Below are 60948 nucleotides of genomic sequence, written 5' to 3'. Positions count from 1 at the left end.
CATCTTCGACTACCTTCTTGGCCTGAATTCTTGCTTCCCCACTATTCCATGTTTTTTTTTTTTGTTTTTGTTTTTTTTTTTGTGTGTGTGTGTGTGTGTTACTGCTTTGTTCCTTATTACTTTTCTTTTTATTATTATTATTATTAATACTTTAAGTTTTAGGGTACATGTGCACAATGTGCATGTTTGTTATATATGTATCCATGTGCCATATTGGTGTGCTGCACCCATTAACTCGTCATTTAGCATTAGGTATATCTCCTAATGCTGTCCCTCCTCCCTCCCCCCACCCCACAACAGTCCCCAGAGTGTGATGTTCCCCTTCCTGTGTCCATGTGTTCTCATTGTTCAATTCCCACCTATGAGTGAGAACATGCGGTGTTTGGTTTTTTGTCCTTGCGATAGTTTACTGAGAATGATGGTTTCCAGTTTCATCCATGTCCCTACAAAGGACATGAACTCATCATTTTTTATGGCTGCATAGTATTCCATGGTGTTTTAATGGGAAAAATTGTCAAAGTATAATTTTCAAAAAGTTAAAAATATGACTCATACAAATATAGAATGAAAATGTGTCGAATGCTTATTAACTCATTAATATTAACTCAATGTCTCTCAGACTGGGTACAGGCACTGAAAAAGTAATGTTAGAATTAGGTTGCTGGACAGCATGGAGGATCATGGTGGATGGGAGGCAGGACTAGATCGCAGCTACCACACAGACAGACAGAGCAGTAGGTGGAGACTTGCACTGTAACCTTTTGTTCCAGAACTACTGCAGGAATAAACCAGGAAAGCTGAGAAAACCCACAGACTCTCTGAAGAAAGCGGATGACTCCTGCAGGACACTGGAGACACCCCAAGTACTGTGAGTGCCCAAGCTGCGGAAGTGGGAAAAGAGAATTCTCCACCCCTGAACACATACCCTCACTGGGGAACCTGAAGGTCTGGATCACAGGCGAATATTCTGACCTTACCTGGAGCTGAGTCAGTTAAGAGAGCCGAGCAAAATACAGGGGTAAAGGAATCAGCAGGAAAAGCCCTGTGGGCTCTCCTGGTCCCCTGGGTAGCCATTTCTGCCTTGTCTCACGGGGGTCCTTGAGGAGGGCTGCCAGGGAAAAGACCACAGGGAGAAGGAAACCTGTAGCTGAACTTTGTAACAATTCCAAATGCATGTGAAGTCTCCTGGCCAGAACTCGGCGGAGGTCATGAATCTGGTGTGCAGACTTCACAGGCTGAAAGGAACAAAAACCCAGCTGGCTTTCACAGTGGGAGGCTGGTAGCCTGGGGCAAGCTCTCAGCCCTGCTCTCCCACTGCCTGGAAATTCACTTGGTGTTGTTGGGGGTTGCACAGTGGGAATGAGACCAGCCTTTTGGGTTGCTTGGGAGGTGGGTAAGGCCTGTGACTGCCAGCTTTCTTCCACTTCCTTGACAAACTGCATGACACAGCAGAGGCAGCCATAATCCTACTGGGAACATAACTCCATTGACCTGGGAACCACATCCCCATTCCCCACAGAAGCCACAGCAAGACCCACCCAAGGAGAGTCTGAGCTCAGACAGGCCTAACCCTGCCCCAACCTGATGGTCTCCTTCCCTACCCACCCTGGTAGCTGAAGACAAAGGGCATATACTCTCCTGAGTTCTAGGGCTCTGCCCACCACCTGATCCTCCCTATACTACCACAGCTGATGCTCTCTTCAAAGTGCCACCTCCTGGCAGGAGGCCAATCAGCACAAAAATAGTGCATTAAACAACCAAAACTAAGGACCCTCACAGAGTCCATTTCACCCCCCGCCACCTCCTCCAGAGCAGGTGCTGATATCCATGGCTGAGACACCTGCAGACTGTTCACATCACAGAACCCAGTGCAGACAATCCCCAGTACCAGCCTGGAGCTTGGTAGACCTGCTAGGTGGCTAGATCCAGAAGAGAAATAACAATCACAACAGCTCAGCTCTCAGGAAGCCACATCCCTAGGAAAAGGGGGAGAGTGCTTCATCAAGGGAACATCCCATGGGACAAAAGAATTTGAACAGCAGCCTTGAGCCCTAGACCTTCCCTCTGACACAGCCTACCCAACTGAGAAGGAACCAGAAAAACAATTCTGGTAATATGATAAAACAAGGTTCTTTAACACCCACAAAAAAAATCACACTAGCTCACCAGCAATGGATCCAAACCAAGAAGAAATCCCTGATTTACCTGAAAAAGAAATCAGAAGGTCAGTTATTAAGCTAAAATCAAGGAGGCACCAGAGAAAAGCAAAGTCCAATTTAAGGAAATAAAAAATGATACAAGAAACGAGGGGAGAAATCCTCAGTGAAATAGATAGCATAAATACAAAACAATCAAAACTTCAGGAAACAATGGATGCAAAAATTATAGAAATGCAAAATGTTCTGGAAAATCTCAGCAATAGAATTGACAAGCAGAAGAAAGAACTTCAGAGCTCAAAGACAAAGTTTTTTAATTAATCCATATGAAAAAGACAAAGAAAGAATAAGAAAATATGCCCCAGTATGCTGATTGTTTTTTACTTTATTTCCAAATTTGAGGTAATTTTTCTAAACAATTTCTCATGAAAACAATTTTTTTGAAAGTCTCACAGAGTCGTGATTAACATTTTGAATTTACAAGAGGAATGTGAGGTGGCATCGTAGGTCAATTTCTCATCCTCTTTTCTGGTTTTCCAGATGTTTCCCTTTGATTGCTAGTTTTTGCGGTTACAATATCATAGACAAGAGATGCAGAGGACCTGAATTTAGGCAATAGCATTACTTTTTTTTTTTTTTTTTATCAGGTTTACATTTAAGACAAGACCTTTCCTTATTCTTACACTATGGGGCTATTGTATCATGATGAATATAATCTTCTCTCATAATCATTAATCTCATCAGCAATGTACATAACTACCATCTAATTCTCAGACCCTATTCGAATTTTGCTAGTTGTCCCAGTAATATCCTGTCAGGTGCAGTTCCTCAATCTTTCCTTGACTTTTGTAGCTGTAACACTTTTGAAGATTATAGTTGAGATATTTTATATAATGAACTTTATATAATATTTTATATAATGAACTTCCCTCATGATTAGAATCAGATTATGCATCTTTGGCAGGAATATAACACAACTGACACTGTATTCCTCTAATTGCAGCCTATCAGGTGCACACAATTTCTATATGTTCCATTATGATGATGTTAATGTTGATCATTTGATTAACATAGGACTGGACAAGGTTTTCCACTGTAAATTTACTCCTTTTTCCCCATTTGTAATTAATAAGTATTTGGTGGGGAGAATCTATGAAAATATGTAAATGTATTAGTCCTTATCAATCTATTATTTAAATTGATCACTATGAGCTTGTGGTTTTATGTAAAGGGTTATAGTTTGTTAACCATCATTATTTCGATGCTGAGAGTGACAGATTTGACCAGCAGGAGTCCATTCGAGCTGTTTCTGTATGCCCTTGACATGTTTCCAACATTATTCTTTGAGCACTTCCTTACTTTCTGGCACAAGATGATCCAGTCTCAATTTGTGCTTTTTCTCAATCGGTCATTTCTACAAGGATCCTTGGTTCCTTTTAGTGGAGAATGATACTTAGAATCCAAGATCTGGGCATTATGCATGCTCATTATCACTGGAGTACCTTTGCTACTAAGTGTTCTAAGTGGACAAAGCCAGAGGAAGTACACCCACACAAATACATATATATGTATACATATACCATATATTCATATATGTACATACACATATAAAATATATACACATAAATTTACATCTGTATTTATTTCTATACTATATATAGTTGGCCCTCTGTATGCATGGGTTCTGCATCCTTGGATTCGACCAACTGCAGGTCTAAAATATTTGAGGGCTGGGTACGATGGCTCGTACTGCTAATCCCAGGACTTTGGGAGGCTGAAGTGGGAGGATCACTGGAGCCCAGGAGTCTGAGACCAGTCTGGGCAACACAGGAAGATACCATCTCTACAAAAAAAGAGAAAAATAAAACCACAATAAAAAGTAACATGCCACTGAAAGTACATTAAAAATGGTAACTTTTATGTTATGTATATTATACCATAATTTTTTAAAAGTAGTATCTCCTAGTAGAAAAAAAGTAACAATAAAAATAATATAAATTAAAAACCCAACATATAACCACTATTTACATAGCGTGCATATTGTATTAGGTACTATAAGTAATCTAGATATGATTTAAAAGTATAAAGAAGATGCTTTAACAGAATGTAAGAAAAAAGAAAAAGAGTATATGGAAGGAAATGTGTAGGTTATATGCAAATACTATAGCGTTTTATGTAAGGGACTTGAGGATCTGAAGATTTTGGCATCTGTGGGGGGTCCTAAAACCATTCCTCTGCTGGTATCAAAGATGACTATGTATTTTAAGCTATGAATTTGCACTGGTATTTCTAATTTTAATCCAACATTAGAGTTCATTTCTCTCTTTTCATATTTGTAACTTTCTTCTCTGACAATCTGAAACTGGACTCCAATTATTCTTAATACATTTACTGATTCCATCAATCCTTCTGAATGTAAGCAACCTCCCAGTCACTGCTGCCCAGTCCTCTGCATGGAGACCCTTCTTACCCACTCAGAACCCAATACTCTGCATCAGGCTGATGCTGCCATCCTCCCTCACACCACTGTCCTCTTCAGCTTACCTGTGCTCTGACACCTCTCTCTGGGCCTCTGACACCCCATCCCTACCAAGCATAGATACCTATCTGGCTCTACTTGACCTTTAAGATTGAATTGTTCCAGGAATGGAAAGGAAAGGAAGAGGGAAAGTGTCTATAATTTCCTTAACTTTTTTTTTTTTTTGAGATGGAGTCTCGCTCTGTCACCCAGTCTGGAGCACAGTGGCATGATCTTGGCTTACTGCAACCTCCACCTCCCAGATTCAAGAGATCCTCCTGCCTCAGTCTCCTGAGTAGCTGGGATTATAGGCATGCGCCACCATGCCCGGCTAATTTTTGTATTTTTAGTAGAGACGGGGTTTCACCGTGTTGGCCAGGCTGGTCTCGAACTCCTGACCTCAGGTGATCTGCCCGCCTCGGCCTCCCAAAGTGCTGGGATTACAGGCATGAGTCACCGTGCCTGGCCCCTTAACATGCTTTTTGAAGCCATCCTTTTACCATTACAAACAATATTGCAATGAATAACTGTCTATGACAAGGTTGGGAACTTGCTGCATCAAAGAGCACGTGCATGGCCGGGCGTGGTGGCTCACGCTTGTAATCCCAGCACTTTGGGAGGCCGAGGCAGGCGGATCACGAGGTCAGGAGATCGAGACCACGGTGAAACCCCGTCTCTACTAAAAATACAAAAAATTAGCCAGGCGTGGTGGCGGGCGCCTGTAGTCCCAGCTACTCAGAGAGGCTGAGGCAGGAGAATGGCGTGAACCCGGGAGGCGGAGCTTGCAGTGAGCCGAGATTGCGCCACTGCACTCCAGCCTGGGCGACAGAGCGAGACTCCGTCTCAAAAAAAAAAAAAAGAGCACGTGCATTTGCAATGTTGTTGGTTCTGCACATTGATTTCCATAGAAGTTAACAATTTACACATCCACCTGCAACACAGGATGGTGCTTGAAAGAATTTAAAAGAAAAGATAATTCTAATACGTAGAAAGACCTAAGAGTTACATGATGACTTTTGCAAAACTTAAGACAACTTATTTTCTCTTTTGGAAATACATTTATTGTTACACAAATCAAATTTCCTACTATTCAGTTTCTTAGTAACAAAAATGAAACAAAATTTAGCTATCCCAAGCAACTTTAGGAACATAAAACAATAACCAAACAGACGGGGTAAAAAGTAACTATAAGAACCCCCAGGCTGTGCACAGCAGCCTGTGCCTGTAGTCCAGTTGTTTGGCAGGCCGAGGCAGGAGGATCCCTTGAGCCTAGGAGTTCGAGGCCATCCTGGGCAGTCTAGCGAGACTATGTCTCAAAACCAAGCCAAACAAAATACACAACAACAACAACAACAAAGTTTTTGAAGAACCCTCAGAAACATAAATTAGAACACTAAGCTAAGTAGACTTTAGTGCAGCAGCTCTGCAATTCACGAGGCAAAAATTACAACCCTGAAAAGCAGGATGACGCAAAGCCCGGAAATAATTTTCTACCAATCTGGTTGGTTGGTCAGATACTTGTCAGAAAACTGTTTTCCAGGTTATGAGCTTAAATTCTTTTTACAGACTGGCAACGGTATCACGATGCTTTTTAGAGTGTCCCCTGCTATTGCCTCGGGCATGTCAGAAACTGGATAGGAGTTTGAAGTTGAGCAGTTTGTCCAGGATTTCCTGGGCTTTAGCAATGAACGCGCCGCGTCCCTGGTACCCCTTCAGTTCCAAGCAAACCTGCTTGTTGGCCACTGTAGGACCAGACTTGCGTCAAGTACAGTCGCCACTACACAGATGTGGCTACTTACATTTAAGTTAAATATTTATTTTTGAAATGGGGTCTCACTTTGTCGTGCAGGCCGGAGTACAGTGGCGCAATCTCGGCTCACTGCAGCCTCGACCTCCTGGCTCAAGCCATCCTCCCCGCTCAACCTAGGACTACGGGCTTGCGCCACCACGCCCAGCGGCTGATTTTTGTATTTTTAGTAGAGGCGGGGTTTCGCCATGTTGGCCAGGCTGGTCTCCAACTCCTGGCTTCAAGCGATCTGCTTGCCTCGGCCTCCCAAAGTGCTAGGATTACAGGCGTAAGCCACCGCGCCCGGCCCTAAATTAAATTTAAAATTCAGTTCCTCAGCCGGCTCAACACCACACGTGTGGCCAGTGGCTGCCTTAATAACGCAGATGTAGAATATTTCCCTCATCTCAGAGAGTTCTGACAACGCTGAGGCAGACAGTTGAGTTTTGTTTTTAAAAAACAAAAACAAAAAGCTTGGAAACCGCTGGTCTCCACCACCTATAATAACCAACGGGCATTATTACTGTCTCCAAATGGGACGAGGAAAAAACTACGCTAAGGAACACCATGCAGAAAATCTGCCGAGGCACCGGCCAGCTGGCTCTCTGCGAACGCAGCCAACGGCCATTTCCACAGCGGAGGCCGTCGTCGGTCCAGAGAGGTAAGAAACTTGTAGGACGCCCGGAACTCCCAGAGGGGTGGGCGTTCTAGGGTCAGGACCCCCGAGATGCAATTGTCCAAAGCGGTGGGTACGCATAGTCACCGGCTGGAGAGCCTCGGCTCGGGATCCCCCAGTGCACCACTCTGCCCCGCCCCGCGCCTAACGCCGGCTGGAGAGCGCGCGGCCGCAGGGTGGGCGCGCTCCCGCACGCGCGAAGGCCCGCGGCCCGGAGGCAGCCGGCAGCCAATGGGGCGGGGCGCCGCGCGCCGGGCGCGGGGCCGTGACGCGCCCTCCTCGTGACCCGGCTCTCGGCCTGCGCCCGCGGAAACCGGAAGCGGCGGCTGTCCGCGGTGCCGGCGGGGGTCGGAGAGGCGGCGGTGGGCGCCCTGGGGTGTGTGAGCCCCGTGATGGAGCCGGGCCCGACAGCCTCCCAGCGGAGGTGTTCGTTGCCGCCGTGGCTGCCGCTGGGGCTGCTGCTGTGGTCGGGGCTGGCCCTGGGCGCCCTCCCCTTCGGCAGCAGTCCGCACAGGGTCTTCCACGACCTCCTGTCGGAGCAGCAGTTGCTGGAGGTGGAAGACTTGTCCCTGTCCCTCCTGCAGGGTGGAGGGCTGGGGCCTCTGTCGCTGCCCCCGGACCTGCCGGATCTGGATCCCGAGTGCCGGGAGCTCCTGCTGGACTTCGCCAACAGCAGCGCAGAGCTGACAGGGTGTCTGGTGCGCAGCGCCCGGCCCGTGCGCGTCTGTCAGACCTGCTACCCCCTCTTCCAACAGGTCGTCAGCAAGATGGACAACATCAGCCGAGCCGCGGGGGTGGGTACAGGACCACGTCCCGGACTGTGGCGCGGGAGAGTTGGGAAAGGAGGAGGATGTAATGATGGTCAACGCTGGGGGCCTCATAGTTTCCCCAACAGTAAGAAAAAGGGGTTGGACTGGGTCTGTGGAGTTGGGGCATCAGAAAAAGGGGGTGCCGTTATGGGGCTTGGGATTTGGGTTTTTGCTTCCAAGAATGCTGTTGGACATCTTTGGTTCATATAGGTGTGATTGGTTTTCTTGGGGGTCCTGATTCCCCAACCCTCTTCCTCCTCCTCCACCCACTCCACCACAGCTTCTTCTCATCTTCACCTGGAGTTCCCAGGAAGGATCCTTTTCTGAAACAAGTGGGGTGGAGACACTGGTAGTGGTTAGGAATTTGAGCTTTGTAGCCAGAAATGTTCATGTCCACCAACTTCTATGTAACCTTGGATTATCTTCTCAGAACCTTAGTTTCCTCCTCTATAAAGTGGAAAGAACAGCTGCCTAATGCGGCTGTTGGAAGAATTAAAAGAGATATTGCCTGTGACTTCATCTTAGTGATGTGAACAGTCTGGAGCTAGCGGCCAGGACTCCAGTTCCACTCTGCTTATTAGCGGTATACTCTGGGCAAGTTACTTACATTCTCTGTGCCTGTTTACTAATCTGTAAAATGGGGATAAAAGGAGGTTTTAGAAAACAACATAGTAATACCTCTAAGTAAATGGGAGTTAAAATTTTAAGAAATTGTAAGACTGCTCTTCATTCTTGGTACCTTGAGTGTTTTCTAGTTGTGTAGTAGCTGCTGTGAGGGACTTAATTTTAAAAAGAATAACAGACACAATTCCTGCCCCTAAGTACTTTATAAAGTTTAGACTAGGAAAAGATTAGTGTCAGGGTTGGTGGGAGTCACGAGGTGTGGGCCGGATATGCTTGGTAAAGGAAAAACATGAGGAATAACATTGGGATTGGAGAATGAGAAAGTTCCTCTTGTATTACGGGGAGAGCAAGTAATCTCATGAAAATGTGGTTGGAATTATTCCGTAAATTTAAACTTGTCTAAACTTGTTTATAGTTGCACTAAATATAAATTTGTACCTAGTTGTATCCTGCTTTAAGTCAGCCTGTTATTACTTAAAATAAATCTGTCATGGCTGTGTGCGGTGGCTCATGCCTGTAATCCCAGCACTTTGGGAGGCTGAGGCAGGGGGATTACCTGAGGTCAGGAGTTCGAGACTAGTGTGGCCAACATGGTAAAACCCTCATCTCTACTAAAAATACAAAAATTATCAGGGCGTGGTTGCATGTGCCTGTAGTCCCAGCTGCTCTGGAAGCCGAGGCAGAAGAATCGCAATACATGTCTGTAGTTCCAGCTGCTTGGGAAGCTGAGGCAGAAGAATCGCTTGAGCCTGGAAGGCCAAGGTTGCAGTGAGCCAAGATTGCACCACTGCACTCCAGCCTGGGCAACAGAGTGAGACTCCATCTCAAAATAAATAAATAAATAAAAATAAAATAAAAATCTGTCATTTTACATAAATGGGGAATTTATTTGATTTAAATAAATTCTGTGGTCAATCTCTCTGTAAAGAGCATGTTTTTTTTTTCTTTTTTCTTTTTTTTTTTTGAGACAAGGTCTTGCTCTGTTGCCCAGGCTGGAGTTCAGTGGTGTCATCTCGGCTCACTGCAATCTCCGCCTCCTGGGTTCAAGTGATTCTCCTGCCTCAGCTTCCTGAGTAGCTGGAACTACAGATGTGCACCGCCACACCTGGCTAATTATTGTATTTTTAGTAGAGACAGGTTTCACCATGTTGGCCAGGCTGGTCTCGAACTCCTGGCCTCAAGTAATCCACCCACCTCAGCCTCCCAAAGATTTGGGATTACAGGTGTGAGCCACCACACCTGGCCAAGGACATATTTTCAAGGTAAATAAATTCAGGCTTACATGCAGTATTTTCCAGGCACACTTCCATTGCGTATAGCAAGGAACATATATCTTACTATCACTTTAAAATAAAATACCCAAGACATGTCCCTGTCAACTACAGCAGGATACGATATAGCATCATATTCAGTGTTGAGCGGTTAAGATGAGTTGTTTTAGGGTTCCATTTACTCTAAAAAACAAGTGCTATTGTGGGCAGAATGGCCAGGGATCATGATGCAAAGTTTGGGTCTTTGAAGGCAGCAAATGCTTTTCTCATGTGTGTAGGTACTGTGGAATTAAAAAGAGGCTAAAAGTAGCACCTCAAACTCTAGGGTGCAGTATTATGGGCATCACCCAATCTGCATATGAATTTCCATATGAATTCCCCACTACCCAGAGGAGGCTTCCCAGCGGGGGAGTTGTAGAAACCCCCTTCCTCTCCCTCAGATTCTACCAGCAACCTGGGTACCCAGCTCAACTCACCCTGATGTGAAAGGAAGTGGATAAACAGGTGAAAAGAGGCAGGGAAACTTTTTTTGTATTTTCTCTCTAACTCATCCTAGGCCTCGGTCTCGGATCCCCTTATTTCCCCAGTAGATCTGGATATGATTCATTAGCTCAAAAGTGTGACTTTTACAGTTCTGAGGTACTTTATAGATTTAAAACGCTACATGGACTGGTTTGGGAGTTGAACCATCATGTATAATAACTTATGAGGCCAGGCATGGTGGCTCATGCCTGTAATCCCAGCACTTTGGGAGGCCGAGGCAGGCAGATCACCTGAGGCCAGGAGTTTGAGACCAGCCTCGCCAACATGGTAAAACTCTGCCTCTACTAAAAATACAAAAAAAAAAAAAAAAAAAAAAATTAGCCGGGGGTGGTGGTGCGCAGCTACTCAGGAGGCTGAGGCAGGAGAATTGTTTGAACTCGGGAGGTGGAGGTTGCAGTGAGCCAAGATAGTGCCACCACTCTCCAGCCTGGGGGACAGAGTGAGACTCCGTCGCAAAAAAAAAAACAAAAACAAAAACCTGTGGAAAAATGTGTCATGAGTGAACTTGAAGGAATTAGTTGTCTCTTGGGGAGGTTTATTTATCCAGTGTAATGTATTTTCTTTTTCTTTTTTTTTTTTTTTTTTGAGACGTAATCTTGCTCTGTTGACCAGGCTGGAGTGCAGTGGCGCAATCTCAGCTCACTGCAAGCTCCACCTCCCAGGTTCATGCCATTCTCCTGCCTCAGCCTCCCGAGTAGCTGTGACTACAGGCGCCTGCCACCACGCCTGGCTGATTTTTTATATTTTTAGTAAAGACGGGGTTTCACCGTGTTAGCCAGGATGGTCTCAATCTCCTGACCTCATGATCTGCCCACCTCGGCCTCCCCAAGTGCTGGGATTACAGGCGTGAGCCACCATACCCAGCCCTTCTTTTTTTTTTTTTTTGAGACAGAGTTTCCTCTTATTACCCAGGCTAGAGTGCAATGGCGGGATCTCAGCTCACTGCAACCTTCGCCTCCCGGGTTCAAGCGATTCTCCTGCCTCAGCCTCCCAAGTAGCTGGGATTGCAGGTGCCCGCCACCACGCCTGGCTAATTTTTGTATTTTTAGTACAGACAGGGTTTCACTATGTTGGCCAGGCTGGTCTCGAACTCCTGACCTCAGGCAATCCACCCGGCTCGGCCTCCCAGAGTGTTGGGATTACAGGCGTGAGCCACCACGGCCAGCCTATCCAGTGTAATGTATTTTGTTTGACTCAGACTCAGTCTTTTATTTAAAGTAGTTTTTAGGAAGCACCTACTATTCTTGAATATTGGGCTGGTAAAAGGATAAGAAGGAAAAGAAGGGTAAGATTCAGGCCTCAAACTATCAGTATAGTTAGGGGAAATAAAGTACCTTATATGGGGAAGTAGGAAAATATCAGTGAGTGTTATAAATTGCACCATAGCAATTTAGAGCAAAAGAGTGAAAGGAATGCCAAGTTAAAGGAGGGAACAGAGCCAGATGCAGTGGCTTATGCCTGTAATCCCAGCATTTTGGGAAGCCGAGGCAGGTGGATTGCTTGAGGCCAGGAGTTTGAGACCAGCCTAGCCAACGTGGCAAAACCCCGTCTCTACTAAAAATACAAAAAATTAGCCAGGAGTAGTGGTGTGTGCCTGTAATCCCAGCTACACAGGAGGCTGAAGTGGGAGAATCACTTGAGTCTGGGAGGCTGAGGTTTCAGTGAGCCAAGTTTGCACCACTGCACTCCAGCCTGGGTGACAGAGCGAGACTCCATCTCAAAAAAAACAAAAAAAAATGAGGGAACAGAGCAAGGCTGGTTCATCAGGGGAAACCTACAAGCTGAATCTCAAGGCATCCTTTCTACCCTTCTTTAGTGTGAATGGACACGGATTGATTGAGAGAGGAGAGGAGTATAACAAGGAGAAAAAAAGAATCAAAGCCAGAAACTAGTAAGCTATTTATGTGGTACAGCAATATAATTAGTTTAACTATAATAGAATTCCCTGATAAGAATCCTAGGTTCTTGTCACTTCCTTTTAGAATTTCTGGGACAGGAATCGCATGTAGTTTTACTATCTCAAGGTAAAAAATACAGTGATTTCTGAAACCCGAATGATAGAACTGAGGGATTCCCTCTTCCTTAGAGTCATACTTTCTCCTTTTAGTTTAAACTGATAGGGACATAGTTTCATTGTGATTCAGCATTATCAGAATGGTCCTGAGGATGCTTTTGCCCCCTCAGATTCTGAATTGGTAGGCTCTGTCCTATTCTACTTGGTTTGTTTAAAATTTAGATAGTGTTTAAAATTTAGATCTATAGATCCATCCATCTACCTATCTATCTATCTATATCTATGTATCTATATATCTTTGTGAAGTGCTAGTCATTTGGGTTATGTATTTGGTGAGTATTCAATCTACTTTTACCATAGATTATTAAATAACAAATTCTGAGGACTATAGGGAGAAAATCAGAACATAGTGTAATAATCTATGTCTTTCATTAGAGATCAGAAAATGTAATATTTCTTTTGCATTCATTCAAAAAAATTTTTGAGTACCTGTTATGTACAGGTTGTGGTAGCTACTAGGGATATAGCGTGAATGAGCAGAGCTTGTAGTCTGAAGACAGACATTAAGCATCTCATTATACAAGTAATTATTTAATTAATGTGTGATAAGTGTTGCTGATTAAAAAACCCAGATGCTACCAATGCATATGACAAGAGTACTGATCTTGAGTATGACTGGGGGTAGGTAGAATGGTCAGTGATTAAAGCAGACACCTACAATTTGAGAGAACACAGGGCAGGGGAGGGAAGGTATACATGTAAAGAAATAGCAGGCATGAAGACTGAGATGGGAAGGAGTTTGTGGTGTATTTGAGGTCTAGAACACAGCACAGTGAGCAAGAAGGAAACCCATGGTCTGAGCTTAAAGAAGTAGACAGGTGCCAGGTCATGTGGGCCTTGTAGGGTATGTTAAGGATTTTAGACTTTGATTTTAAAGCAGTATGATGTTATTGAAGGGTTTCATTCTGTGGAATGACATAATCAGATTTGTACTTTAAAAGGCTATGCTGGCTATGTGACAGAAAATGGAGAGGGTGGGGGCTGGGGAGGGTAGGGGAAGAAGATATGTGGGGAGATGGATTAGGAGACTGTTGCAGTGGTGTGAGACACAGTGGTGTCTAGGCTGTGTGGGGGCCATCATGATGTGGAGAAATGGGTAGATTTCAGAGATACTTAGGAGGCAGAAATAACAGGCTTGGAGGTTAGTTGAATGTGGGGAGTAAGGAAAAGGTAGTGATGATTTCCAGGGCTTTAATAAGAGCAGCTTAGTGAATAGGGTTGTCATTTACTGAGCTGGAGGGAGGAGTCTGTTTAGTGGATGAAGATCATTAACTCAGTTTTGAACTTGTTGATTTTGAGGTGTTTATGAGCTTTCTAAGTGGATATATTGATTGCCTATGTCGTTGAATATACACATCTAGAGGACTGGACTGTAGATAACACCTTTGGGAGTGTTGGCGTAAAGATGGCATTTGAAATTATGACATGGGTGAACATACCTGAAGAATGAGTAGGAACACTAAGAGTTTAAGATTAAGTAGAGGGTAAACTCTCAAAGGTGACTGAGAAGGAAGAATTGGAGAGATAAAGAAGAATGAGGAGAGCATGATGTCCTGTAAATCAAGGAAAAGGGAAGGGGTGGTTATTTGTGTCAAATCCTGCTGAGAGAATTGGAGGTACATCTGTCAACACTGGCAGTATTGGTGACACTAACAAGAGTGAATTTAATGGAGTTCTTGGGTATGAAAGTGAGATCAGAGTGGGTTGAATAGGGATTGGAAGATGAGGACGTGGGAAGAGTGAACCTAGACAACTGCTGAAGAGTTTGGCCTTGATGGGGAGATAAGAAAGAGAGGTCGCTAAAGAGCAGTGTGGGACTCAGAGGCTTTCTTTCATTTCTCTCTCTCTCTCTTTTTTTTTTTTTTTAGACAGAGGCTCGCTCTGTCAGCCAAGCTGGAGTGCATGGCACAATCTTGGCTCACTGCAACCTCCACCATCCCAGGTTCAAGTGATTCTCCAGCCTCAGCCTCCCGAGTAGCTGGGACTATGGGTGTGCACCACCACACCCAGCTAATTTTTATATTTTTAGTAGAGATGGGGTTTCACCAGGTTGGCCAGACTGGTCTCAAATTCCTGACCTCAGGTGATCTGCCTGCCTCAGCCTCCCAAAGTACTGGGATTACAGGCGTGAGCCACGGTGCCAGGCCGACTTTCTATCATTTCTTTCCATTCCCCTGTCCCTCCATTCCTCTGTCCTGCCTTCCCTTCTTCCTTGCCCAAGATGGGAGAGAGCTGGACATGTTTAAATGTTGATAGTAAGGGTCCTTTGGAGAAGGTGAAGATTCTGTAGGAGGGAGTGGGAAGCAGACAAGGTCAGTTTCCAGAAAACGCAGGGTAGATGAGATCTAGGGCATCCTCAGAGAGATGGGCCTTGAAAGGGGCAGGTGCCTTCCCCACCATAATAGGAGGGTAGAAGGAGAGGTTGCATGTGGAGGTAGGCAGGTTAGAGTTTCAGCTCGAAGGCTTCTATTATCCAGGAGGCTAGATCTTCTTTTGAGAGTAGAGAGTGGGAGAGAGATCACAGTTTCTGGGAGAGTGGAGAGGATTTGAAATAGCGGTTGTAAAAAGGAGAGAATGAGCAGACAGAAAAGTGAGGGGTATGGTTTGGGATTATGGATTTACTGTGGAATTAATCTGTGTTGTTAATTTTTTGCCAGCAGCTCCTGACTTCCTGGGTGCAGGCATGATCAAAGGAAATGGCTGGCTTCATGATGATTAGGGTTCTGCTAAGTGGTTAGGATAGATTTGAGTATTAAGAGTTCTAAGTATAAGCAAGGACCATTGATTTTTTGGTCACTTGGCGAGGTGTTGGGAATACAAAGATGTGACAGTTTCCATTTTAAAGGGACATCTGTCCAGAAGAGAAACCTAAACATATATAGGTGGATATCATGCTTTAAGAAACCATGCATCAGGGTAATGACGCATGGGTCCCACATTGCTCTTTAGTGACCTCTCTTTCTTATCTCACCATCAAGGCCAAACTCTTCAGCAGTTGTCTAGGTTCACTCTTCCCACGTCCTCATCTTCCAATCCCTATTCAACCCACTCTGATCTCACTTTCACACCCAAGGACTCCATCAAATTCATTCTTGTTAGTGTCACCAATACTGCCAGTGTTGACAGATGTACCTCCAATTCTCTCAGCAGGATTTGACACAAATAACCACCCCTTCCCTTTTCCTTGATTTACAGGACATCATGCTGTCCTTATTTTTCTTTATCTCTCCAATTCTTCTTTCTCAGTCACCTCTGATAGTTTACCCTCTACCCAGCTAACACTACCTATTTCATAGAGTTGTTATGAGGATTAAATAAGGAAATGCAGTTGGAACATTTAGAACTGGTAAGTACTAAATAAGTACCTCATCATCAGTTGGATTATTAATAATTTCCTTTCTGTCCTCACTGTTGCCATCATCCTTTCATTATACCTGAGCTATGGAAGTAATGTAATGAGCCTCCCTGCCTCCTCACCCTACATATCACGGCCTAAAGATATATTCCTGAAACTGCTTTTCATGACACCCTCCTCATAAATCTTAAAAGAATTTCTCACTGGCTAACTCTCATGACCCTCAAGGCCTCTCATAATCTTGTTCTAACTTAGCCCTTTAATAGCCTACTTTCATAGACTACTGAATACTCTCCGAATACCACATAATCATTATCACTTTCACCCCATGATCATTTAATTCTTCTATTTTTGAATCCTTCTATTTTTTGAATCCTCTTCTCTTCCTCAATATAGAGCTTAGTTCATATCCTGCTTCCTTCATGAACTCTTTCCTAATTTCTCAAAACTACATTGATAATCTTCCTCAACTGAACTATCCCACATATTGAACACTCATACAGGCTCTACTGTATTGATTTTTAAAATAGCCAGTCACCTACTTATGAAGATTCAACTTAACCAACTAATTACATTTATCCAACTAAACCTACTTAGAGCACTTCAGGTTGGCAGCGTGGTAGCTAGGTGAGATAGCATATATCCGTACTGTGTACCAGACAGTGCACTGAGTGATTAATGTATGCTATTTCACTTAATACAGTAACTGTAGGGCCCCTGGTTTTGAAACTGAACCTTAGCGAGGTTGGGTCAGCTGCCCAAGGTCACTAGCTAGTGACCCAGGCTTGTATTAATACAGTATTATTACTTCTACTTAAGAAGTGATAATAGGCCAGGCATGGTGGCTCATGCCTGTAATCCCAGCACTTTTGGAGGCTGAGACAGGTGGATCGCCTGAGGTCAGGAGTTCGAGACCAGTCAGGCCAACATGGTGAAACCCCGTCTGTACTAAAAATAAAAATTAGCCAGGCATGGTGGCACGTGCCTGTAGTCCTGGCTGCTCGGGTGGCTAAGGCAGGAGGATCGCTTGAACCCAGGAGGCAGATGTTGCAGTGAGCTGAGATTGTGCCACTGCACTCCAGCCTGGGCGATACAGTGAGACTCAATCTCAAAAAAAAAAAAAAAAAAAAAAAAAAAAAGTGATAATAGAAAATTTTCTTCTATGACTGGTATTGCTCAGAAGGTAATTCTAAAAAAGAGTCTTTTAAAATGTTTTGTTCATGGCCAGGTGCAGTGGCTCATGCCTGTAATCCCAGCACTTTGGGAGGCCGAGGCGGGTGGATCATTTGAGGTCAGGGGTTCAAGATCAGCCTGGCCAACATAGTGAAACCCCGTCTCTGCTAAAAACACAAAAATTAGCTGGGTGTGGTGGCATGCGCCTGTAGTCCCAGCCACCCAGGAGGCTGAGGCATGAGAATCGCTTGGACCTGGGAGGCAAAAGCTGCAGTGAGCTGAGATCTTGCCACTACACTCCAGCCTGGGTGACAGAGTGAGACTCTGTCTCAAATAATAATAATAATAATAATAAATCAAATGTTTTGTTCAATTCACTATTTTAAAAGCAAGCACTCATTCAAATGTACCTTTTAATGGGATGACAAAACTAAGCTACAAAGAAGATGACCTTCCCAAAATGAACATCAGCAAATATTTTGAAGCAGAAATTCTTCCTTTTCTCCCTCTTTTCTCCTTTTTTCCATTTCTTCTCCCACACGACTGATCATTTGTTTCCCAGGAGTTACCACTCTCTTTTATTATTCATCACTGTATAACTCCTTGTCTGTGTATCTGCAAGAGGTTCTCAGAGCCCCAGAATTGATGGCATTCTTTTATACTTTTTATATCCTCAGAACTTCAGGATTTTTATAGTGCCTAGTAAATAGTAGGAGTTAAATAACTTTGAAAGAATCAAGGGTCAGCAGGACTTAGTTCCTTGCTTGGGGCACAAGGGAAAGGAAATAGATAAGGATCAAATGATTTGGGAACTTGGATTTATTATTTGCATAGCATGAGTTTCTTTCATTATTAAAATGATCTACAAAAGCATATTTTTCCATCTGGGTACAAACTATTTAGATAACAAAGATTTTCTTCCTTTACAAGTGAACCTAGTACCAATAAATGTTAGCTGCTAATTACTTTATTTTCATTGTTATTATTGTTAACATTATCTGATCATATCAAACAAAATGTTAAAAAGCTTATAATGTTATTTTTGTAAGGTTTTTGCCTCAAGTTGTTTGCAAAGTCTAAAAATACTCAGATTGTATTTTTCTGTCTTCTTTTTGTTACAGAATACTTCAGAGAGTCAGAGTTGTGCCAGAAGTCTCTTAATGGCAGATAGAATGCAAATAGTTGTGATTCTCTCAGAGTTTTTTAATACCACATGGCAGGAGGCAAATTGTGCAAGTAAGTAATTCTTTCATTTTCATGTTGCAGTTATGGTTCAGTAGTACAGATGTCAGATTTTATTTTAGTGAATTTTGAGATCTTTGAAGCTGGACAATACTTTTTATTGCTAAGTTTAAATAAACTGTCATGGACACCGTGGTTTATTAATGGCAACTGAGCAAATAGCGAAAGGCAGAAAAGTGTAGCAGTTACTGTGAGCTTTGGATTTAGACAGATTTGGGTTTGATTCTAAGTTCTGCCATTTACTAGCCCTAACCTACTAGCTGTCAGATATGGGAGAAAAACTTTGCCTCTTGGAAGTTCAGTTTCTTCATCTGTAAATTGGTGGTAATGATAGAACCTATCTTACATAGTCGCCTTGAGAATGAAATGAAATAAATTGTGTAAAGCACTTAGCCCAATGCCTGACACATATTTAACGTTCAAGAAATGTTAACTGTTTAGTATAATAATAATTATGATGTTTACAGTAATCTGTCAAGTGGTGTGTGGCAGGGGGTGGGGTGGGATGATGATATCTGTTCTACCTTCTTTGCAGGTTTGTGTGTAATTGTGTAATAAAATAAGATCTGTTTTTAGATATTCTTTGGAAAAATTAAAATCACTATTCCAATTCAGATGATGTTTTGAATACCAACTATGTGCTAGGCAGTTCTTATTTTTCAAGTCTTATAATTTAGTGAGTGAGAAAGATATATTTACAAATACAACCTAGGAGAGACACATAAATGCTTTAATAAAGTTACAGAGTCCTCGGAGGAAGAAGAAAATAAATCTTACGGGGGAGAATTTGAAATGACTTCCTGGAGGAGCTACCTTTTGAACCTAGGCCTGTACTATTGGACATGATTTCAATAAGTAGAGATGACACCAGTGAGGTGGCTCACGCCTGTAATCCCAGCACTTTGGGAAGCCAAGGCAGAATTGCTTGAGCCCAGGAGTTTGAGACCAGCCTGGGGAACATAGTGAGACCCCCGTCTCTACAAAATATATATCTATTTTTAATTAGGTGGTCATGGTGGTGTGTGACTGTAGTCCTAGCTACTTGGGAGGCTAGGGCAGGAGGATCCCTTGAGCCCAGGAATTCAAGGATGCAGTGAGATATGATTGTGCCACTGCATTCCAGCCTGGGTGACAGAGCAAGACCCTGTCTTAAAAAAAAAAAAAAAAGTAGAAATGAGAGAAGGACATTGCAGGTAGTGGTATGGGCAGAGGCAACAGATGTTCCAGGAAGCATAGTGGGAGGTAAAGTTGGCAACGGAAAGTAGGACCTTGACTGATAGAGTAGTTTACTATTTGGGCCAACATTTTTTATACTGCTTAGAATATCACCATATTATTAAGAAGGGATTATAGACCAGGCATGGTGGCTCACACCTGTAATCCCAGCACTTTGGGAGGCCAAGGTGGGAGAACTGTTTGAGCCTAGGAGTTCAAGACCAGCTTGGGCAACATGGCAAAACCTTGTCTCAACAAAAAATAAAAAATTAGCTGGACTTGGCATGTGCCTGTAGTCCCAGCAACTTGGGAGGCTGAGATGGGAGGATTACTTGAGCCTGGGAGGTCAAGGCTGCAATGAATCATGATTGTGCCACTGCACCCCACTCTGGGCAACAGAACGAGACCCTGTCTACAACAACAACAAAAGAAAAAAAAAGAAAAGAAAGGCTTATACAGTATTCTCCTATTATGATTATATAGGATTAGCCATGGTTTCACTTGCTGTAGTTTCAGTTACTGCAGTCAACTGCAGTCCAAAAATATTAAATGGAAAATTTCAGAAGTAAACAATTTATAATCTTAAATTGTGTATGATTCTGAGTAGCATAGTGAAATCCCATGCCATCCTGCTTCATCTACTTGGGCTATGAATCATCCCTTTGTCCAGCGTATCTATGCTGTAGACGCTGCCCCTCCTGTGAGGCACTCAGGAGCATCTTGGTTATAAGGTCATCTGTAATGGTATGGCACTAATTGTGTTCAGGTAACCCTTAGTTTACTTACTAATTCTTTAATAATAGTAACATAATTATTAGTTTTTGTTTTTAATCTCTTACTGTGCCTAATTTATAAATTAAACTTTATCATGGGTATGATACAGAAAACAGAAAAAAACCATAGTATATAGAAGGTTTGGTACTATACTTGAAAAAAAACATAGAAATAAAAAAAACCATAGTGTATAGAAGGTTTGGTGCAATACTTGGTTTCAAGCATCCATTGGGGGTCTTGGAATATATCCCTTGAAGATAAGAGTTGATGGCCGGGCGCGGTGGCTCACGCTTGTAATCCCAGCACTTTCGGAGGCCGAGGCGGGCGGATCACGAGGTCAGGAGATGGAGACCACAGTGAAACCCCGTCTCTACTAAAAATACAAAAAATTAGCCGGGCGTCCCAGCTACTTGGAGAGGCTGAGGCAGGAGAATGGCATGAACCCGGGAGGCGGAGCTTGCAGTGAGCCGAGATTGTGGCACTGCACTGCAGCCTGGGCGATAGAGCGAGACTCCATCTCCAAAAAAAAAAGTTGACTACTGTATGTTGTAATATCTTTGGGATTTACAATGCACCTGGAATATTAAATGCATTGAGATTTTTTTAAAAGGATTTTTTTTGGCTCAATGGAGAGGCTCACACCTGTAATCCCAGCACTTCAGGAGGACAAGGTGGTAGTATTGCTTGAGCCCAGGAGTTCAAGACCAGCCTGGGCAACATTTTTTGTAGAGACAAAGTCTCTACAAAAAAAAGAAAAGAAAAGAAATAAATTAGCTGGGCATGGTGGCAGACGCCTATAGTCCCAGCTGCCTGGGAGGCTGAGGTGAGAGGAGTGCTTGAGCCCAGGAGTTGGAGGCCGCATTGAGCTATGACTGCGCCACTGCACTCCAGCCTAGGCAACAGAGCAAGACCCTGTCTTAAAGAAAAAGGTTTTTTAAACATCATTTAACCTAGCACTTTCTAAGCCTTAAAAAAAAAAAAAAAAAAAAAAAGAAAAAACCTACAAAGATCCTTTTTTCATGGAACCTCATTGGAAGAAAGAGAGACCAGTAAGAAGTTTACTGCTATAGTTTAGGCAAGAAGGAAAGAAAATATGAAATAGGGAGGGGCCTTGGAAATAGAAGGATAGATTAAAAATTTGTGTACCTATAAGTCCTTAAGTAGCTTAGCTTTTATAAAGACTTGTCTTTTTGTTTAGTTCATATGAAGAAAAACTAAAATGGGATAAGAAGCCCCGGCCAGTTTTTTTCCCTTGTCAGTATACCATGGTATATTGAATATTGACTTTTAAAATTTTGTTTCCGAAGCTTGATTAACACAACTTTTTTTTTTTGGCGTATTCTTTACTTTTCAGAGTAAAATTTTCTAGTATAAATATAATTGAAGAGCATTTGCTTAACATATGTAGACCTGTTTTTAAGTATTCTTAAGCTTTTTAGAAAAATCCATTAACATAGAAAAATATGTTAATTATAAATAATTTAAAATCAGTTAATTGGAATAAGTGGATATATACTGGGATTCACTTCTTTATTTTTTAATTTTATTTTAAGACTAGTCAAGTGTAGCAGTGAGAAGAGGGGAAAGAGTAGAACAAGGAGTTTGATCTATAACCGACTGTGAACAATTAATTGAGATAACTCACTACCTTCAGACGAGCCAGGGGTTCACTTCTTTTGATGGATGTGACTAAATGTATATACTTAGAAGAGGCAGGGCATTTTTTTTCTTTAAAAGATGTTTTTGTTTGTTTGATTTTTGAGACAGAGTCTTGCTCTGTTGCCCAGGCTGGAATAGAGTGGCACAATCTCAGCTCACTGTAGCCTCTACCTCTTGAGGGCTCAAGTGATCCTCCAGCCTCAGCCTCCCAAGTATCTGGGGCTACAGGCAGCACCAGGATGCCTGGCCAATTTTTGTGTTTTTAATAGGGATGGTGTTTTGTCATGTTGCCCAGGCTGGTGTCAGATTCCTAGACTCAAGCAATCCTCCTTCCTTGGCCTCCCAAAGTGCTGAGATTGAAAGTGTGAGCCACTGTGCCTGGCTTAAAAGGTGTTTTGTAATAAAGATTTCACTAATTCGAAGTACAGACCTTTTTTCACCAGTTAGTTGAAAAGAAAACGTTTTACTGCATATTTACTCAGTATGGCAGGTATAAAATGCTTTAGAATAAATTCTTAGGGTATTTTGTTCTTCTGTGAGGCATCCTATCTTGAAAATATTCCTTACATTGAATTTCTGAGGACCAAATAAAATGCTAAGCAATTAGATATGACTTACTTAAAAGACTCTTCCCAATTAAAATTAATTTGGCCCAGACATATGGTCTCAGGTAAAAGAAGCGAGGTACAGAGAAGTATGATATTTTGTGTTCTAAAAATACATATGTATTTTGAGGGAAGGCAGTTGGATAGCTGCGTGGGCAGGAAAGGAAGGAAGATTTAGTTTTCACTGTATTTGCATTTGTACCCTTTGGATTTTATGCCATATACATTGAATACCTATTCAAAAATATATAGAAATTTTAAAAATTTAACAGAATGTTCAAATCTGTGATGAGTATTTGTATGTCAGATGTGGTTAGAGAGATTAGCTATTTCATTTTCCAGAATTATGCATTAAAAATTATCGTCATTCGTCATCCCATTTACGTGGCAGAAGAGTGGAAGAGTAAATCCCATTTGTGAAGAAGGAACCCTCATGACCTAGTCACTTCCTAAAGGCCCCACTTCTTGATATTATTGTATTGGCCATCAAGTTTCAACGTCTCAATTTTGGGTGACACATTCAGACCATCACAGGGGCTATTAGAATTTTTGTAAAATAATATTATTAAATAACAAAAAAAATGTAAAAACATAAAAGGCAAAATATTACTAGAAAGAATATTATTAAAATGAGTATACTGCCCAAAACTATCCTTCTGTTCTGCTTAATTTAGCTTGAAATAGGGGTGGCTTCTAGTCTCTGCAGTTATTATTCATGAAAGGGAGGCTAGGAATCCAAGAGAGGAGAGAATGCCATCCATGTACTACTCCCATCCCTTTTCTCCTCAGAATTCCTGTGTCTTCAAATGGTATTAGTCTTGGTAGGAAACTGGTTATTGAAAATCGATGGAAGGTCAAAAGAAGTGTTAAGAGTGCAACTCTTTCTACTCATACTACAAATAACATGGAAACTAGCTGTTTCTGATGGAGAATGACTGCTAAAAAGTAGAGAGTATATTAAAGGTTTCTCAGAATTTTAAAGCTGTATATTGTTGACATAGGGATAGCCTTGTTAATGAGACCTTTCTTGCTTATCTTGTGCATACAACAGTTAAATAATCAGCAGAATGACCAGATTTGATGAGTTCATGACTGCTTTAGTGTTTTGGTTCTTTGGTAAGCAGTATCCAGTATGAAGCATTATAGTAATAAGATAGGCCTCAAAATTATCAGTTCAGGTATTTGTTCTTACACACTGAAAACTCTTTCTTTATGAGCAACCTATATCTTCAGTGATAAAGGTGATCTCAGTGATAATTAATGAGCATAATGATGCTGTTGAACCACTGTGTAATCCCGATGTATATTCTGATTCATCAAAGGAAAACTAACTTTCAATTAATACAAAAATGTATGTCTTGATGCTTTAAAAAGCAACAACAATAGTACTTAATGGTTAACCAGAAGGTCAATTAACCAAAACCTTTCTTTTTTTTTTTTTTTTTTTTTTTTTTGAGACGAGTCTTGCTCTGTCGCCCAGGCTGGAGTGCAGTGGCGAGATCCTGGCTCACTACAAGCTCCGCCTCCCGGGTTCACGCCATTCTCCTGCCTCAGCCTCCCAAGTAGCTGGGACTACAGGTGCCCGCCACCACGCCTGGCTAGTTTTTTTTGTATTTTTAGTAGAGACGGGGTTTCACCCTGGTCTCAATCTCCTGACCTCGTGATCCACCCACCTTGGCCTCCCAAAGTGCTGGGATTACAGGCGTGAACCACCGAACCTGGCCCAAAACCTTTCTTTCCTGTATTTTATCCAGAGGGAAATGTACTAAGCGTTATAATCATATTATTTGTATCTTATAAAGTATCTTAGTTTTCGTATTTGTTAAACTTAATTAGGTCATTTAGGTACAAAGTTTCTGTAGTTTATTTTTATTTTCTGAAGCTTACCTTAAATTGGTGATTATCTCTGCCATTTTCTATAAAACTAGTTTTGAAAAACAGCAAAGATCTTTGTAAAATTCCTAAGAGATGCCAAATGCTTTATTTAAAGATGCATAATTCCTGTTATGATAATTTAGTAGGTTTCTCTGTAAGGTCTTAACTTGAATCCTTAATACCTTTAAGAATGCCTCTTGAGGCTGGGCACAGTGGAGGCTGCAATGAGCTGAGATTATGCCACTGCACTCCAGCCTGGGTGACAGAGTGAGATTCTTCTGTCTCAGAAAAAAAAAAAAAGAAAGAATGACTCTCAAGCTGATGCCTGAGCCTTCTCTGAGAAAGCCACTCTGCTAATCTGTCCTTGATGAGGCTCCATTGATTATCTAAGATGAAGAAAATTCATAGTGACCACTTCACTTTGTGCTTAAACAAAGCTTTATTATTATTAATATTCTTTAACTCACCAATTTCTAAAACATATAGCTTCTCACTGTTTATAATCTTAAGCTCCCAATTCCTGCAAAAAGATAAAAAAGGAATTTACTAGAGATCTGTTATTTCAATTCAGAAAGTCACGGCTTTTTAATAATGAAGACTTTTTAACCCCATTATATAAATGAACTGCTTTATGCTTTATGTTACCACCGTCTAATGATCATTGAAAAAGTTTTGACGGTACTGCATTAATGTAGTACTTAACAAGATGACCAGTCTATATTGGATTTTAGTTTAATTTTCAAATTATTTTACATAAAAAGTAAATGACTGTCAATAAGATAGAAGAAATTAAGTTCTTTTGTTCTTCAGAGAAGCTTTCTTTATAAATTACTTTTTTAAAAAATTATTTGTTTTAATTATGTATCTTGTATAGAAGAAATTTGCTATTGCTCTCTCATGATAATGCACTTTATACTACTTTTGCAGGCAGTATGTGGACCCCTTTTATCCCTATATTATGTATGTCAGTTGTCATGACATAGCTCATTATAACACAGATGTACAACTGTTGTGAATAAAATTGTGTTCCCTCAACTTCCCTGCAACACATCAACTACAAAAACTATATAATTGTTTTTGTAAACATGTACAAAAACTATGTAATTGTTTGTTTTTATTTATATCAACTCTGCCTCATCCCTAAAAGGATTGCGGGCTACTTCATGATGATATTAAACTAGCATTAAGAGGGGCTATGAGACAAGGTCTTACTCTTTCATGCAGCTTGGAATGCAGTGGTGCAATCACAGCTTATTGCAGCCTTGACCTCCCCAAGCTGAAGCAATTCTCCCCTCTCAGCCTCCCAAGCCACTGGGACCACAGATGCATGCCACCATGCCTGGCTAATTTTGTATTATTTGTAGAGACAGGTTTTCACCATGTTGCCCAGGCTGGTCTCGAACTCCTGGACTCAGGCAATCCGCCTGCCTCCCGAAGTGCTGGGATCACAGGTGTGAACCACTGTGCTGGCCTATTTTTATTTCAATGGCTTATTAACTTGTAGTATGATCATCAGCATATCACCTATTTCTGTGGCTTAGTTTCCTAATTTGTAGTGATCCCTCAGATTTTTTAAATAAGGGTGAGAAGTTAGAATGAGATTCATGTTCTGGAGAAGACAAAGCTTCAGAGAATGTAGATTATGTGAGTTCAGAAAGGGGACAACTCCAGAAATAGGTTTACCAAGAGGGTCCTGTGTACAATGGGTGCAGAAGGAGCCCTGCACAAGAGGGCTGTGTTGAATTCCAGCTTAGCTTCTGGAGGCAGGAATGACCTTTTGTAATTTATCCACCCAGAGGGAATATCTTTTTCTGATTTGCACAAAGGAGCTTTACTGTGCTGTCTGCCCCCTGTCTACCAGGTTTAGATTTCATCTCAGTTGCTAACTCTGATCACTTGGTGGGGACTGCCTGAATCCCTGTATGGTGTAAGATATCTATGGGTAGTGGAGGGAGTAGGCAGTGGCATGTATTTATAGATTCTGAGTCTTGAACTTTTGATGGTTTAGAATGTAGATATAAATATGTTTATTTTGCAGTGTTTGAGAGTGCAGCCTCAAGAATCAGACTGAGTACAGAGTCTAGCTTTTTACTTAACCAGTTTTATGTCCTTGGGCAACTTCCTTAATTTATCTAAACCTATCTCTGTTCCTTATTTATAAAATGGAGATAATGGTAATTTTTGCCTCATGGAATCACTGCAAGAATTCAATGGGCAAATGTGTTTAAAGTGCAGTGTAAGCATAGTTCTTAGAACATAGCAAGTATTTAGTAAGTGTTAACTTTCGTTGTAGTGATTGTTGTCTATCAGAGTCATGGATGTCCCTTAGTGTGTCATATCCTAGTGTCTACCTAGTCAGTCTCTCTTTTCTCCACGAATTCTACTTGCCCTGCTGCCTTTCTCCTGGGTAATTGCAGTAGCTTTGCATGTTGTCTTTCCACTTCCAGTTGAGAGAGATCCTATCTGATGGCCCTGAATTTCTAAATAAGGTGGGCATAATACAAAGCCATCTATTGAAATTAAGGGGAACAAGAGTAGGGCTGGGACTAGAGATTAGAAAATATGTGGAACATCCCTTGTAGAGTAATTAGTAGGGCATCTACAAGGATCATTTTGTTGCCCTGAGATCAGAACACATGAATTTGAATTGAGTCCCTTCATTATCATTTTAGAATTTCTGTAGTAGTATTCTATAACCAGACTGACAGTACAGAAAGTAGATGGGGACTGTCCAGGGATGAAAATGTCTATGAGTATGTGGAAGATAAAAAGGGCAAGGATTCTAGGACAGTCAGATGGAAATGGCTGACCACAAGTTCCAAGATCTGGAACCAGGCAGTTGAACCTCGATTGGAGATAGCAGGCTGAGAACACAAGGAGAGGTAAAGACAAAGGTTTACCTGAGGATAAAGACTAGGTTCCCTGGCTGAGCGCAATGGCTCATGCCTTTAAGTAATCCCAGCACTTTGGAAGGTTGAGGTGGGAACATCACTTGCACCCAGGAGTTCAAGTCTGCAATGAGCTGCAATTGTGCCACTGCACTCCAGCCTGGGCAAGTGAGCAAGACCCCGTTTCTTAAAAAAAAAAAAAATGAATAGATTATTCTCTGAAGAAGGGAAAATGGATACATAAATTGTGATATACATATATATAGAAAATAAAAGGGATGAGTGAACTTGAGCTAACTCTAAGCAAGAATAGCCAGTTGCAGAGAAATACCATTTATGTAGGATTTTTAAAAATGTAAAACAGTTTTGTTTCTAGACTTTACTTGAAGCCCCCACGTCAGTATTTTAGGCAAAATTCTCACCAGTTTGTTTCTCTGGGCTCCCAACTCGTGATGGATTAGAAAGAGCAAATTTTAAAAGTTACCCCGTTAGGTACAATAAATGACTCATTAGTGAAGTTGGAAGATGCAGAGAACTATGAAATTTGACACAAAAAATGATAAGGCATATGAGTTTCAGTAAAATTAATGCAGGGTAAACAGTCTTATGCCTAAATAGCACCGTTAAGGCAGAATTTGATAGCTGATATTCCGTGATTATGACCTTGTGCCATGAAAAGTCCATTTGAATTTTATTTGGTATATTTTTATGAAAAGAAGAGAGTATGTGATTATTTTAAGATGTTCATGAAAATGGTTATGACTTTTTTTAACTTTTGGAAAATAAAAGGAGTAAGCTTCATATATTTGAAAAATTCATGCTTGTTTGAATAAAGAAATTACTGTAGTATGAAACGAAGCTGATAGCTTAGAGATGAATGACAACATATAATCGTTCCTTGAGTTATATTAATATACTTTTTGAATTTTTTTGACAGATTGTTTAACAAACAACAGTGAAGAATTATCAAACAGCACAGTATATTTCCTTAATCTATTTAATCACACCCTGACCTGCTTTGAGCATAACCTTCAGGTATTTTATATATAATATTTAAAATTAAAATGCTGCCTTGTACAAAGGAATAATGTGCAGTTCCAAGTTTTTATAGCACTAATTATTGATATGTATCTAAATTCATGATGTAGAGTGCCATTGCACTCCAGCCTGGGCGTCGCAGCGAGACTCTGTCTCAAAAAAATAACATAAAAAAAATTAGGTGAACATTTCTCAGAATTTGTTCTGCAGCATGTTAATAGATGTCCTATCAGAAAGGGTTTAGTATTCCATTAAGGTTGGGAAATGCTTTACTACAGGACTTCAGAGCCTTTAGTGGACTGATGTGTGTTATAACACTCAAATAGCAATTTTTCTATAAAGTCATCCCTCTTATATATGGCTTTACTTTCCACAGTTTCAGTTGCCTGTGGCCAACTGCAGTCCAAAAATACTAAATGGAAAATTTTGGAAATAAACAATAAGTTTTAAATTGTACACCATAAACAGTCTTCTTTTCATTTAACTTAGAGTACTTGTGTGAGTTTGGTAGATTTCTAGAAGTGGAATTACTATATTGTCAACCTAAGAAAAAGACACTAGAGAAAATTATCTCCAAATATGACGAGTTTATTAGGGAATAAGAAAGGAGTATCATAATTTGGAATGCACTGGCAAACTACCAGTACATCCAGTGAGGGAAGGGTAAAGGGAAGCTTTTATTAGCAAAAAGGGAGAGGTTCACACAAGCTGCTTAGAAACTGAGTTTATTGGTTCCAGAGGCTCAAAGCCATGTTGTCAGTTCATTGGTGGAGATGCCATTACTGGGCAAGTGTTCTTTTGAGTGCATCTTATCTGAATTACTGCAGTCCTAAAGAATGGCAGTGATAAACCATGTGAAAGCAGGAGTTGCATGAAGGGCGTGAAAGGGTTTCTTGTGGGGTTTTTAGAAAGTCCTTGGAATCAAGGACTCTTTTTGTCTCTATTTTGTCTGGGTCTGACAAAGGTGATTTCATCCTAATGTCTGCAACTTTCACATTATCAAAAGATATGTGCATTTTAAATTTTAATAAAAATTGTGGCCAGGTATGGTGGCTCCTGCTTGTAATCCCAGCACTTTGGAAGGTTGAGGTGGGAGGATCATTTGAGCCCAGGAGTTAGAAATTAGCCTGGGCAAAATAGCAAGACCGTGTCTCCAGAAAAAAAAAAAAAAAAAAAAGGTTAAATTACTCCCTATCAAGATTATGTGCACAATTTTAGCTAAATGGATTATGTGCTCAATTTTTTTTTTTGAGACAGAGTCTCGCTCTGTCACCCAGGCTAGAGTGCAGTGGTGCAATCTTGGCTCACTGCAAGCTCTGCCTCCCAGGTTCACGCCATTCTCCTGCCTCAGCCTCCCAAGTAGCTGGGACTACAGGCGCCTGCCACCACGCCCGGCTAATTTTTTGTATTTTTAGTAGAGACGGGGTTTCACCGTGTTAGCCAGGATGGTCTTGATCTCCTGACCTTGTGATCCGCCCACCTCGGCCTCCCAAAGTGCTGAGATTACAGGCGTGAACCATCGCACCCGGCCCTGTGCTCAATTTTTAGCTAAGTGCACAATTGTTCTGTGAAAAACAAGCAATGGGCTATTTCTTGTAGCAGACTAAGGAGAGACTTAGGTTTTCTGTCAAGTAGATGGTGAGGGTAACATTGTTAGGCCAACATCAGTGTAATTACTTTGATTTTTCTCTTTTCTCTTTCATCCCAATGTTCAGTTAATATCCTTTCTTCATACTACAAGGTAAAGAATAAAGGGCATAGAAAGCAAAGGTGTGAATTGACTGTTTAGCAAACTTATTCTTGAAAAGACAAGTGTCAGTCTAGAAGTACAAAATACTGAGATTTACTAGCATAATATTTTATGTACCTCCACTATCCTCATTTTAGGTTATACAATTCTTTGGTATTGGCTCTTTTTGTTGACTAGAAAGGCCTGGATTATGAGCCCTGTGATAAGAGAGTTGAGTGGGGATGCAGTTTTGGTGCCTTTTCCCTTTCCATTTAAAAAGTCCTGTCTCAGTAAGATAAACTATGGTGTTGAAGTCAGCATAGGCGGGAACCTATTTTATTTATTCAGTGAGAGTAGGATAGATAAGTGCAGGTTTGTGATCATGAGATAATTTAGGAAATTTTGTATTTAGTTACTAGTCATTTGGCATATGAATTATTGTTATCCTCAGTTAATATTAGCTAATGCAGCAGTTTTCAAAATTTAGAGGCACCTAGAAAGTTCCAAACAGTTTGCCATCTGCTTCACATACCAGGTCTCTAATCCTTTGGACTTATAATACAGGTAGAGGTCGTTTTATTTTATAGATGATAAAACTGAGACTCAGAGTGATTTAGTAACCTACTCAACATCACAGCTTAGCACTTTAACACACCATATTGTTTCCTGTCTTCTAGAAGGGTAAATAGCTTACATTAAAGAGATATTGTGTATAATTATTGTATATATTACATGTGCCTTTGTCATTTTAGGGGAATGCACATAGTCTTTTACAGACAAAAAATTATTCAGAAGTATGCAAAAACTGCCGTGAAGCATACAAAACTCTGAGTAGTCTGTACAGTGAAATGCAAAAAATGAATGAACTTGAGAATAAGGCTGAACCTGGAACACATTTATGCATTGATGTGGAAGATGCAGTAAGTACTTTGCTTCTGATGTGATACGTATTTTAGAGTGTTATTGAATGTACCTTCAGTATGATTATTCTTTTTGGAGATAGGGTGGAATCTGCATATTCTGTCTTCAACCAAAAATAACTAGTTATAAAGTAGTAAAGTTTTAGAATATCCTGGTCTGTTAAACCAAAATGGATGTTTCCTTATTAGTCTCGTGGTTAGTATAAAAATAAAACAGAAATTAATTAGACACTTCATAAGTGAGTTGATGATTTGGTACATTTTAATCTTTTTAAATTTGAAAATATGTGCCATTTGCAGAGGTGTAGGTATTGTTATATGTTTATATTTCAGTTTCTTGTGCACTTGTTGCTAATTTAAGTTTCTGGGCTGGGCACAGTGACTACACCTGTAATCCCAGTACTTTGGGAGGCTGAGGTGGGCAGATCACGAAGTCAGGAGTTCAAGACCAGCCTGACCAACATGGTGAAACCCCATCTCTACTAAAAATAGAAAAATTAGCCGGGTATAGTGGCACACGTCTGTTATCCCAGCTACTCAGGAGGCTGAGGCAGGAGAATCGCTTGAAACCGGGAAGCAGAGGTTGCAGTGAGCTGAGATGGCGCCACTGCACTCCAGCCTGGGCGACAGAGCGAGACTCCGTCTCAAAAAAAAAAAAAAAAAAAAAAAAAAAAGACGTTTCTGGATTTCACTACATGTTTCAGAAGCCATTCCTCAATCACTTCCTATTCCATTGTTTTATTTTCTTATATCTATTACTGTCTGAAAATATGTATTTATTTATTTTTAGTCTGTCTTCCTCACTAAAATATAAGCCACATGAGGACAAGGAATTAGGCTTTTTTTGTTCACCATTCAGTATTTAGGACAGTATTTAGGACAGTCTAGCATATAATGGGCTTAATAAACATGTATTAATTGAATGGTCAAAAAAAATTTTTTCTCCATTTTATAGCCCACCTTTACATAGGGTGCCACTAGATGGCAATCATGCCTTTTTAGGCACTATGATGCCGGAGTTTTGGGGCATTAGAGGAAACTGAGAAATTATTGGCTCAAAGTAGAGAACTTGAGGTCAGAATTAATGAGCTTAAGAATTGAGAATGAGTGTGAATTATCACAGCAGCTCAGAGGGAACTATAAGAACCAGTAATATTCGAGATGGTAAAAAGTACTTAAAATGAAATGTACAGTGTGGATTTTTGTTTGTTTTTACTGCTCCATTCCTATTGCCTAAAACAGTACCTGGTTTCTAGTAGGCTCTCAATAAATAACAAATATTTTGTAAATGAATAAAACAGGACCTAACTATATTCCTCTTCATACAAGTTCTTTGTTTGAATGTACAAATGGTTGACATTCTAGAATACTTTGGTCAGTATTATGGACTTAGAATATGAAATTTCTGTATGGATATAAATTATACAATGACTGTATTGTGAATCAGGTTTTTTTCCTGGCAGAAGAAGTTGTCTTCAACTATCAGTAGATTTTTAGAGGTATGTATTTAGTCTGAATTCGAGATTCTTGTTTAGTTATTAGCAAAATAATTATAAGAAATTGAAGACAAGTAAAATATAAAATAGAACGATATTGTTTGTTCTTGTTCTAGATGAACATCACTCGAAAACTATGGAGTCGAACTTTCAACTGTTCAGTCCCTTGCAGTGACACAGTACCTGTAATTGCTGTTTCTGTGTTCATTCTCTTTCTACCTGTTGTCTTCTACCTTAGTAGCTTTCTTCACTCAGAGCAAAAGAAACGCAAACTCATTCTGCGTAAGTTTTTTACAGTTATTTATTTTATAGATAAAAGCTTGTATTTTAAAAATTTAGGCCTGTTTTAGAAATGATAGCTACTCTGAGAACTCAAAGTAGATTAGCCTAAAAGGACTCTCTGCTTTAAGTTTTACAATCATGCTTACTAGTGAAAGAGATCTGTGAAAATTTTATAAGTGTAGACAATAAAAAATTAAAACAGGGCTAGGTGCAGTGGCTCATGCCTGTAATCCCAGCACTTTGGGAGGATGAGGCGGGCGGATCACAAGGTCAGGAGATCGAGACCATCCTGGCTAACATGGTGAAAACCCATCTCTACTAAAAGTGCAAAAAATTAGCCGGGCATGGTGGCGCATGCCTGTAGTTCCAGCTACTCGGGAGGCTGAGGCAGGAGAATCATTTGAACTTGGGAGGCGGAGGTTGCAGTGAACCGAGATCACACCACTGCATTCCAGCCTGAGAGACAGAGTGAGACTGTCTCAAAAAAAAAAAAAAAAAAAAAAAAAATATTAAAACACGATGTCTTTCAGATGGTTAAATTGAGAAAGCTAGATTACCCCTGGAATAAGGTTGGCAACAACAGAAGAATAACAACAGAGGCTTTGCACTCCTAACATGGCAATAGCAGGGAGATACAGACAGCTCTTAGACCCATTGGAGTCATGGTAGAACCACCTAAAAGTGTGGCAGGCAGGAAGAAACTATAGCTGACATACAGACAGTTTGTTTGTGAACAAATTGGAATCGTAGTTCCAAGGAGATTACTTGACATAATAGTGTATGCTCAATAAATATTCATTCCCTTTCTTTCTCCCTATGAAATAGGCCAGAGCAAAAGAAGCACTAAGTAGAGATCCCATCCAGCTAAGGAAGAGTGGCTTTTAAGTCACGTGGCTTTCTTGTTTATTATCAGAATGAAAGTATGGGCTTACACCTTAATAATTTTAGTTTTTAAAAAAGAGAACTGTTTAGGGGAAAAGGTTAATTTTCTTTTCTCTCAAATACTATTCGTAGTCTAGGAATGTCTGATATAAAAATTCTTTTCCCTATAAATTTTGATCACTACTTCATCTAACTTCACTTCTAATATATCTAATTTTTTTTAAAAAAAGGTTACCTGTAGATCAGTTTGAACTGAATTTGTAATGTTTTGTCACCTTAAAATGCTAGCTATTAGAGGGGAGAGTCTTTGTCATGAGTGTATTTATTAAAGCTTTTTTGAAGGCTGCCAGCATTCTGTAAATATGTAGTAGCTCAGGTCCTTAAAGCACCTACTTAGAATAATAGCAAAATATTGTGGGCACCTCACCATTGAGAAACTATTTTTCAGAGCTTGATATACTTTTAAAGTTTAGCATCTTATTTGCCTTGCAAATCTATTTAACTTTATGGAAAGTATTTACTGCTTCTGATCAGGATTTTTTGTTTGCTGTCAAAGTAAAAGTCACTACCAGTGTCACTATTTGCTATGGAAGCCACAAACCTTGTAGTCATTTCTTAATTATTTTCTTTCTTTTATTTTTCCATTCCCACATTCCCCTTTCATCCCCTTTTATTAGCAAGTATGCTGCCAGTCCTACTTAGTCAGTCGTCTCTCTCTCCCTCCACTGGTAAACCCTAGCCCAAACCATCTTCATCTCTTATCTGTACTAATGCAAGAGCCCCTTAACTGGTATCCCTCCTTCCATTTCTTGATCTACTAAAATCCATACACCACATAGTGGCTAGAATAATTTTTTAAACAGAAATTCACCATGTTTCTCTACTAACTTGGAACCCTTAATGTGTTCCCATTGTACCTAGAATAAATCCAAACTTACTTTCCAGGGTCTGCTCTCCAAGCTGTACATGACCTGGCCCATAGCCACCTTTCTAAACTCATCACATCCATTCTCCTCATTGCTCATGGTGCTGTGGGCTGTCTGGTTCCTTTCTGTTCTTCTCCGCTACCAAGCTCATTCACACTGCCCCTTTTCCAAGGCCCTTCCCTCTTTCCTTACCTGACTTCTTGCAAGCCAGGTCTTAGCTCTAAAGTTACTTGCTCAAAGAGACCTTTTATGACTCCCCAGTCTAAGAATACACCTCTCCATTTGTTCTTCTGTGCCGTCTTTCTTTAATGACACTTAATCACTTAAACTAATTTAAATTAAATAATTGGTTATTTAAATCATCTTTTTCATTTATTCTCTACTTTATTTGTTTGTCTTTCCTGCCTGGAGGGAGGAGCTAACTGCATTAGAGGTGTTGAAATTCACCGTTAGATGATCCCTGGGCTAGAATTTTAAAGGATGTGGGGATTTATCAGGTAGGGAATATAAAGGCAAGGAAGATGTAGGTATATGTACTCATTCATATTTAACTTGGCCAGTTTATTAAGTCATTTGAAATTTAGTCAGAAGCTAGATCACTTCTAGTAGTTTTTAACAAAGTAATTCTCAAAAACCCAAACTATTGATTTGGTTTGCCTTCCAAATCTACTGAAGGCTTAAGAAGTAGATTTTAGTTTAGGCCAATGTTTTTAGTTTAAGTTTTCCCTTTATTTTAAGCTGAAGCAGTACACTCGTCCAGGAAGTCATGTTGTGATTTTCCACTTACAGTTGACAGAAACCAGAGACAGGCCGGGCGTGGTGGCTCATGCCTGTAATTCCAGCACTTTGGGAGGCTGAGGCGGGTGGATCATGAGGTCAGGAGATCGAGACCATCCTGGCTAACACAGTGAAACCCCGTCTCTACTAAAAATACAAAAAATTAGCTGGGCGTGGTGGCAGGTGCCTGTAGTCCCAGCTACTTGGGAGGCTGAGGCAGGAGAATCGCTTGAACCCGGGAGGCAGAGGTTGCAGTGAGCCGAGATCGCGCCACTGCACTCCAGCCTGGGCGACAGAACAAGACTCCGTCTCAAAAAAAAAAAAAAAAAAAAAAAGAAACCAGAGACACTGGTAGGCCGGGCGCGGTGGCTCACACCTTTAATCCCAGCACTTTGGGAGGCCAAGGCAGGCGGATCACGAGGTCAGGAGGTCAAGACCATCCTGGCTAACATGATGAAATCCTGTCTCTACTAAAAATACAAAAAAAAAAAAAAATTAGCTGGGCATAGTGGTGGGTGCCTGTAGTCCCAGCTACTTGGGAGGCTAAGGCAGGAGAATGGTGTGAACCCAGGAGGCAGAGCTTGCAGTGAGCCAAGATCGAGCCATTGCACTCCAGCCTGGGCGACAAAGCTGAGAGTCCCTCTCAAAAAAAAAAAAATAAAATAAAATAAAATAAAATAAAAAAACAGAAACACTGGTTCTCATCCTTGGCTACACATCAGAATTATCTGCAGAGCTTTAAAAAAAAGTACAGGTACTAGGGTCCCATCGCAGAGCTTCTAAATCATAACCCCTACCCAAGTTTTGTGAAGCTCTGAAGTAGGGAGACTCTTAGTTACTCAGTATAAAATACTCTCACTATGGGCATGATCGTTTTTCATTTCTAGAACATGAGAAACATTCATGTTTAACTATAAGTACAAAACATACTACCAAGCCAAATAGCCATGACTTGTTTTATTAACCCTAATGACTCAGTCCCATTAGCATCAAATCAGAATTGATGGTAACGTATTTTGTTAGCAGCCATATGTGTTTGTGTGTGTATACAACATAAAACTCACTTTTCTTTGAGGGTCATTAAAAATTTTTTTTTTACAATACAGAGTTCTATAATAATATACAACTCACTTTTCTTTGAGGGTCATTAAAATGTTGGTTTTTTTTTTTTCCCATTACAGAGTTCTTTCACTGAATTTTTTTTCATCTGAAAATAGAAGCAGTTTTCTTTCTTGCTTTCCAATATGTATACCTTTCCTTTTCTTTCTCTTACCTTGTTGCACTGGTGATAAACTAGTGGCATGATGTCAAGCAAGACCAGGTATTTTCGTCTTATTCCAGATCTTAGGGGGAAAAATCATTCAGTCTTTCACAGTTAAGCATAATGATTGCTATAGAATCTTTATACATGCTCTTTATCAGGTTGGAGAAGTTTTCACTGAATTCTTTTAAGAGAAATTCAGATTTGGATTTTTAACTTAGACTTTTAGATGTATAATTTTATTATTCTACCATATAGCACTTTCATTGTCTAAGTACATTTATTTCACCTACATTACATATTTAAGATTGTGATGTTCAAGAAGATATAAATTATGTTGTTTTATTTGTACTGCTTCTAACAAAGTCATGTGCAATTTCTAACAAAGTTATGTTTTTTTGAGGTTGGTAGAAAAAAGTTTTAATTAGGTTTTAATTCTTATAAGGCTGAAACTGTTAGGATTCAAACATAGAATTAATAGACAAATACTATAGCTTACATAAAAATAGTAAATAATCATGTTTGATAATTAAATTAAAATTAAAATATAATTCTTTTGATTTATCTAGCCAAACGTCTCAAGTCCAGTACCAGTTTTGCAAACATTCAGGAAAATTCAAACTGAGACCTACGAAATGGAGAATTGACATATCACGTGAATGAATGGTGGAAGACACAACTTGGTTTCAGAAACAAGATAAACTGTGATTTGACAAGTCAAGTTCTTAAGAAATACAAGGACTTCAGATCCATTTTTAAATAAGAATTTTCCATTTTTCTTTCCTTTTCCACTTCTTTCTAACAGATTTGGATATTTTTAATTTCCAGGCATAGCAATGTTATCTATTTTAATGTGTATTTGTCACAATAACAGAAGATGCAAGAACAATCATTATTTTATTTTATAGGCATTTTATTACTATTCTAGACTTCTGGTATCTTATTAACATAAGTATCTCAAGTAGAAAAGTTTTTGAAAACTAACATTTAAAAATTAATCAGTTACAGCAAAGACTTTGAAAAAGAAATGTACTTGTCAGGAAGTAGCAGGCCCAAAGATTAATTACCCCCCCATTGCAGTATTATTGTTATATATATAGTTAATATGTTGTACATCACAATAATATATAATTCAGTCTCTAGTTTCCCTAGAGTCATTTTTGAAACCACTGATTCCAAACCTCCCTAACAGTTTTTAAAAGTAGTAAGCCACATTACATTTATCTTTGTAAAAAGATTTATGGTAACTGGTTTCTTACTTGACTTTTATAAATAGTATTTTACATCTTATTTTTGCCTTTATTTCATAAGTAATTTAAAAATCACTGGATTGCTTTATTATATTCAGGGCAATATGGATTATTTTTATACCAAGGATTTGCATCGTGAATTACATTAAGTTATTTGGCAATTTATAATTTATTACTACTTTAAATCAAATGTAGCATTATCACACTGTATTTAAATTGTCATTTTTTAAAGGAATATTTTCCTCTTAAGATATATAGAGGATTTTGGAGAAGAGAGAAAGGAGGGGTAAAACCAGCTTAAGGTTCAGCGAGCAGAAAGGGACCTGAGAGGATGCTCACTGTAAGACTGTTGGACAGTGGTGTGTATTGAGGGGATGAATCAGAACGATAGTCTCATGCAGAAAGTAGTGAGATTAAGATCATCCTTATTTTTTCTAAATTATTTCAATCAGATGAAAGTGATACAATTGAAATGAAATCACATATTTCATGTTCATAAATTCTATTTTGGTATGTTTGTATTAGCCTTTAAAAAAAAACACTTCGTTTCAGAATTGTTCACAATTTTATTTCTTAGGTTTTTAGAGTTCAGGATTTCATTTATTAATTTCTTCTTGCTTTTTTGGTGGAAATAGGCTTTGTTGTAAACATTAAGAATATAAAATCTCTATATAGAAACAAGAGTTTTGTTAAATAATAAGAGAATTTGAATCCCTTCCTATACTATAAAATGCTCTATAGGGAGACAAAGTGTTTCTTTTTTCTTTTATGTTTACTGTATATGTGGAGTGAAATATAAGGCTCTTGGATGTATAATATACTCAAAAGCTGTTACACTTTCTCTGATCTGCTGTGATCCACTGAAAATGTGCTGGGGTTTGTTCTGCTGTCACTGTTCATGCTGCTGGAACTTAGCACTGTCTTGATTTGAAGCATATGATTGAGAGCCATTTGAAGCAATCTTCATTAATGCAGATAAAACAAGTTTACGTGTGCAGAGTTAGAAAATGACATGTTCAATTCTGTAACTGGTGACTTTTTGAGCACCTTTCAGTATTATGTATTTGTAAAAACCATTGGTTTTGGATATAAACCTAATAAGCACTTTAAAAAGGAAAAGGCAGCCTTTACTATTTTTTCTGGTTGAGTCATTGCTCTTTAGACCTAGCATCAGCAATAGATTTCAAAGATAAGTATTAAGCGCTACCCTAAAGTGTAAATTTTTCATTTTGTCATATTGAAAAATTATTGGCATAGTACTGAATGCTGAGACACAGCTTATATGTATTCGCAAGAATATCTTTAAGTGTTTTTTTGACACGTTAAAATAAAGGAAATAAGGAAATTGTAAGCTTTATTTCGATTTTTAAATACATTTTTAAAATTTCAGATGTAATTTAATATCACATTTGTTTTTCAGGTATCGAGTTCAGATGCCTACTTTTATGAGTACCATCAGCTAGACACAGGGTCTCATACCTGTATTTGCAGCACTTTGGGAGGCTGAAGCAGATCGCTTGAGCTTATGAGTTCGAGACCAGCCTGGGCAACATGGTGAAACCCTGTCTCTGCAAAAAATACAAAAATTAGCTGGGTATGGTGGTGAGTGCCTGTAGTCCCAGCTACTTGGGAGGCTGAGATGGGAGGATGTCTTGAGCCCGGGAGGCGGAGGTTGCAATGAGCCGAGATTGTACCATTGTGCTCCAACCTGGGTGACAGAGCCAGACCTTGTCTCAAAAAAAAAAAAAGTACCATCTATCTTAAATTTTGCTGCAAATAAAAATGTACTTTGGATTATTTATTTATTGTTAAACTTAAGAGATAGAAATAACATCAGATACATTTTTTCTTCTTTTTTGATAATTAATTTTTTTTTTTTTTTGTAGAGACAGTGTCTCACTATGTTGCCCAAGCTGGTCTTGAACTCCTGAGTTCAAGTGATCTTCCTGCCTCAGCCTCCCAAAGTGCTGGGATTACAAACATAAGCACCACACCTGGCTGAACGTCAGATATTTTAAAGTGTAGCCCAGAGTCTAGTTGGTAAATGTTACTTATATTGGGACTAGTATTTTTTAATGTTTCTGGGATATGCTCCCTATAAAATGAAATGTTTTCCTGGAACAATGCTAATTAGGATTGCATTCCTGGCCAAAGACATGACATCAAATAAGTAATAGACATCACCAGCAATGAATTTTGAAAAGCAAAAAATACTGTTAACCTATATAACCATTTAAAATTTTAAAAATTATGTTCCAAATACCTCTATTTTCTGAGCTAGAAGGAACCTTAGAGGCCATCTGATCATAGAGTCCCAGAGCTGGATGGATCCCTAGAGACTACCTAATCTGACTTTCTGTCCATTGCATGGATTCCTCTAAAAAGTGTGTCACTTATTTCCCTACTTTATTAACTAAATAAGCAGAACATCATAGAGCTCTTTATTTATAACAGTCGTTCTTTGATAGTCAACTCTTTTTTTTTTTTTTTTATTTGAGATGGAGTCTCGCTCTGTCGCCCAGGCTGGAGTGCAGTGGCGCAATCTTGGCTCGCTGCAAGCTCCGCCTCCCGGGTTCCCGCCATTCTCCTGCCTCAGCCTCTCCAAGTAGCTGGGACTACAGGCGCCCGCCACCACGCCCGGCTAATTTTTTGTATTTTTAGTAGAGACGGGGTTTCACCGTGGTCTCGATCTCCTGACCTCGTGATCCGCCCGCCTCGGCCTCCCAAAGTGCTGGGATTACAAGCGTGAGCCACCGCGCCCGGCCAATAGTCAACTCTTAAATGGAGACTTGAGGTGCTTAAATATTGTACTACTGTGCTTATCTTGTAAAGATTTCATAAAATGATAGTATTGGTTATTTTAAAAAGGCTTTGGCTTATGCGGAATTACATGTAGCACCAAAATGTTACAACTCTACTAAATTTCCTTGTTCTAAACTATTATATTAGGTATAATAAATATTAGTCATACATGTAACATGTTTAATGACCAATAACTTTCTTTGTCTCCTTGGAATTAAAGAGGGCTTTTAAAAGATAATTTGACTGATCCATGCTTCTTGTAGTGTGGAGCTTTGCAATAATGATTTTTTAAATATGTTTTTCTTGTGATAAACAGGTATTTTTTAAAGTCTGCTTGGTGTGGTGACTCAGACCTGTAATCCCAGCACTTTGGAAGGCTGAGGTGGGAGGATCACTTGAGCCCATGAGTTTGACACCAGCCTGGGCAATATAGTGAGACCTTGTCTATACAAGAAATTAAAAAACTAGCTGAGCATCATGGTGTGTACCTGTAGTCCCAGCTACTCAAGAGGCTGAGGTGGGAGGATCGCTTGAGTTTAGGAGGCAGAGGTTGCAGTGAGCCAAGATTGTGCCACTGTACTCCAGCCTGAGTGACAAAACAAGACCCTGTCTCAAAAAAAAAAAAAAAAAATCCATCTCAGTACCCCAATGCAATCAAAAGATTTCAGAGTTTTAAAATGAATGATGCTGGGTGCAGTGACTCCTGCCTGTAATCCCAACACTTTGGGAGGCTGAGGCAGGGTGATTGCTTGAGGCCAGGAGTTCAAGATCAGCATGGGCAACAAAATGAGACCCCCATCTCATATTTTTAATATTAAAAAGTAAAAGGAATGATAGGTTCATTTTAGCTAGAAATTGTGGTAATTCCTCCATTGTCTTAAATGCTCAGGATTATGTCAAAGATTTGCCCAATAGCATTGGAAGTGGCAAATAATTCAATTGTAATTTCTCAGATAATTGTATACAACTAGAGTATAGATAGGCAGAATTGAAAATTATTTGTTGCTTGTCCTGTTTTGACTTCTGAAACAGAAGAGTGATCACACAAAGGTAGGAGAAGGGCTGGGTGCAGTAGGTCACGCCTGTAATCCCAACACTTTGGGAGGCTGAGGCTGGTGGATACATTTGAGACCAGCTTGGCCAACATGGTGAAACCCCATCTCTACTAAAAATTAGCCGGGCATGGTGGTGCATGCCTGTAATCCCAGCTACTCGGGAGGCTGAGGCAGGAGAATCACAGGAGGCAGAGTTTGCAATGAGCCGAGATCGCACCACTGCATTCCAGCAAAAAATAAAAAGAAGGTAGGAGAAGGCTACTGTCACTGTATTGGGTATCTTTAGAGGTAGGGGCCCACAGCAGAAAGCCTTGCAGCCATCCCTCTTTCCAGAGGCGATCAGCTATTTCTTCCTTTTCCTCTCTCTCCTACTAGTACCTCATTTTCTACATTGATTTGTAGTGCTATTGCCAGTAACATAATAGAAGCTGAGATACCAAGGGCTTGCTTGGCCTTGGCTTTTTGAAAGCCTCTTTATATCTTGGCTGTCCTCCATTAAATAAGGCACAATGTTTATTTGTATAACCCAGGAACTCTGAGCAGTCAAAATCCAACACCCACCCACCTCCCTCCCCACCCCATGCTCATGTTCCCTCTTGCTGCTTTTTTCTTACTGTGGTGCAGGCAAACAACTAGCATAAGGATAGCATAAAGAAGGTAAGTAAGCAAGTAGAATCTCTAGATGGAATTTCCACTACCCCCAATCGTGGCTCCGTCTTGTGATTCCTGAATGTATATGAGGGAACTAGAGGTAGCAGTCTATATGGAAAAGGGAAGTTGGGGGTCACTTGTCTTCAAGAGTGTATGCATAGAAATTGTAAAATTAGGCCGAGCGTGGTGGCTCACACCTGTAATCCCAGCACTTTGGGAGGCCGAGGCAGGTGGATCACAAGGTTGGGAGATCGAGACCATCCTGGCTAACACGGTGAAACCCTGTCTCTACTAAAAAATACAAAAAAATTAGCCGGGTGTGGTGATGGGCACCTGTAGTCTCAGCTACTTGGAAGGCTGAGGCAGGAGAATGGTGTGAACCCAGGAGGCGGAGCTTGCCGTGAGCTGAGATCGCGCCACTGCACTCCAGCCTGGGCAACAGAGCAAGACTCTGTCTCAAAAAAAAAAGTAAAATTAGATTGTATATTTTTAAGCTTTTGGGAAATGATGGAGGTTATGGAAAGGATTGAAGTTCTGCTTGACCTTGCACTACTCGGCACATTTGGCCCACCATCCATTCAGGACTTACCCCTTGCTTCAACCCAATATCTCAAATAGGAGCACATGGGTGTTTAGCTGCTTCAGTTCCTCCTGGGTCTGTGACCTCTGCATCAGCAGATTATCTGTTCACCTTCTTCCTGTCTCCTGATATCACAATAGATGAAATCATAGGAACTATCCTTTGTAGTTTGGCTCTTGTCACAATCTGTACCATTCATTCTGTGACTTTGAGACACTGGGGAATAGGTGCTTAGGTGGACACTGCAGTTATGCAATTTTGCTTGTAACCAACTCCACTGTGCTGAAAGTGATTTGGAGAATGTAGTCTTGGCCGGGCGCAGTGGCTTACGCTTGTAATCCCAGCACTTTGGGAGGCCGACGCGTGCAGATCACGAGGTCAGGAGATCAAGACCACGGTGAAACCCCGTCTCTACTAAAAATACAAAAAAATTAGCCGGGCGTGGTGGCGGGCGGCTGTAGTCCCAGCTACTCGGAGAGGCTGAGGCAGGAGAATGGCGTGAACCCGGGAGGCGGAGCTTGCAGTGAGCCGAGATTGCGCCACTGCACTCCAGCCTGGGCGACAGAGCGAGACTCCGTCTCAAAAAAAAAAAAAAGAAAGAAAGAAACAACTTGCCATAAAGGAAAAGGCAAGGACTTTGAAATCAGACCTGGGGCTTTCCCCCTACTTGGATAAGTAATTTGGTTCTCTGAGCCTCGGTTTCTACACCTGTGAAATAGGAGTTCATAATACTTGCCTCAAAAGAAAAAAATGTACGCAAATTCAGTACACAAAAAGCCTACAGCACAATACCCAACCTGGAGTATTTCATGCTGCTCAGTAAGTACTTGTCCATCTGTTTCCTTATGGGCTACACTGCACAAATTGGCTATGCAATTTGGCACTTGTTTATGCACCCGCTCATGCTTTTACCAACTTCTTTATTGTTCTTTATTGTGTGTGATTGTTATTCCTCCTCTCCAGACTACATTGTAATCTCTTCCAATTCAAGGACTCTATCTCCTTTGTCCTTTGTATCCCTAGTTCAATGAATGGTTTTTGAAGTTAGAGTAGCACTTGTTTGAAAAAAGATAAAATACATTCCTGAACTACACTGTATGATGTTAGAAGGTGTCTTTGTAGCAGGTCTACAGAAAAGAATGTTTGAGACCTTGAAGAAAAGTCCTTCAGCTGCCCGTGAAAAGTATAAATGGTAGAAACATAACTATTTAGTGGAAAGTGAGAAGCACTGCTTTGCCACTCATGAACCCCTCCTGTTAAAGCACAGAAGATTCCAGGCTGGAGCCAGTGCTGAGTATCATTAATTACTGCCCTTAAAACTAGCATCTCAAGTCATATATAATACCTTTTCTGGGCAAGAGTCCCATCTCCTTAATCTCTGCTAAATGAGTGTTTATTAGGTCTGGCTGTTGAAAAATACCAAGTTAAATCAGACAGTTAAAAAAAATCAACATGATGCCCATAACTGGTTTAATTTATCTTCCCTCTTCAGTAATCCCACACATTACCTACTTATTTGCTGTAATGAACATGCCATTCAGCTAAAATAAGATTAACTGCTTAAACCATGGTATTACAGGCAGAGAACTTTAATGCCGCTTTGTGTTTCATTGTAAGGGTTCAGCAGTTAAACGATATGGTGTTGTCGTTTCTTCCTTTGTAATCAAGATGGTTTCACTTAGGATTAGTGCTCCCCAGCTGATTCTCCTGATGGAACATTTGAAGCAGCAAATTTATATGTCTAAGTTACAGCCTAGCAGCAATAACAACCTTCTGAATCAAACCTGTTGGCCTCATCAGCACTCAAATTGCACTGCTCTTTGTGAAGCCCCGTCTGCTCTAATGGTGATGGAAATCTCGCCTGCCATGCAGACCAGGGATGGAAAATTGAAAGGGGACTTGGGCATGCATCTGGAAAATAGCACTGTGATGCCCCAGGTGGGATCAGCATTCAGAAAATTAACCCACATTCCCCCATGTGAATGAGCATTTGCTTGTTCTCTGCATCAAAGTCAAATCCCACTTCTTCAATGGTGCTTTCTGGACTGTTCCAGCCCCACTCATCTCTTTTCTTTGAACTCATTATAATTATACATCTCCCTACATTACTTAAGCCCAATTATCTATTGATTTATGCAAATCATATCATTATTTCCTCCGAGCTAACACTGTCTCTTCACTTAGACTGCAAGCTCTTATAAGTCAGGGACTAATAAATAACTGCGTGGTCCTGGGCCTATAGGAAGGGCCCATAGGAAGCTCCTTGACTGAGGGAAATACCCTCTATGCACTGTGACCAATATTAAGATTCTGCCTGGATAGTCCAGAGTGGGGAAGCAGCTTCAACTGAGTGTGCTTGAGCCCCTCTCCTCATCCTCCCTTCTCTTTCATGGAGCATGTTTTATTTTGTGGCTCATCACATCTGGTACCACAGAGTCAATATGAAGACCAACAGATGTGTCCATCAATTTGTTCAATTATCGACTCAGTAAATATTTATCGCTGGGCCTTATGCCTACAATCCTAGCACTTTGGGAGGTGGAAGGATCACTTGAGCCCAGAAATTAGAGACCAGCCTGGGCAACAGAGCAAGACCCTACCTCTACCAAAAAACAAAAAAAATAGCCAGGTGTGGTGGTGCACATCTGGAGTCCCAGCTACTCTGGAGGCTGAGATGGGAGGATCACTTGAGCCCAGGAATTTGAGGTTGCAATGAGTTATGATCACATCACTGCACTCCAGCTTGGGTGACAGAGTGAGGTGCTTAATACTTAGTAATTTATTTTAATTTAACTTAATTTTAATTTTATTTATTTTTTTGAGACAGAGTCCCACTCTGTCACCCTCTGTCACGCCCTGTCACAGGCTGCAGTGCAGTGGCGCGATCTTGGCTTACTGCAAGCTCCACCTCCCAGGTTCACTCGGTTCTCCTGCCTCAGCCTCCCATGTAGCTGGGACTACAGGCGCCTGCCACCACGCCCGGCTAATTTTTTTTGTATTTTTATTAGAGATGGGGTTTCACTGTGTTGGTAAGGATGGTCTTGATCTCCTGACCTTGTGATCTGCCTGCCTTGGCCTCCCAAAGTGCTGGGATTACAGGCGTGAGCCACCACGCCTGGCCTTTAACTTAACTTTAATGTTTAAATTAATAATTTAAAATTAAATTATTATTTACCAAGCACCTACTGTGTGGCAGGTCTTGTTTCTCAGGAATCTGAGAACTGAGAAACTCTTTGATGGTATTTTGGCAGAAATGGCAGAAAGTTTGAAAGAGCTAGAAGAAAACTCATTTCTTCTTATACACTACACTTCAAACCCAACTTTGAAGCAGGAGCAAACTTCTGCAGCACTTCCTTTTCCTGTGTGTTTATTCACCACTCCTCCCCATACTCTTCTCTCCTTCTGCTTAAATTGCCATGAGGATGAAACTGCTCCTTCCCTGCCTTCCTGGTTGTGATAATAGCAGGCTATTGAATTTTCCGGTGTGAAATTGGTTTGCTCAGGTCGCCACTAGGCAGGCTGCACTTGCTAGGTTGGATGGGTTCCAGGTATGCTGCTGTGGGTGGGGTTTAGGTTGAGTCAGGATTCCTTCATTGGGTGGGAAAAGGGTGAGGAGGGAAGGAGGATATTAGGTTGGTTTTACCCTCTCTGCCTAGGGGATTACATTAACTATTTAGCAAAACATGGAGACCTTCCTTGGTTTCCCCGCTCATTGACCACGTCTTAACCCTTGCAGGATAGAGCCAGAGCCTCAAATGCCTGTGGTTTGATCTCAGCCTGGGTCTGGGGGCAATGGAGCAGCTGCCCTCCAAGCCAGACCTCCTGGGAACCCCTCTGGGAAACTGTCTTCACAGCTATGAATCCAATAGTGATGCTCCCTAATCGCTTGCTTCCTTCATATTCCTGCTAAAAATAGGGACACACTGGAAGAATAGACTGTTGAAAGGGAATATTAATCATCGTTTATTCCAGGTCTCCTTATTTCTCAAGTGTAGAAATTACAACTTAGTCACACTAGCTTATGCAAGCAGATGGCACATTTGTGGCAGAGCCAGGACTATACGCAGGTCCTGACTCCCAGGCTGGAGCTCTCTCATATGCCATGGCGTTTCTCATGATTCCCTTCTCCATCACTCTGTTCCCAGGCTTCCTCTACTGCTTCTCAGTCTATTCCTTTTCCCTTGGCTGACTACACTTACTGTTTCTTTTCCTCTTAGAATTTCAAAAGCAGAAACTACTAGCATAAGAAGGAAAATAAAGAATGAAAATGAGCAAAACTAGTTTCCCCAACATTCTCCTAAACACCTTTGATTTATCCATAGTTTGCTAATAAAACTTCCTTAGATCATATCTGCTTAAGCATTCATTCTATTGAATTTACTGTGGACTCATGGAAGTTTCTTAAGACTATTCCTAATAGGAAGAGCATGTTACTTTTTTTTTTTTTTTTGATGGAGTTTTGCTCTGTCACCCAGGCTGGACTGCAGTGGCACGATCTTGGCTCACTGCAACCTCTGCCTCCCAGGCTCCAGCAATTCTTCCGGCTCAACCTCCTGAGTAGCTGGGATTACAGGCATACGCCACCACACCCGGCTAATTTTTGTATTTTTAGTAGAGACGGGGTTTCTCCATGTTGGCCACGCTGGTCTCAAACTCCTGACCTCAGGTAATCTGCCTGCCTCAGCCTCCCAAAGTGCTGGGATTACAGGTGTGAGCCACTGTGCCCAGCCCCCGCTTTTTTTTTTTTTTAAAGTTCAGACTTGTTTTGATTACAAGTGACAGAAACCCAACTCAAAACTCAAACTAGCTTAAGCATAAAAGAAGATTTACTGGATCACATAACTGGGAAGTCCAGAAATTGATCTCGCTTCTAGTTTGACCAGACTCAAGAGCTCGAAGGAAGTCACCATCTTCACTCTCCACCCACTTGTCTATGTTGTCTTTGTTCTTCTTGTTGTGGGGGGAAAAAAGAGGCTGCGGCATCCCCATTCACATATTTCTGAAAGTAAGGCCCCTTCTCCTTCAGCTCCAAATGGAAAAGTCACCAAAAAAGGCATTGATTGGCTTAGATTGAGGCACATGGCCACCAATAGATCAATCACACTGCCCAAGAGAATGAGGCACTATGATGGGCTGGGTTTGAGGTACTATTCTTGGTTGCACCTACCACTGTCACAGACACACCCCGCTGTGGTCAGAGGGACAGAGTCCTGCAATTGGCAGCCTCATCAATATCATGTAGAGTAGCAGAGGAGCAGTTCCTCACAAAAGGAAATTCAGAAAAGACAACATTGGCCGATTCCTACTTGAAACATCCTTCCACTGTGTCCCCCGAAGACAATCGGTTTTTGGTTCCTTTGGAGTAGATGTCTATCTGGAGCTTTCCCATTGACCTTGTGTATCTCACCTGTCATCACCACTGACAGGGACCATGGCAGTATCTGCTCACTGGTGTCATCTGCATTCTCTCCCTTTCCCATATATTTAATACTCTACCAGGTTAATATTCTTAGACTACATATCTGATCTTATGTGCTCATCTACTCGAAAATCTTTAATTAAATCTTTAAGATTTTAAATATCACATAAATCCAGTCGTGTGATTTATGGAGGTTGCCACAAGGCAACAGAATGGTCTTGTCAGTCAACTGCCATGGCTACTAGCTAAATCCATGCCCTGTGGCATGAGGCACCCAAAGTCTGGCTCCAGGAAGCCACTATTTCCCTTAGGACTAAAGGAGCAAGGGGAGAGAAAAGTGGTGACATGGGCCATCTGATGGGAGTGATAGGTGCGGAGCATGACAGCTACCAACAGACACAGCTCCTAAGCAAAGGCATAGAGAATAAAGCCTGACCCCTCTCTCCTCTTGCCCTCTGATCTGAAGGGGTTGGTTCAGTCTCCTTGGGCACAGAGCAGGGCGAGGAAGGATGAAAAATGAAGCCAGGAGGCAAGCAGAGAAATTATAACCTGTGCAGTTGTCTCAGAGCTACACAACAGCTCTGTAATCCAGCCACTGCTCCAACTTGTACAGCAAATGGAACCATGCAGTGGCTCATGCCTATAATCCCAGCACTTTGGGAGGCCGAGGCAGGTGGATCACTTGAGGTCAGGCGTTCAAGGCCAACCTGGCCATGGTGAAACCCTGTCTCTACTAAAAATACAAAAATTAGCCAGGCATGATGCTGCACGCCTGTAATCCCAGCTACTCAGGAGGCTGAGGCAGGAGAATCACTTGAACCCAGGAGGCAGAGGTTGCAGTGAGCCAAGTTCATGCCACTGCACTCCAACTGGAGTGACAGAGCCAGACTCTGTCTAAACAAACAAACAAAACTAGCCAGCCATGGTGACATATGCCAGCTACTCAGGAGGCTGAGGTGAGAGGATCAGTTGAGCCCAGGAGTTCGACTCTGCAGTGAGCTATGATTGCACCACTACACTGCAGCCTTGGCCATAGAGTGCGACTTTGTCTCTAAAAAAAAGAAAAAGAAAATGAATTATCTGAAGAATCTCTCTTGAGGAAAAACCCCTACTGGAGTGGGGGCAGCTCTATGAGCTCAGGATCACCCACTTTCTTACCTTGCTTTGAGAGGGCAGCCCAGAATCTTCAGCACTGCATGGGCGGCTCATCCTGGAGTCTCGCTGTGCGCCTTTCCTCAGTGCCGCCTCTCTAGCTATCCTCCAGGACAGCCTCAGCCCTTATTGCTGTATTCCTTCATGCTGCAGTGAGAAGCACCTGTCAGAGTATAAAAGCGAGCAGACGATAGTCAAATAAGAGTTGCTGGCTGGGCGTGGTGGCTCACGCTTGTAATCCCAGTACTTTGGGAGGCCGAGGCGGGCGGATCACGAGGTCAGGAGATTGAGACCATGGTGAAACCCCATCTCTACTAAAAATATAAAAAATTAGCCGGGCGTGGTGGCGGGCGCCTGTAATACCAGCTAATCGGAGAGGCTGAGGCAGGAGAATGGCGTGAACCCGGGAGACAGAGCTTGCCGTGAGCTGAGATCGCGCCACTGCACTCCAGCACTCCAGCCTGGGTGACAGAGCGAGACTCCGTTTCAAAAAAAAAAAAAAAAAAAAAGAGTTGCTTCATGCTACAGGGAGGAGAAGCACCTGTCAGAGTATAAAAGTGAGTAGACGATAGTCAAATAAGAGTTGCTTCAATTACTAAGATGTATTTCATTTTTTGTTTGTTTTGTTTTTTGTTTGTTTTTTGAGACGGAATCTTGCTCTGTCACCCAGGCTGGAGTGCAGTGGCACAATCTCGGCTCACTGCAACCTCTGCCTCCCAGGTTCAAGCAATTCTCCTGCCTCAGCTTCCTGAGTAGCTGGGATTACAGGCGCCTGCCTCCACGCCTGGCTAATTTTTGTATTTTTGGGAGAGACGGGGTTTCGCCATGTTGGCTAGGGTGGTCTCGAGCTCCTGACCTCAGGAAATCCACCCACCTCGGCCTCCCAAAGTGCTGGGATTACAGGCATGAGCCATGGCGCCTGGCCAAGATGTATTTCTTACTTGGGCCTACTTGAGCCTAGTGTGGTGGTTTTTGTTTTTATTTTTTAAATTATTTTCCTTTTCTTTCTTATATGTGATAACTTACTAACTTGCATTCCTTTGACTACAAGTGAAGTTGAAAATGTCTTACGTTTATTAAACATTTTTCTTTTCTTTTTTTATTTTTATTTTTTATTTTAAGTTCCAGGGTACATGTGCGGGCTGTGCAGGTTTTGTTACGTAGGGAAATGTATGGCCATGGTGGCTTGCTGCACCGGTCAACCCATCACCCAGGTATTAAGCCCAGCATCCTTTAGCTATTTTTCCTTATACTCCCCCTCTCCACGTCCCACCCCCCGACAGGCCTCACTGTGTGATGTTCCCCTCCCTGTGTCCATGTGTTATTGTTCAGCTACCACTTTTAAGTGAGTATATGTGGTGTTTGGTTTTCTGTTCCTGTGTTAGTTTGCTGAGGATGATGGCAGGTGGTTTATTTTTTGAAAATCCATAAATAAGGCTGGGCACAGTGGCTCACGCCTGTAATCCCAGCACTTTGGGAGGCTGAGGTGGGAGGATCTTGAGCCCAGGAGGTCAAGGCTGCACTGAGCCAAGATCACGCCACTGCACTCCAGCCTGGATGACAGAAACCCTGACTCAAAAAAAATCTATAAATATTATACCAATAGGAATAAAAAATTTCGTTTCAAACTCTTGTAGACACCTCTTTTTGTTTTTTTCTTTTCTTGAGATGGATTCTCCCTTTGGCGCCCAGGCAGGAGTGTCGTGGCACAATCTTGGCTCACTGCAACCTCTGCCTCCCAGGTTCATGAGATTCTCCTGCCTCAGCCTCCCAAGTAGCTGGGATTACCGGCGTCACCACCACACCCAGCTAATTTTTGTAAATTATTTTTTTAGGACACCTCTTAAAAGACAAACGATGACGGGCCAAGGCCCATGCCACTACTATCAGTTCTGTGTGTGTCACATTTTTCACCAATCTCCATAGAAAGGAAGGAAGAGAGAAAGCCTGCAGGGAATTTGTAAGAAAATATTTTGAGTGAAACAAAGGGTAAATAAACTGACAATCTACTGTCTTTTCCTAAGGAAGAAGAAATTTCAACATTTGTGGATTCCTCTCAGGGAATATTTTACACTCATTAAGTATGAAAAAAATGTCTTATTGCAAGGAAAAGGAAAAAGTAAATTCTGATCATATAAGTGTCTAGGAAGCATGGGTGATGCTGCTGACCTGCAGTGCAATCTCGTTTTAATGAAAAAAAGTCTGAAAAAAACTCTGGCAGCTTACACAGCCCAAATCAAGGCTTTCATAAGCAGATGTTGCCACCTTTGGGGCCAGTAGAAAATCAAATCAAATCCTTGGGCAAATTATAAAACAATACTCAGGAAATATTAAAATAATGAGTCATTCTACTTTTCAAATATATGGTAGTAAAATCACATTATATCTCTGTTTTGTGGTAGTTTTATTCAAGTGTATTTTTTAAAGTTATATTTTGGTAAAATTGTTTTTCTAACTTCATGGTCTTTTGGAAAGCAGTTTTGTTATATTTTTCTGTTTGTGATGGTCACTGAGGGACTATTTTATACATAAAAAAAGGAATAATAGAAGTCCTGGCTTCAATAGGCAAAAAGACAAAACCTACTTTGTAAGAAAAACTTCCTTCCTTCTTATTTAAAAATACACATTTGGCCAGCCATGGTGGCTTATGCCTGTAATCCCAGAACTTTGAGAGGCTGAGGCAGGTGGATTGCTTGAGCTCAGGAGTTCAAGACCAGCCTGGGCAACATAGCGAAACCCCATCTCTACAAAAAGTACAAAAATCAGCCAGGCATGGTGGTATGCGCCTGTAGTCCCAGCTACTTGGGAGGCGAAGGTGGGAGGATGGCTTGAGCCCAGGAGGTTGAGGCTGCAGTGAGCCATGATCACACCACTGCACTCCAGCCTAGGTGACAGAGCAAGACCGTGTCTCCAAAATAAATAAATAAATAAATAAAATTTAAAAAAATCTATCTATCTGTATATGTATATATATCTAGATATATTGGGTCTTTAAACTTTCATTTTGGCTTTTGCCATGCCACACACAAAGAAAATGAAGACCTCTGAAGAGAAAGGTGTTGACACTTATGGGTGTTGACACAAAAGAAAGGTGTTGACACTTTTTTTATGGGTGTTGACACTGAAGAGAAAGGTGTTGACACTTTCCACAGCAAAAAAGTATATAAGAGGAAGGTAGAATTACTCAATAAGTCAGTATTTCCCAGAAAAAGATTCTGCAGAATTCTAGTCTTAAGAGATCACACACACACACACACACACACACACACACACACACACACATTATCTTGGCGATTCATAATGCATATATGTATATTAACATTAGGCCGGGCACAGTGGCTTACACCTGTAATCCCAGCACTTTGGGAGGCTGAGGCAGGCGGATCACGAGGTCAAGAGATTGAGACCATCCTGGCCAACATGGCAAAACCCCATCTCTACTAAAAATAAAAAAATTAGGCCGGGCGTGGTGGCTCACGCTTGTATTCCCAGCACTTTGGGAGGCCGAGGCGGGCGCATCACGTGGTCAGGAGATCAAGACCACGCTGAAACCCCGTCTCTACTAAAAATACAAAAAAATCAGCTGGGCGTGGTGGCGGGCGCCTGTAGTCCCAGCTACTCGGAGAGGCTGAGGCAGGAGAATGGCGTGAACCTGGGAGGCGGAGCTTGCAGTGAGCCAAGATCGTGCCACTGCACTCCAGCCTGGGTGACAGAGCGAGACTCCGTCTCAAAAAAAAAAAAAAAAAAAAAAAAAAATTAACTGGGTGTGGTGGCACACCTGTAGTCCCAGCTTCTCAGGAGGCTGAGGCAGGAGAATCCCTTGAACCCGGGAGGTGGAGGTTGCAGTGAGCTGAGATGGCGCCATTGCACTCCAGCCTGGCGACAGAGCAAGGCTCCATCTAAGGCTCTGAGAATTACAATAAAGAAATCAGGTTAACATTGGTTTTACCCACCCTTTTTTTCTTCCACAAAACCCTATTAAGGTATTAAGAAAAAATTTAAAACATGCTTTGAGGAATGTGGCCTTGAACTGAAGTTTCCTTAACTTCATTATAACTCATTGTAAAGATGTATGTTGTCAACTTGTTTTGAAATGTTTAAGCCATCCTGGAAGGAGTCTGATTTCTAGAAAGGTTTCATGGAGATCAAATCTCATCTGGAAGCCGATGACCTGGCAAATGTCACAAAGCCAGCACCAGCAAGAGCAACACCCAGGTCCCACACTTTGTTTCAAGCCTAGGAAAGCTTTCACTTTCCTCTTGATACCCCAAGTTCCTGACCTTTTCTGCCCAAACTTTCCCCTTATCTCTTACATTGTCCTCACAAAAGTCTCTCACAGGAGAAAACAGAATCACGACATATTTGATACTCCTCTGGTGTTAGCTCTTCTGTTTTGATTCATATTTATCCCTTAAATTCTATCTCCTTTCAGCCTCTCCAGAAATAATCCAACCAGATTCAGTTTGTCCTGACGTCCTGGTGCTGGATTGTGTCCACTCATTCATTCTTGAAGAAATATCGCTGGTCCCCTAAGACAAGGCAGGCCGTGTGCCAGGCACTGGGGCTGCAGCAGAGACTCTGACGGAAGCAGACCTGACCTTGTAGAGGCTGAGATCTAATGCCATACCAATATACCAATGGTGGGGTCTTGGGCCCAGAAGAGGACCCAGGCAGATCCTGGGTGAGAAACCAGGGATTACTCATTAACAGTCAGTGAGAATGGAACTTAATTTTACATAGGCAATTACATTTTGTATAAAACTTTAAAATGCATATCCTTTTTTTTTTTGAGATGAAGTCTCACTCTTCTGCCCAGGCCAGAGTGCAGTGGTGCGATCTCCACTCACTGCAACCTTCACCTTCCGGGTTCAAGCGATTCTCGTGCTTCAGCCTCCTGAGTAGCTGGGATTACAGGTGCCTGCCACCATGCCCAGCTAATTTTTGTATTTTCTTGTAGAGACGGGGTTTCGCCATGCCACTCAGGCTGGTCTTGAACTCCCAGACTCAAGCGATCCGCCTGCCTTGACTTCCCAAAGTGCTGGGATTGCAGGCATGAGCCACTATGCCCAGACTTGCATATCCTTTTTAATGGAGTGGTTATTGTTTCTTTTGCCATTTTAATAAATAATTATAATTTTACATGAAAAGCAAAGTTGCTTTTATAAAAGCATGAGGATTTCCTCTAGATTAACTGATTTTGTAGATAATATAAACCAAGTTTTCCTGATGGCTTCATAGTCTAACTTCAGTATAATAAGTGGAGATCAATAAGAAGCTTTTTCAAGCTGGTGTAACTTGAAACATTTCTCTTTTTTTTTGAGACGGAGTCTCGCTCTTTCACCCAGGCTGGAGTGCAGTGGCACGATCTTGGCTCACTGCAGGCTCCGCCCCCCGGGGTTCACGCCATTCTCCTGCGTCAGCCTCCCGTGTAGCTGGGACTACAGGCGCCCGCCACCTCGCCCGGCTAATTTTTTGTATTTTTAGTGGAGACGGGGTTTCACCGTGTTAGCCAGGATGGTCTCGATCTCCTGACCTCGTGATCCACCCGCCTCGGCCTCCCAAAGTGCTGGGATTACAGGCGTGAGCCACCGCGCCCTGCCTACTTGAAACATTTCAAATGCCAAGCAAGTGGTAGGTATTAGATGGAAAGAGACAAGAATTTGTTATGAGGAACATTTTTGGGTATAAATTCTTTTGATCTAAGGACTTGTTTTTTCAAGGGGCTCCTCTGAATGGGTTTGGGAGAAACAGCTGGGCTTGGATAACTTTGGAGAAGAGCAAGGCTTCTGAGAATCAGAGCTCAGGAAACCGGGCTCCTGCCTCTCTGTCTCTTTCTTGCTCTGTGCGAATATTTAATTCCAGCAATTCCAGCTTCTTCTTCTTCCTGTCACTGATTTTCAGATGAATTGGGCTCCTTTCCCAGGGACAGAGTCTGACAGCTTTTTGGAAGCATCGCTATTTCCTCCCTCAAGGGCGGCGAGCTTGGGACCTAGGGGTGAGGGCTGCTCTGGGAGGGACTGCAGGATGAGGCAGATCTCACCCAGGCTTGTGGATCAAAGTATGGTCAGGAGCAACTGAGCGGAAATTTTCCACTAAACCTCAGGTTCATAGCACCGGAATAAATCTTAGGGAAAAAGGCAGGGGAGGGATGGATGTAGACTGGAGGAGGTAGAGGAAGAAATGTCCCAGGCTTTCTTCCAGAGTCTGTGCCCATCTCTATAACAATGTGGTCATTATGCCCTGGTAGCCTTCTCCATAGGCAGTTCTCCAAGCCCATTTTTGAATCCCTGATTTAAAAATGACAACCCAACTGCCTGCCAATCCACCACTCTACTTTCACCTTTTTTGATCCTTGAGAGCTTCCTTCTTTAAAATGCACATATTCCCCAGGAGGAGTTATAGTTTAGTTTAGGAGTTATAGCTCATAACATCACGTGTCTAAAACCAAATTCCTGATTTTCCATCTCACTAAACAGGTAACAGTATCCACCCAGTTGCTCAAACTGAAACATGCCCTTTCTCCTACATGCCTTATGCTGTCTATCACCCTTTCTTGTTAGTTTTTCCTTCAATATACATCTCTTTTTTTTTTTTTTTTGAGACAAGGTCTTCCCCTGTTGCCCAGGCTGGCATGATTATGGCTCACTGCAGCCTCAAGTGATCCTCCTTCCTCAGCCTCCCAAGTAGCTGGGACCACAGGTGCACACCACCACACCCAACCAGTTTTTAAATTTTTTGTGGCGAATGGGGTCACACTATGTTACCCAGGCTGGTCTCAGACTCCTAAGCTCAAGTGGTCCACCGGCATCAGCCTCCCAAAGTGCTGGAATTACAGGCGTGAGCCACTGCTCCCAGCCTCTGTATAAATATATTTCTAAGAATAAGCTGGCCTGAAATGAATCCAAATCGGTTTAGACAGTAAAAGATTAGACTTCGTTTAGGACCAAGAAACTTTTCTAAACTTCACCTATCAAAGTACATTCAGGGCAACCATCTGTTGTTGAAATCCCAGCTCATGCACACTGCAAAAGGTTTAAGAGAAGATTCTGGATAAATTAAACAATGGGGATCCTTTTGGATTAAGGTTATTGGGAGCAGCCCAGGCAGACACACACACACAAAATCCTTCTTAGCCTTTTTGAACTTTAGGGCCAAATTGTCACCTTCATATCTAGAAGACTTTGGGGCTGGCATTACAGTGTCTAAATGATCCATCCTTCCATTTCTCGTCCTTGTTCCTCCAGCTCCTTGCCTTTCTCCAGTTTAGTGCTTATTTGAACTTCACCAGCCAGGACACAGAAGAAAAGATAAAAAGCTCAAAAAGTTGATTCCACTTTTCCAAGGAAGTTAACAGGGAGCAGGTTGACTTTACAGTACAATGTTGAAGATCCTTATTCTTCAAAGCTTTCTTTGTTTTTCTTAGATTCTGTCTCTTCTTGCCTCCTTCATCTTTCATTATATTTCTTTTTTTTATTGAAAAAATGGGCCAGGCGTGGTGGCTCACGCTTGTAATCCCAGCACTTTGGGAGGCCGAGGTGGGCGGATCACGGGGTCAGGAGATCGAGACCACGGTGAAACCCCATCTCTACTAAAAATACAAAAAATTAGCCGGGCGTGGTGGCGGGCGCCTGTAGTCCCAGCTACTCGGAGAGGCTGAGGCAGGAGAATGGCATGAACCCAGGAGGCGGAGCTTGCAGTGAGCCGAGATCGTGCCACTGCACTCCAGCCCGGGCGACAGAGCGAGACTCCGTCTCAAAAAAAAAAAAAAATGTTAAAACAGCAATGAGACGGGGTCTCACTATGTTGTGCCAGGTAGTCTCCAACTCCTGAGCTCGAGGGATCCACCCACCTCAGCCTCCCAAAGTGCTGGGATTACAGGTTTGAGCCACCGCAACTGGCCTGTGTTTCCTTTATCCTCCCTCAGAAGCGGCTCCTTGATTTCTAGAATCACAGACTGTTAAAGCTAGAAGGGACCCTAGGAACTCTTCTGCATATGGCTTAATAGCTCCTGGGGGAAACCAAGCCTCAAAGAGATGAAATGATTTCCCATGACAGCTAGAAACCAAGTCTTTTGACTCATGGCCCTCAGTTCTTTCTACTGTGTCACACTGACTTGCTTCTCTAAAATAACAGTAAAATGAAAGAAAACTCCAGGCATTGAAGAAAAAATTTTCTTTTTCTTTTCTTTTTTTTTTTTTTGAGATAAGGTCTCACTCTGTCGCCCAGGCTGGAATGCAGTGGCATGATCTCAGCTCACTACAACCTCCACCTCCCAGGCTAAAGACATCCTCCCACCTCAGCCTCCCAAGTAGCTGGGGCCGCAGGCATATGCCACCACAGCTGGCTAATTTTATTTTGTATTTTTTGTAGATATGGAGTTTTGCTATGTTGCCCAGGCTGGTCTCGAACTCCTGAGCTCAAGCCATCTACCCGCCTTGGGCTCCCAAAGTGCTGGGATTACAGGCATGAGCCACTGTGCCTGGCTGAATTTTTTTTTCGTTGGAAAAAAATAATAGCAGTATCACACATGCATTTTTGCTTTCAGAATATGTTTCTTGAGTTAAAGAGCAAAACTCATGTAAGATAGAATAAAAAAGAAATCCCAATTAAAGTAGGAAATAAAAATGCTTCAAATATCAGTTTAATCATTAGATTTCTAATTTGTTCCTCCAGTTAGCTAGTCAGTGGCCCAGTATTTCTCAGGTACAAAGGTCTGATAACATCCTAATCAACTCCATGGAGCAATAGGGACCCTCAGCTCTGGATGAATTCAGGAGGCTTAGAACTTTTCTGCATGCCTTGCTCATTTCTTTACTTTCTTTTTATGGATTTGGTTAACTACTTTCCTTCTGCATTCTCAGATGTTTGAAAGGTATCCATCCAAGTGTCTCTTTACTCTGGTGTACCATAAAAAAGTTGAGACAAAAATATTGATACAATTTGGCTGTGTCCCCACCAAATCTCAACTTGAATTGTATTTCCCGGAATTCCCACATATTGTGGGAGGGACCCAGGGGGAGGTAATTGAATCATGGGGGCTGGTCTTTCATGTGCTATTCTTGTGATAGTGAATAAGTCTCATCAGATCTGATGGGTTTATCAGGTGTTTCTGCTTTTGCTTCTTCCTCATTTTTCTCTGCCGCCACCATGTAAGAAGTGCCTTTCACTTCCTGCCATGATTCTGAGGCCTCCTCAGCCACATGGAACTGTAAGTCTAATGAAGCTTCTTTTTCTTCCCAGTCATGGGTATGTCTTTATTAACAGCATGAGAACGGACTAATATAATAAATTGGTACCAGGAATGGGGCATTGATGAAAAGATATCCGAAAATGTGGAAGCAACTTTGGAACTGGGTAAATCCAAATTTAGGATTTAACAGGCAGAAATTGGAACAGTTTGAAGGGCTCAGAAGAAGACAGGAAAATGTGGGAATGTTTGGAACTTCCTAGAGACTTGTTGCCCAAAATGCTGATAGTGATACAGACAGTAAAATCCAGGCTAAAGTGGTCTCAGATGGAGATGAGGAACTTGTTGGGAACTGGAGCAAAGGTGACTCTTGATGTGTTTTAACAGAGACTGGAGGCAAAATGCGCCTAGAGATTTGTGGAACTTTGAACTTGAGAGAGATGACTTAGGGTATCTGGTGGAAGAAATTTCTAAGCAGCAAAGCATTCAAGAAGTGACTTGGGTACTGTTAAAGGCATTCAATTTTAAAAGGGAAATAGAGCATAAAGTTTCAGAAGATGTGCAGCCTGACTATGCGATAGAAAAGAAAAACCCATTTTCTGGGGAGAAATTCAAACTGGCTGCAGAAATTTGTATTAGTAGCAAGGAGCCTAATATTAATCCCCAAGACCATAGGGAAAACGTCTCCAGCCCATGTTAGAGACCTTCATGGCAGCCCCTCTCATCACAGGCCCAGAGGCACAGGAGGAAAAAGTGGTTTTGTGGGCCGGGACCAGGGTCCCCATGCTGTGTGGAGCCTAGGGAGTTGGTGCCCTGTGTCCCAGCCCCTCCAGCTGTGGCTGAAAGGGGCCAACATATAGCTCAGGCTTGGCTTCAGAGGGTAGAAGCCCCAAACCTTGGCAGCTTCCACGTGGTGTTCAGCCTGCTGTGCACAGAAGTAAAGAATTGAGGTTTGGAGACCTCTGCCTAGATTTCAGAAGATGTATGGATTTCAGAAGAAGATAGAAGCAAAAGTTTGCTGCAGGGGGCCCTCATGGAAAACCTCTGCTAGGGCAGTGTGAAAAGGAAATGTGAGGTCGGAGTCTCCACACAGAGTCCCTAGTGGGGTGCTGCCTAGTGGAGCTGTGAGAAGAGGGCCACTGTCCTCCAGACCCCAGAATGGTAGATCCACCGACAGCTTGCACCATGCACCTGGAAAAGGTGCAGACACTCAACACCACCCCATGAAAGCAGCCAGGAGGGGGCCTGTACCCTGCAAAACCACTGGGGCGGAGCTGTCCAAGACCATGAGAACCCACCTTTTGCATCAGCGTAACCCGGGTGTGAGACCTGGCGTCAAAGGAGATCATTTTGGAGCTTTAAAGTTTGACTGCCCCACTGTATTTTGGACTTGCACAGGCCCTGTAACCTCCTTGTTTTGGCCAATTTCTCCCATTTGGAATGGGTATATTTACCCAATACCTGCACCTCCAAAGTAACTAACTTGCTTTTGATTTTACAGACTCATAGACAGAAGGGACTTGCCTTGTCTCAGATAAGACTTTGGACTGTGGACTTTTGGATTAATGCTGAAATTAGTTAAGACTTTGGGGACTATTGGGAAGGCATGGTTGGTTTTGAAATGTGAGGACATGAAATTTGGAGGGGCCAGGGGTGGAATGATAAGGTTTGGCTGTGTCCCTACCAAATCTCAACTTGAATTGTATTTCCCAGAATTCCCATGTGTTGTGGGAGGGACCCAGGGGGAGGTAATTGAATAATGGGGGCTGGCCTTTCCCATGTTATTCTTGTGATAGTGAATAAGTCTCACGAGATCTGATGGGTTTATCAGGGGTTTCTGCTTTTGCTTCTTCCTCATTTTTCTCTTGCTGCCGCCGCGTAAGAAGTGCCTTTCACCTCCTGCCATGATTCTGAGGCCTCCCTGGCCATGTGGAATTGTAGGTCCATAAACCTCTTTTTCTTCCCAGTTTGGGTATGTCTTTATCAGCAGCATGAAAACAGACTAATACAAATATCAAAGAGATTACTCTTGATGAACTGTTCCCAGGGAGGCCTGCTTCCCATTCAGTCCTTAAGAATGGGTTGAAAACACAGGGCCTTGTTCATTAGGATAGACAAAGACTGACTTAAAAGTAATAGCTTATAGTATAATTTGAGAGCAAAGAATTTTTTTTTTTTACTTGTGCAGTTGATTAGTAATTTTTCATCAGTTGGATGCTGAAGAACAGGTTTACATTTCTCATGGTCTAGGTTGCCCTTTTGGTACCCTGCAGAAGAAACAGAGTGTGCACACACAGA

At 41.6% G+C, this 60948-nt stretch overlaps 1 protein-coding gene across 1 annotated transcript; it reads left to right on the top strand.

Annotated features, from left to right (window-relative positions):
* Positions 1 to 7423: 7423 nt before the first annotated feature.
* On the top strand, positions 7424 to 39155 carry OSTM1 (osteoclastogenesis associated transmembrane protein 1). The gene is made up of 6 exons (XM_003278923.4): positions 7424 to 7930; positions 18107 to 18221; positions 28181 to 28278; positions 30763 to 30930; positions 32543 to 32708; positions 37124 to 39155. The coding sequence occupies exons 1-6, from the start codon at positions 7529 to 7531 to the stop codon at positions 37177 to 37179; spliced, it is 1005 nt and encodes a 334-aa protein (XP_003278971.2). The 5' UTR covers positions 7424 to 7528; the 3' UTR covers positions 37180 to 39155.
* Positions 39156 to 60948: the final 21793 nt, after the last annotated feature.

The sequence above is a fragment of the Nomascus leucogenys genome, chromosome 3, assembly GCF_006542625.1.
Source record: "Nomascus leucogenys isolate Asia chromosome 3, Asia_NLE_v1, whole genome shotgun sequence".
Taxonomy (NCBI): Eukaryota; Metazoa; Chordata; class Mammalia; order Primates; family Hylobatidae; genus Nomascus; species Nomascus leucogenys.
The sequence above is the reverse complement of the archived record's forward strand: the minus strand, read 5'-3'. Positions and strand labels throughout refer to the sequence as shown.

Bases quoted from the DNA above. Each gene is read 5' to 3' on its own strand.
- OSTM1 (XM_003278923.4), top strand. From the start codon at position 7,529: ATGGAGCCGGGCCCGACAGCCTCCCAGCGGAGGTGTTCGTTGCCGCCG. The intron at 18,222-28,180 runs GTAAGTAATTCT...TTTTTTTGACAG, and splicing joins GCAGGAGGCAAATTGTGCAA to ATTGTTTAACAAACAACAGT. The intron at 30,931-32,542 runs GTAAGTACTTTG...TTCTTGTTCTAG, and splicing joins GCATTGATGTGGAAGATGCA to ATGAACATCACTCGAAAACT.